General features: G+C 47.3%; 1 protein-coding gene, 1 long non-coding RNA gene and 1 other non-coding gene across 4 annotated transcripts; 1 reads left to right on the forward strand and 2 right to left on the reverse strand.

Annotated features, from left to right (window-relative positions):
• Nucleotides 1-10,275: 10,275 nt before the first annotated feature.
• Nucleotides 10,276-20,822, reverse strand: LOC115507626. The gene is made up of 5 exons (XR_003966752.1): nucleotides 16,906-20,822; nucleotides 15,807-15,998; nucleotides 11,156-11,189; nucleotides 10,741-10,786; nucleotides 10,276-10,662 (listed from the first exon to the last, which is right to left on the reverse strand). It is a non-coding gene; the product is annotated as an uncharacterized LOC115507626 (long non-coding RNA).
• Nucleotides 20,823-33,030: 12,208 nt separating this feature from the next.
• On the forward strand, nucleotides 33,031-45,322 carry ZNF75D (zinc finger protein 75D). Of its 2 annotated transcripts, none has more exons than XM_030305570.2 (6): nucleotides 33,031-33,288; nucleotides 35,051-35,571; nucleotides 37,050-37,227; nucleotides 37,961-38,052; nucleotides 38,388-38,514; nucleotides 44,379-45,322. In XM_030305570.2, exons 2-6 carry the CDS (start codon nucleotides 35,125-35,127, stop codon nucleotides 45,086-45,088), a joined length of 1,554 nt encoding a protein of 517 aa, XP_030161430.1. In that variant the 5' UTR covers nucleotides 33,031-33,288; nucleotides 35,051-35,124; the 3' UTR covers nucleotides 45,089-45,322. The 2 variants fall into 2 exon arrangements, with proteins under 2 accessions (XP_030161430.1, XP_030161431.1); XM_030305571.1 differs by having other exon boundaries at nucleotides 33,060-33,288; nucleotides 44,436-45,322.
• Nucleotides 45,323-56,403: 11,081 nt separating this feature from the next.
• Nucleotides 56,404-56,510, reverse strand: LOC115507942. The gene has a single exon (XR_003966859.1). It is a non-coding gene; the product is annotated as a U6 spliceosomal RNA (small nuclear RNA).
• Nucleotides 56,511-70,861: the final 14,351 nt, after the last annotated feature.

The following is a 70,861-nucleotide window of genomic DNA, read 5'->3' on the forward strand; positions in this document are numbered from 1 at the left end:
GCCTTGTGTAGGCCTGAGTGCATGTATAAACTGGTGGAATATTTATGTGAAAAGAGAGTTGATCCTTTTACGAAAACTAGATTGAAAGTCTTTGAGGAACCTCCACACTGCTTTCCAGAGCGGCTGCACCAATTTGCATTCCCACCAACAGTGCAAGAGGGTTCCCGTTTCTCCACATCCTCTCCAGCATCTATAGTCTCCTGATTGGTGTTGTATGGAAACCAATTTGACAATAAATTTCATATATTGAAAAAAATAAAAAAAAAGAAAGTCTTTGGAGAGTCTGTTTACTATGCTGGAATTAAAAAATTTTTAAATAAATAATAAAAAAAGAAAGCCTTTGGAAAGTCGTCATCTAAAATTGTTGAATTGTGTGTGACAAAGAAAATGGTAAAAGATTGAAAGAATCCTAAAAAAAACATCAAGGAGGCCTTTGTGTTTGAGTTGTTTCCCAGGGGCTATAAGGTCTGCCTCCCTTTAAAGAGACCCACGCTGGAAACGGTGAGGTTGTATTATGAACGCTGGTTATGCAGGCAAACAATGAGGAAACACAACTGCAGGCCCGCAAGCAAAGCAGTGGCCTTGGCTGCCTAGCAAAAAGTTCGTGAGTAAATGAATATTTATATGTTTCAGGTTAAAATAAAATGCTTAATGGGGCACCTGGGTGGCTCAGTTGGTTAAGCCTCTGACTCTTGTTTTCGGCTCAGGTCATGATCTTGAGGCTCCTGTGTCCCAGCCCCCGCGTGGGGCTCTGTGCTGACATCTCAGAGCCTGGAGCCTGCTTCGGATTCTGTGTCTCCCTCTCTCTCTGCCCCTCCCCTGCTTGTGCTCTCGCTCGCCCGCTCTCTCTCTCTCTCTCTCTCTCAAAAATAAATAAACATTAAAAAGTTAAAATAAAATGCTTAATGTAGGCAGGTATCATTATTTATATGATTTTGCATTTGAATCTGCATTTTCAATTATCGATCATCTACCCATCAATTCTGTCTTTGTAAGTACAAAGTGCTTTCACTTTGCATAGAATACCCTTGCCTCAGGCTGTAGAATCAGGAAAAAGTTCTGTGCAGCAGCAAGAAAAAGACACAGCCTTCTCTTCAATTTCGGCTTCTCCCTTAAGCCATCCTCTTGTATCTGCTTTTCTTTTCATGCTCCGAATTTTGAAGTACAGTTGACCCTTGCACAACATGGGTTTGAACTATGCGGGTCAACCTATATGCAGATTTTTTTTTCTCCAATAAATACAGTACAGTACTGTAAATGTATTTTCTCTTCCTTGTGGTTTCCTTTTTTTTTTTTCTTAAAAAGATGTTTCTTTATTTTGAGACAGAGAGAGAAAGAGAGAGCACATGAGCAGGGGAGAGGGGCAGAGAGAGGGAGAGCGAGAATCCCAAGCAGGCTCCACTCTCAGCGTGGAGCCTGATGCAAGGCTTGACGTGGGGCTAGATCTCATGAAGCGTGAGATCATGACCTGGGCGGAAATCTAGAGCCAGATGCTTAACCAACGGACCCACCCCGGGCGCCCTTTTGTGATTTCCTTAATAACATTTTCTTTCCTCTAGGTCACTTTATTGTAAGAATACAGTCTATAATACAGATAATATACAAAATACGTGTTGACTGTTTATGTTATCAGTAAGGCTTCCAGTCAACAGTAGGCTGTTTGTAGTTAAGTCTTGGGGGAGTCAAGACTGACACACAGGATTTCCACTTCACAGAGGGGTGGGCACCGCTAACCTCCATGTTGTTCAAGGGTCAACTGTATATTGGTTTACGTATGTCTTCACATTTGCCCTTCACATTCTCTTAAAAAGTCAAGAGAGGCTAGTTGCTAGGAAGATAATTAAATTACACCAAAAATTATAAAACTTAGCAGCTCTTCTCAATATTCTTTCATTTAATTATTTTCTGGACCACTTGACAGAGTTGGCCACTCGTTCCTCAGTTCGTTTGCCCCCTGGATCGAGTTTTCTTCCAATTTCTCTGACTACTTATTTTTCCTCTTCTTGAGTGTTGTCTACTCATGTGCCCAACCCAGGATTCTTAGCTTTCGCCTCCTCCCTTCCTGTTGCTCACACTTATTGATTCAAGTCCATTGTTTTAATTTTCACTTCTAGGGTCATGCCACTGGCTTTTGTGTACTTGAAACTCAGAGCGCTGTACTTGGACTTTGGCAGGAGTTCAATAAAGGCTTATGGAATAAACTTCCAAATTTACTTTGTTAGCCCTGATTTTCTTCCAAGCTCCAAATCTACATATGAGGGAGCTACTACAGGGTGGTGGCCAATTGGGTGGGCCATATGGTAAGATTGTTTAGGTTTAAACCTTGTTTCAGTTAGTCACAAGGATGTGGCTTAGAGAAAGTTACTTAGGTTTTCTAAGGCTCATTTTCTTGATCTAGAAGAGAGATACGGTAACAAAACCTGCCTCACAAAGATGACGTGAGTTTGGGGCAATGTAATGCATGTCAAGTGCTTAGCAAAGTGCCTGACACATAGCAAACCCTCTATAAATAGTAGCTTTGTTTAAGTGCTTGGTAAATACTGCCTCACTGATGTCTGTCCAAAACTTAATCTACTACCTTAAACTCAAAAGTTGTTTCTCTTTTTCTGCGCCCTACTTCAGTTAACAAAATTTCTACTGTTGCAGCCAGTGAGGCCAAGAATTGATTTGAGTCATTATCTACTTCCTTCTTGATCATCACATCTAATGAATTGCTAAGCCTTGTCAAAAAAAAAAAAAAAAAATCCAAAAATTAAATCTTCCAACTGAGCTTTGCTTTTCTTTCTTTTCACACAGTCATCAACCTAATTTGGGTCCTCATCATCCTTCACCTGGACCACTCCCATAGGCTCCAGACTGGGGTATTTGGGAAACTTGGATTGATTCATAGAGTGCTAGCCCATAATAGTTTCCCTTTGCCTCTAATATGTCCTTTGTTAACCTTGAGAACAGTCATTTTACCAGCAAGGAAATGGGCTTATTTGGGAATAGGAGAGAATCGCAATTTGGAACAAGTAAGCTACAGCACAACCGTAGGCAAGTCTAGGGAACTAAGGCCAGGAGGGCTCTTTTATTAGAGGGAAGGTGCAGCTGGAAGGCTGTTGTAAACAAGAAGTCCATTGGAGGAAACTGGGAGTTCCAAGTATAGTGGCTCCTCATTGGCTGAGCTGTGACTATCTCTAATTGCCTGGGCTGTTGCCAGGGTGGGAGGAAGCCTTCCTTGCTCCTGCTGGGATAGTAAAGCCCATCCATATGCAAGGTCCTTCTCTTCCTGTTGGGTCTGTAAACGCTGATGAGTGGTTGGGAGTCAGAGGCTGCCCCTGCCAACCTCCCGACTCCATTTTAGTGAGGTTTCCCTTTATTAATTTTCACACCGTCCAATCGTTGCCAATAATGTTCCTATATAATATTTCTAAATGGCTCAAACTTTCAATGAATCCTTACTGCCTAGAGAATCAAGTCCAGGTTTCCAAACACTGAATGATCTGACCTCAACCCACCTTTTTAGTCTCTTGTCTCACTGTGTGGGCTTCTTAGGTGCAAGCAACTAACTGTGAGACAGTCACAGCTCAGCCAATGAGAAGTCACTATACTTCCAACTCCCAGTTTACTCCAATGGACTTCTTGTTTACAACCGCCCTCCCAACTGCCCCCTTTCCTCTGCAAAGGAGTCTTCCTCTAACTTGTTCTCTGGACTTGCCTATGGTTTTGCTGTAGCCTGTTTGTCCCAGATTGCAATTTTCTGCTAATCCCGAATGAACCCATTTTGCTGGTAAAATAACTGGCACTTTTATTTTGTAAGGTTACCAGGACAAAACCAAGAATCTGTCTGGATATGTTTAAAGGTTCTCTTTCACACATGTATTTGAGTAGAAGGGTGTAGGCCGCTGGGTGACCTGACTTACTTGCACGTCTGTTGATGTTCTGCTAAGCAATTACCATGTCTGTGAGACTTCCTGTTGAAACAATAGATGTATGGCAGAGAGGAAAGGTGCTTTTCCTGCTTCTTTTTTTTTTCTTTTTCTTTTAACTTGTTTTATTTTTTAAAATTTACATCCAAATTAGTTAGCATCTAGTGCAACAATGATTTCAGGAGTAGATTCCTTAGTGCCCCTTATGCATTTAGCCCATCCCCCCTCCCACAACCCCTCCAGCAACCCTCAGTTTGTTCTCCATATTTATGAGTCTCTTCTGTTGTGTCCCCCTCCCCTTTTTTATATTATTTTTGTTTCCCTTCCCTTATGTTCATCTGTTTTGTCTCTTAAAGTCCTCCTATGAGTGAAGTCATACGATTTTTATCTTTCTCTGACTAATTTCACTTAGCACAATAAACTCCAGTTCCATCCACGTAGTTGCAAATGGTAAGGTTTCATTCTTTTTGATTGCCGAGTAATACTCCATTGTATATACATACCACATCTTCTTTATCCATTCATCCACCGATGGACATTTGGGCTCTTTCCAGACTTTGGCTACTGTTGACCGTGCTGCTATAAACATGGGGGTGCATGTGTCCCTTCGAAACAGCACACCTGTATCCCGTGGATGAATGCCTAGTCGTGCAATTGCCGGGTCGTAGGGTAGTTCTATTTTTAGTGTTTTGAGGAACCTCCATACTGTTTTCCAGAGTGGCTGCACCAGCTTGGATTCCCATCCTACTCTCCTGTTAATATAATTGTTCATCCAGTCCTAAATCATTTTCCTTGATTTAGGTCATGATGGACTATACTTTGCCTTTAAGACAAATTTGCGAGACGGCTTTGTGGGTATCTGCATTTCCCCTGCCAGTGCACATTCGAGAAGATTTTCTATTGCTACAACGTAGGCAAACAACCCTGTTATGTAAGCCCAGGAGGCATTATTCACATAGAATGGTGATGCCTCCAGAGGCACAAGGTAATACACATTTCCACCATCCTAATCCTGAAAAACTCACTGATATATTTTCTGTTAGGGGTTGAAATGTGCCTCCAACAATTCATGTTGAAATCCTAACCCCCAGACCCTCAGAATGTGAGTTTATTGGAAATAGGGTTGTTGCAGATGTAATTAGTTAAGATGAGGTCATTCTGGACTCGGGTGGGCCTCTAATTCCATATGACCTGGTGTCCTTGTCAAAATGGGATGTGTGCACACAGGTAGGTATACAGGAAAACCGACATGTGAAGGTGAAGGCAGAGATCACGGCGATGAAGAAGTAAGTGTGATGCTTAATGTTATGTATCAACTTGACTGGGTCACAGGGTACCCAGATGTGTGGCCAAACATTATTCTTGGTGTGTCTGTGAGAGTGCTATGAATGAGATTAACATTTGAATTGATAGACTGAGTAAAACAAATTGTCCCCTAATGTGAGTGGGCCTCTTCCAATCCGTAGAAGATCTGAAGATAAAAAAACAGCTGGCCCTCCTATGAATATGAGGCATTTCCTCCTGCCTGCCTGAGCTATGAATTGGATCTTTTCTGGCCTTCCAAATTGGACTGAAACATTGGCTTGTCTGGGGTGTCAAGCCCGCTGCGTTTCAGACTACAACCTATACCTATGCCGTGAGCTTTCTGCTGACTGGACTTCTCAGCCTCCATAAGAACACAAGCCAATTCTGTTTCTGTTGCTTTTTGGTTTACTGTTTTAATTTATGCTTTTTTCTAATTAGGCTCCATGCCCAATGTGGGGCTCAAACTCACGACCCTGAGATCAAGAGTTGCACGCTCTACCGACTGAGCCAGCCAAGCATCCCATAAATACTGTTTATTAAGGCTCCCCACGACCTGATTCTTTCTCATAAATCTGACTCTATCAACCTACCTACCTACCCGTCTTGTCTGTCCATCCTATTCGGTCTGTCTCTTCAGAGAACCCTGACTAATACTGTAAGAAATGCCAAATCTTGCCAGCAAGCTAGGCAAGGGCCTGGAACACATTCTCCCTCCCGGCCCTCAGAAGCAACAACACTGCCCACTCATGACCTCTGACTTCTCGTCTCCGGAACTGTGACTCCATACGTTTCTGTTATTTCCTCCACCGAGTTTGTGGCAAACTAATGAACCTTCTGACGCTACAAGTCGCAGAAGAGAATTTAAAAAGCAGCCTGCTCTTTCCCCCTCGTAAAACCGAGTTCCCCAGTTCCCAATTGTTGCCAGGATGACAAACACCCAGAGGTTAACGCATTGTTCTTTTCTTCCACGTTTATGGCCGTTTTGAAAGCGGCTGTTATTTCTTAGGTGTTTTTTCTTTTCTATTCTATTTGCTTGTACCCGTTCATTCTGATTCCTGATGTTTCTAATGTGGCTTCATTTCAGCAATGGCTTTATTTCTTACTGTTTTTTTAAGAAGTATTTTTTATTTTATTTATTTATTTATTTTTTATTTTAGAGAGAGAGCAGTGCAAGAGGGGGAAAGGGGCAGAGAAAGAGAGAGAGGGGGAGAGAGAGAGAGAGAGAGACAGAGAGAGAGACAGAGAGACAGAATCCCAAGCAGGCTCCATGCTCAGCACAGGGTCCAGAGGCACGGTTTGACCCATGACCCTGGGACCATGCCCTGAGCCAAAATCAAGAGTCAGACACTCAAACGGACTGAGCCCCTATTTCTTCCTATTTTTACATGAACTTTGCCAGCTCATTGTTATCTGTTTATTTCCTTCTTTATCTTATCATTTCTCCTTTATTTTCATTTTTTCCATTATTTAAAATTTCTTAGTGCTATTAAAAAAAGAGTATGCATAACTTTCTCTGACACTACCTGGTAGTGATTCTTTTCCCTAGAATGATACTTTCTCTGCCTTTTGTATTTTTTTGTTGTGTTACTTTGTTCCCTTTCTTCTTTCTTTCTTTCTTACTTTTTTCTGATAGCATCAACCCCCCATCTCATTTATTTAAACTTCTGCTTACTACTTGATTTCAATTACAGCAACCTTAACTCAGCCCGACACTGCTTAATAACAGATTGCGGGGCGGGGAGTGTGAACACAGGGAAGGTCACTGGTAGTTAAACAGGTAGTTCTTATGTGATTCCCACTTCTGATTTTACTCCCCTTTATGTTTTTGTTTTTATTTTTAAGAGACAGAGAGAGTACTCGCATGCACGAGTGGGGGAGGGGCAGGGAGAGGGAGACAGGATCCAAAGGGGGCTCAAACTCACAAACCCTGAGATCCTGACCTGAGCCAAAGTCGGACACTTAACGGACTGAGCCACCCAGGGGCCCCCGATTTTGCTCGCTTTTGTTGGCACTAGAATCTAGAGGGCTCCCTGCCCGCCTGCCTGCCTGCCTTAATGTCTTCTTCTCTTGTTTTTTTTTCAAACTTTATTTATTTAAGTAATCTCTACACCCGACGTGGGGCTTGAACTCCCAGCCCCGAGATCAAGGCTTGCATGCTTCTCCAACTGCGCCAGCCGGGCGCCCCCTTCTCGCATTTAATGACATCTGCACGTTGTATAATGTCTGCAGATCTTGTCAGAGCTCTGCATCCTTCCTCTATATGTGGTTTGTGTCTGATTCTATTCCTACTATTATTGCAAATGGAATTTCATTCCGAATATTTTAACTTTTGGCTCACAGCTATCACAATGAGTCTCTACTCGCTATTCTACAAAAAGCCACGGGGAGGCAAGTTGGGGAAACTAAAAATATCTGCTGAAACCTCATGGAGGAACACAGTATAGAGCTCTAGGCAGCATGACTGAGTGCTTCCGTCAGGACGTTTGAGCCACAGACCAGGGACAGCCCCAAGTCACTACGCCCTGCTCAGGTCTCAGCTTCCTTGCGTGTAACATGAAGGGGTTAGAGGAAGCCCGTTCTAAGCCTTCCACAGTTCTAAAATGTTACAACAGTAAATGTGATTTCATGAACCACAAATGAATTATTTCAGGGAAGAGGGACACTTTTTGAAAGGTTTCTCTTAACTGTGCTATGTGTAGGAGATTGAACAGGCAAAAGTATGTTGCCAACGTTTGTTTGTTTGTTTGTTTGACCGATGGCCTCACGTTGACCTGTGTCAATGAGAACTGCGTGTCCCAAGGAACAAGGTACTTTTTACGGCAATTTTGCTTCCAGAGAGAAGTCATAGTGTCAGAGTCTGTATTTGATGCTAATAGAACTTTTGTTCCTGGACAGATGTATGTTTTCTTTCGCAAGATTCCTTCCAATTATAAGTGTATTCGTAATGCACGAGCATCGTGTCCGTGCACCATTCTGTTGAAGGGTCTCTGGTGTCCTTGAGAGCACAGGCCCCTTTACACACATCACGGAGCCCTGCCTCCTCTCTCCTTCCGGCCGCTCTAATGGGGGGAGAGGGGAGGGGAGGAGGGCAGCCAATTGAGTAGAGGGAAAGAGAGGTGGCCCACCCCTTGCTGGTTACATTTTCACTTCCTGTTCCTGTCCCCACCCCAGGAAGACAGAGGAGGGGTGGGCATTGTGTCCCCTCTTCCAGAGCCTTTGGGAGCGATGGAGGGTCTTCCCTGGCCATTTGGCGCTGCTTCTGCAGGCACTGGACAGGGGATGCTGTCAAGCTCCCCAGGAAGGACTCTTCTAGAAGAGGGTCTGAGCCCCTGGACAAACCAGAAGGCGGGAGGCTCCTAAGGAGGATGGGTGTGGACTTGGCTGGTCCTGTGCAGGGGGCCCAGGATCGACTTCTGGGGCCTCTCTCTGCCCGCCGCCACCCCTTTGGATGTCTTACTTGTGCTTCTGACTTCTGGAGACACAAATGACGCTGAAATGCATCCCTCCAGTAACATTGTGGTGGAGGGATGTCCCTCCAGTCCGATCTGCACACCATGGGGGCTCCTGGGGAGGCCTCTGTGACCTCCAAGCCCCCCCTTCTTCCTCCCTCCCCCCTCACAGCAGGGCCCTCAGTGGCGGACCTGTCACATTTGCCACCGAAGTGTCACTGCCCAGGGCTGGGCCTCTGTGGAGCCTCAGCTGGGCTGCTGCTTGGCTCAGGCACCCCTGGGAGATGCAGGGTAGGCGGTGCCAGCCGCTGCACGGGGTCCCGAGTCCCAGGAGCGACAGTGCCACCTGCTGCACCAGGTCGAGACCTGCGTGCACACACGTGCACCCATGGTGCCCGGCACCAGAGGGTTCATTGCGCCGTCCCTCTGCGCCGCTCGTGCTGTCGCTCAAGGTGCTATCCGTGAGTGTCCTCCCTGTTGGACCGTGGCCCCCTGCGTCCCAAGGTTCACGGCCCATAGCACCTCCATTTGCTGTGAGTCGTGAGAGGTAGGATGCCAGGAGCCGCCCTCCAGGAACACTAGAGGCCGAGTCAGATTGCACTCGGGGAGGGCACAGGCTCGGGGCGGAGGTGGTGGGATCAGAGGGCTTGAGTTGTCTTGCGTAACCCAAGGTCGGAGGGGAGGGGAGGGGAGGAGCAGGCGCCCCGACCTGCGGGCAGGTGGGGGGAGGTGGGGGGCCTTCCCCTACCAGCAGTGGGGCTGGGGTCAGGCAGCTGTCCTCACTGCCCGGGACAGTCTTGCCCGTGCCTCACTGCTCCCGCACCTGCGCTGCTCCTGCACCTTCTCTCGCTGGTCCCTGGCTGGTCCCCTGAGCTGGCCATGTACCCAGGGCGCTCTCCCCTGGGCCTCAGCTTGTTTCTCAATGCCCAATGTTCTCACTCCCATCCGACTTCCCTGAGGGACTGTCGAGCCCTGTAGGCTCTCGCAGGGGATCCAGGGCCCCGTACTGCCAAGATGGGCCGGGGCCTTCAGTCCAGTACATTCTCGGCTTCCAGCCGCCACTGCCTACCAGGTTTTCCCCACCCGGCCAGATAAGGGTCTGGCCGGTCCAGACTTTGGGGACAGTGAGAAGAGCCATTCCCTTCAGGGGGCCCAGAGGGTGTGACATTCCCATATTAAAATGCCCTGTGCTCTGACTTTTAAAATATGAAATAGAACCAACAATGACACAAGGCTTTCGTGTCTAAATGATAATCTGAGCATCAGAATGAGAAACCCCAAAGGAGTGTCCTCAACTTCCCGCCCTGCTGGTGGCCTGTTCTGAAACAATGTGTGTCCCTAGGCTAGTACCTGGGTTTTCCAGGGGAACCCAGAGGGTGTCTCAAAACCGCCTCGGGAGAGGAGTCTCCCTTCCTGGGGGGACCTGCTTCCACACCGCGGTTCCCTTTTGTCCCGGGTTAAAGGTGGAAGAGACCTGCCCTGCAGTGTGACCTCGCCGTGCCCCGGTGTAGGAGAGCTCCTGCACTCCGTGTGACCATGAGTACGATCCCCTGTCCAGCGTAACTGACCTAAGAATGCTGTTCGGGCAATAAGAACACATGGAACCAAAAGGAGGAAAACGCAGCTTTTATTTCAAGAGCTGACACGAGAGAGGTGTTTGTTATTTTAAATCAATTTTTCTTTCGCATTTTCAAGAGGTGGGGGCGGGGGCGGGGGCGAGCAGGCAAGACCCATGGTTGTTTGGAAGGGGCCACCTGCACCGGGACGTGGCTCAGTCCAGCATCCACACCCACATGGACAGGTCCACGTCACTTCTGTGCCTCCCCAGCTGCCTATTCAGTAAAAAGCACACGATATTTTGGGAAGGCCTGGGGCGTCTTGAGGGTCTAGTTGTCTTCTCCTCGTTGCTGGGTGCGGGTGTGCTGGGTTTCACTTCAGGTTTTTCTTTCTCCATGACTCGCTGACGCCACAGACGGCTTCACGAAGGAGCACCACTCCTGGAAAAGATGATGAGAGTCAATCGACCCAGGGGACCCGGGGGGCTCTTCCCCCCCCCACCCCCCCACCACATGCACCTGTTTCCAGGGTAGTCCACAGAGATCGCTTTATCTGCCTTGTTCCCTGCAACAGGCAAGAACAGTTAAAGAGAATCCACTCCAGGCATTTCAAGAAGGAAAGGATCTAAGGAAAGGATCCTTAGGAATCTAAGGAAAGGATCTGTGTAAGGCCCGGAGGAGCAAAGGACAAGGGCTGTGAGTGTGATGACAAACTGCCTTTGGAGACCGCACTCACCCCTAATACCTGACCTTGACCCCCACACCCCTGATCCCTACCACGACCCCCAGACTGCCCCCCCCAAAACTTTGTGCTGTATTTCTGAACCCGACGCAGTGCCCGTTTTATCCAGTAGGGTTGGGGGTCATCAGGTGGGTGGGCGAGGTAATGTCACAAAGAAATATTACATGTTATTGGTGGATATGGATGTCTTACCTCTCAGACCACCGAGCTCTCGCTTCAGGAACGTCTGGAAGAGAGGTCAAGGAGTGAGAGAGAGGATTCTTCTCCTCCTTGTCTTATCCTTCCTGCCCTGAGCCCCAGGGCCTGACTGGCTAAGCCCAGAGGTGTCACGGTGACTCACAATGGCTCTCAGAACCTTTTGACCACACGCAAGTTCCGAGCGCTGGACACGATCACCTTGGTTACTACTGGTTCATGGCTGAAAACTGCAAGTGGGCCAGTGGTGCCGGGGCCGGGGGGGGTCAGTTGTTACCCACATTCAGTGACACCTGGATCTCATAGTTGAGGACTATGAGAACCAGGTCAGACCTCCTTTGCCTGAGAGGCAGGGAGGGCCCAGCCTCCAAGCTATCGTCCCAAACCGAGTAGAACCACATCAAGACACTAAGATACGGAGTTCAGTCTCTAAAAGACCTCAGAAAGGGATAAGAACTATTATTAGTGTCCGACTAACACAAGACAGTGGCAAACCTGCCTTTCTCTTAATGGATTTCCTTCTTAGGAGAACCAAAGTAAACACCCAGGAAGTAGATCAGGAAAGGTTGGCTGACATCACTTGAACACATAAGAAAATAAGTTTTGTAGACACTTCTATTAGGAAATACAATACAAAGAAAATGTCTTATTCAAACGCATCATGAGCATTGTAAAATACCTCCAAATATAATTAACTTAAAAAAAAAAAAACCTAGGGAAAACGTCCATGAACCTTTTCATGAGCTTCCTGTTTGGACACTGAAATAACATTTTTATTTATTTTGGGGGGGGGGAAAGGAAGGCTAATCTTTGAAATGTTGTCGATTCTGCTCTAAATTCCCCTCTAAATGTGTGATTTCAGTGTGATCGCAATCATAAGCCACAACAGGAATTTGAGTGTATACTTGGAACCAGTACCTGGGGTATAAAATGACCTTGAAGAGAAAATGCGAGGGATTATCCAAACGGGGGAGTTTTCCCTACTGGATATTAAAACTTACTCTATAGGATTAGCAATGAAACAGGAATTGACAAACACTTCAGTGGAACAAACTAGAGAGTCTAGAAATATTTTCATATATATGTGGGGATCAAGTAAGTGATAAAGCTGGCGTTTCACATCAGGTGTCACCTTTAAGCAGTGTCTTATGACTAAGTTGGTGTGTGTGTGTGTGTGTGTGTGCGCGCGCGCGCGCGCGCGCACGCCCTTGCGTACACATGTTGCGTGTATTCTTAAAGTGCGGAGGAGCTTCTGGGGCCACTTGTTATCTCTCCTAGAGGTAATTCTAGATCCCGTCAACTTTTACAGGCTTTTTCAGTCGTGCTTCTTCCCGAAGCCGGCTCTGGTATCAACCAGTCATGGAGAAAGGACACGGAGAAGTCGGTCCCAGCGCGCCCTCGCAGAGCATCAAGAAGGCAGGTGAATACCTGAAACCCACCTGGGCCTGTTAAAACGTGCTGAGCTTTTTACTGGGGCGGCAGCTGGGGAGGCACAAAAAGGATGAGGCTCTGACCCGGTGGCTGTGGACACTCACACAACGGTCACCAGGGTGGACGTGGCCTTTGCCAAAAAGCCATGGGACTGACCCACCCAAGATCCTTGGGGATCATGAAAAATCCCAGGAAATGCTGTGGGTCCACAAATCCTTCCCCTGAGGAAACCATTCAAGTTGAAACATTGATTTCACTTCTCCTGGGTTCGTGTGTTTCTTGTTCTCGTGCCCTCCGTGCTTCCGACTCTATGCCAGCCAAAGGCCACCAACGTGTCAAGTCCTGCTATTCACCCTTAGACGGTGTTTCCTAACTAACACGGCAGCGTCTGGGGGATTTGGAATTGAGAGGGGTCCCCTTTGGAGAAGCTGGAAAGGCTGCTGAGTTTACGAGCGAAAAGGCCTCACACCTCCAACTTACTAAGGAGACGGGTCTTGCAGGAGGCCGCTCGGAGGTCTCAGAGTTTGCGGGGGACAGTGGGAAGAAGTCAGAATCCAAATAAGTTTCGAAAGGGGGTGACTGGGGGGAAGGAGGACAGTTCTCCATGTGGGGGTCTAATGGTTGGAAACGGGGAGGGAGGCATATTCTGGCTGAGTCGCAGTGGGATGAACGTGCCACACCTGGTCCCCCTTTCCTACTTAGGCCTTTAGCCCGGGCCAGGCCTGAGCTGGGAGGGAGCGGAGGCATAGACTTGGAAAATCCATCAGAGCTGTGGTTATTACCTTGGACAGGACCCTGACCCCCTGACCGTGTGGAATACTAAGCTCACCAAACACATTCTATCACCGCATAGTGATCACAAAAATCATGAGGCCTGATCCTGCAGTTGATGATGGGAAATAGAGAAGGAGGCTGGCAGAGGTTTGCTGGGACATCCAGAGGGGTCAGGAAACACCATGTTCGTGGTTTGGCCCCTGTTTGCTCTACATAACAGTCACACAGACATGGGAAATCCCAGATTCAGGCTGGTGCTCACCCCAGGGCAGATAGATTCCCTGTGTTGCAAGTTCTATTTCCCTAGCTGGGAGGTGTTCACACAGTCATTCATTATGCTATTCCCTATATGTTCTACACATTTCTGTGTTCCTGATACACTTCATCAGTTGGGAAAAAGAAAAGGGGAGATAATGAAGCAAGCAACAATGACCGAGAGAAAAAGAATGGTGTAGAGCCTATCTTTCTAATATTGGTAAAAAATAACTGAGTGTAGAGCTCTATTTCCAACCGAATATATGAGTTTCAGAGTAAAATAAACACATCTAAAAATAAATTTACGTATAGTTGGGGCGCCTGGGTGGCTCAGTCGGTTGAGCATCTGACTTCGGCTCAGGTCATGATCTCCCGGTTCGTGAGTTCGAGCCCCACGTCGGGCTCTGTGCGGACAGCTCAGAGCCTGGAGCCTGCTTCGGAATCTGTGTCTCCCTCTCTCTCTGCCCCTCCCCTACTCATGCTCTGTTTCTCTCTGTCTCAAAAATAAATAAAAACATTAAAAAAATTTTTTTTAAATTAAGTATAGTTGACATATAATATTAGGTTAGTTCAGGTATACAGCGTAAGTGATCAAACAATTCCATGCATTACTCAATGCTCAGCAGAAGTATAGCTATCATCTGTCACCATGGAGTTATTACAATATTACTGATGATATTCCATATGGGGCACTTTTCATCCCCATGACTTATTTATTTTATAACTGGCAGGTTGTACCTCTTAATTCCCTCCACCTATTTTGCCCATCCCTCCCCCACGTCCTCCCTGGCAACCACCAGTCTGTTCTTTGTATCTATGAATGTGTTTCTGTTTGTTTGTTCAGTGTTTTTTTAGGTTCCACATATAAGTACACTCATATGGCTTCTATCTTTCCCTGACTTTTTTCATTTAGCATGATATCATCTAAGTCCATCCATGTTGTTGTAAATGCAAGATTTCCTTCTTTTTTATGGCTGAGTAATATTCCACTCTGTGTGTGTGTGTGTGTGTGTGTGTGTGTGTGAGTTGTGTGAGCATGTGTAATGTCATATCTTTATCCATTCATCTATTGATGGACACTTGGGTTTCTTCCATATCTTGGCTATTGTAGATAATGCTGCAATAACCATAGGGGAACATATATGTTTTTGAATCAGTGTTATTGAATTGCATGCATTTTTAATATACAAGGTGTCCAAGTCCTGGTTTCCAGGAAGCAGACCCTGAGGCCAACCATCAGTACAAATAGCTTACTTGAAAGGAAGTACCAGGTAACACCGGTAAGGGTGTGTGATGAAGTGAGACTTGCAAGGAAGGCAGCCAATTAAGGGGGGGGATGATCTAGAAAGTTACCAGTTTGGCAAGTGGAGCTTACTCAGTGGGGGGACTATGGGAGACTGGGTAGAATACATTTCACATCCATCCCAAGTATGGGACATGGAACCTGGAGTATGTAGCTGCCAAATACCCAAACATTATTTTTTTAAGTTTATTTTATTTATTTTTGAGAGAGAGAGAGAGAGAGAGAGAGAACAGGAGGGGCAGAGAGAGGGAGAGAGAGAGAGAGAGAGAGAGAGAGAATCTCAAGCAGGCTCCATACTGTCTGATGGGGGGCTTGATCTCACAAACTGAGATTGTGGCCTGAGCCGAAATCAAGAGTTGGACGCTTAACTGACTGAGCCACCCAGGTGCCACCCCCCCCCCCACCATTATTAATAAAGGGCTCGCTACTTGCAGAGGCAATAAATATCTGACACTTCCAGTGGCCTTGGGTCATGTCCAGCATGCTCCAAGGGTAAGAAAAAACACTCAGGCAGAGAATCATGGGTGATTGTAGTAAGCGGCCTTGTGGGTATAGACGTGAGACCTGGTTTTGAAAGGTGAGAATCAAAATACATGTCAGTGTCCTAATCTTTTTGACATAGTCTTCTCCTTAGATATGTCAACATTCTATCCACTGTTTGTGTAAAGTTCTCAATGAACTGCAATTACATTTCTTCTCTAAAGCTGATCATGCATTAAACCGATTAGCATTTATAATTGGAATCGGGTTTCAGGAGCCCCAGCCCCGGAAAATGTTGTAAGGTTTCAGCTGTCTAAAGAACGTTTGCATTGCAGACATTAAAATCTTCTCTCAGGGGAAAAGAGAGCAAGACTTTTGTATTCTGTTCTACCTACAGATACGCACCGCTGGGCACGTGGGCACCTATCTCTCCCTGGGATCTCAGAAGGATCTTGGGCTGTGGATGTCAGCAGCTCTGTTCTTGCCGTCCAGTCAAGAGGGGCCCAAGCTGCAACGTCTGACGTCCTGTGTGAGGGGCTCCTGAGAGTGCAGAGCGTGCCAGGAACCTCCTCTCCTGGTCTCCCATGGCAGCTGGAACTGTATTTATATCCTTGTTATTAACCTCTCTTAGGCTGCTCCTTCCCCCACCCCGGCGCATCCATGACCACCCCTGGCCTAGCATCCTCCTAGTGCTTCCTGGCCCAGGGGTCTCAGAAAGGCTGTTCTCCGTGGTGACTCCATTAGGTCCCCAGCACAGTCCCACGTGGCCACAGTGGCCCTCTTCAGCTTTGATGGGAGCCCAGCTATGAATCTTTGTCATGGTTCAGATTAGGCTTTCAGCGTCCAGCTCCCTTGTTTGTTGTTTTTCTGTCTCCAGTACCACCAGTCATCGACTGTCGGCAAAATGCCTAAGAGCTATCACAACTTCAGGCTGCAGTTGTAAATGACTGGGGAGTCCTAGTGGCTCAGAGGGCCCCAGATGCTTGCCCTCTGAATGAACTCTAAAAGAGCTGCTCCCTTTAAAAGAGATCCAGTGCAATCCCTGTTTACAGTAAGACAGGCTAAGGGACCATGACCAGCCCAGGGGCACTCAAAGCAAATTTGAGAGGGGCAAGTGTCTTCGACGTGTCACTGCCTCTCCGTTAGGGACCCCCATCCGCCCCCATCTGTGCCCTAGGCCCAGATATTCTGTTCGCCTCTTTATAGAGCCACATTTCCCAAACTCTTTCAGGGAGTACTGGATCTAGGAGATATGAGTAACTGTGCTGTAAACAAAGTACTCCCTTGACCAGTATGTCTGGGAAAGTCTACACCATGTTATATCCTTATATAGGTGATGCACAGTATCCACCAGCACTGAAATCTTCAAGAAGACTTCTTTACTCCTCTGCCTCTCCTACTCCTCCCCTTCCTCTTCTTTTTCCCCTCCTCTTTCCTCCCATCTTCTCCCTCTTACCCACCCTCTTCTCTCTCCCCAAGAAGATATCTGGATACAGATGCTTACACAAGATGATTGTGGCCAAAGGACAGACTCATTCCCTTTGCTTTCTTGTCTTCCTTGGTGTTTGAATGTTGGCCATTGGATTACTGGTCCTGGCTGACTGTGAGCACATACCAGCATCTGATTCTGGTGTCTGTGGTTGCTGTTGTGGCTCCCGATAAGGAGAGCTGTCCATCTTGGGCCATCCGCTTCTCTACCCCACGCCTCTTCTTGTTGACCCAGGCTCCCCTGGGCGTCTCTATGGAGTCTGAGGCCTGCAGCGGGAATCGTTGATGCTACAAATGAGCCATGCGGAACCCAAGGAAATAATCTCAGGCCTCTCCTAAGTGCCAGGCTGGCATTTCTGGCCTCCTCTTGCCTCCTTCTGTTGGTGTGGGGCACTGAGAGGGTGTCTCCCTCCCAGAGCTCCGGGTAGAATTCGGGGCCAGGTGCCATTCTGCTCTAGGGTTTCCAACCTGTCTTGAATGTCTGTCCTGTTCATGTTTCCTATCCTGATACTCTCCCCTTCCTTTCCAAGTCTCTCAACACGTAGCCTTTTCTCTCCAGTACCATTGCATACAGTTATATAGGTGTGTGTTCCTGGGGACAACCTCCTGGGAGAGCCTGGAGGTTGAGGAGGGATGTGACGGGAGCCACAAAGCCACCAGGAGAGGAGTCAGGCAGAACTGGGAAAGCCGCGGGCTTGGGTGGCGGAGCGAGGCAATGGGGTAGGGATGTGGGTCAAGCAGGTCTACACCCCTGCAGTGCCCCTGCTGGGGAGCTCCTCAGGGGAAGGGGACTGAAATCCAGAGGGAACGAGTGGAGCAGAGAGAGAGGCGGCATTCACAGCACTAAGGTTGCCAAGCAGAAAGCAAATTCTCCCTATGTTTGAAATGTTTCAAAATGTAAAAGGTGGGGGACGAATAAAAAATAAAAGTCGGCAGACTGGCTAAAGACAAAGCACTGTCCTCAGCGTGGTACATTCTCATGGGGGTATAGATGAACATTTCAGAAATGGCCGTACAGGTATAGTTTACGGAGGCTGGATGGTGGGAGCCACTGCTGGTGAGGAAATTTACAGTTAAGCAAGAAGGAAAGGCTAGATGACCCATGTGGCAATGGACTAAAGTCATATTTATTCTAATAGACACAAATGGATAGATATAGGAATATTTATAGATTTGTGCATATACAAGTTACGTTAGTTTCCTATTGCTGCTGTAACAAATTAGCACAAACCCAGTGGCTTGAAACAAAAGAATTTTTTTTTCTCCTAGCCTTCTGGAGTTCAGAAACCTAAACTCAAGTTGTTAATGGGCTGCATTCCTTCCAGAGGCTTCAGGCAAGAATCCATTTCCTTGCCTTTTTCAGTTTTCAGAGGCCACCTGCATTCTTTGGTTCATGACCCCTTCCTGGCATCACTCCAGCTACTGCTTCCATGGTAATATCTCCTATTACTAACTCCACCCCTCCTGCCTCTTCCTTATATAAGGATGCTTGGTGAGCAGAGGGATTTTGGCGGGGGGGGGGGGGCGGTTGGTGATCAAGGAAGACACAGGACAATGAGAGGGAGTAGCACACAAACCTTATTTGGGCAGCACAAGGACAGGGTTCTATGAGAGGGGAAATCCCTCCCAGCAAGAGACCTTCCAGAGACAGAGGTATGGGGGCCACCACCCACATGGGGAATGGGGCAAGGACATTTCCAGAGAAGAAGGGACAATGAGAGAGGAAACGGTTTCATGTCTCTTAGCGGCTTAGTGGGGAATCTCTGGGTCAGGCAGTTCCAAAGGGTGGCAGCAGTCTGGGGTCTTTTGTAGCTCCAGTGTTTGACTTATCTGCGGTTGGCAGATGATGGGTGAAGTTTTGTGGAGTATGTAAAGTAGGTAGGCTCCAAATGGCTTTGGAAATATGTTTTTTGGACTATTTAAAACAACTGGCTGTATGAGAATTTGGGTTTGACACCAGTGGGCTTTGGGCCCCTTTGGTCCTAGCCTGCTATGACGAAGTAAACAACATAGGGGTTCATCATGAGGAGTCACCCACAGCTAAGGACACGACAAAATGAGAAAGAAGGGACAGCAGTGGTTACCAGAGGCCATAGTTACCTCCCTTAACTTGCTTACATTCTGCGGAAACCATAAAGCAGCACATCCTAATCTTTTGGTAGTTTTGAGAAGCTGATGGACTCACTTCCTAGAAAAACACACACATACACATCCAATTTAAAAATTTTACAAAATGTTCTAGAACATCCGCGGACCCTCTAGAATTGTGTTGCCCAATATGGTGGTCATAAGTCCCATGTGGCAGATTCAGTTTAAATTAATTATTATTAAAAAAATTCAGTTTCTCATTCATACTGGCCACATTTCAAGCGTTCCATAGACATAACTGCAGTTCTATTATAGTTCAAAGCCACAACTGGGCTTTGAAATTCCATGGGCACAAGGCTAAGAACCCCATCCCTTAAATGAACCCCTATACATCTGGTGGCCTGTCACCCCACTCCCAGTCTAACATGGGCTGTCCTGTGTTTCTGAATATATACAGGCCACAAAAGAAATAGGGATCAATACTTAAAACACTGGGGAACACCCTGAAAGTCCATTCGGCTCTGAGTAACCCTTGGTCATCGTCAATCACAGGCATCTTGGCTACAGCCACGCCTCCAAAGACTGCAAATCCAAAATCCTTCCTTCTCCACTCAAGGCGTGTGTACTTCAGCCAATATCAGCATGACCCTCATCCTGCTATGGGATGCCAAGTGGCTTTCTCGTGAGAAAAATGCACTGCATCAGGACAGGCCATCGGCCATCTGTTCTGCATTAATAACAAAGGACACCGATCACGTTCATGGCTCTCTGTCGAGGTGCTGTTCTAAGCCTCCTGCATATATTAGGTCATGTGGCCCTCACCCAGAGCTAGGGGGTGGGGACTAGTATTATGCCCTAAATACAGATGAGGGGACTGAGGACAGAGGTTTAGGAGGACTGAATAATCTGTCCCATGTCACCCAGGAAATGCCAGAGGAAAATGGTGACAAAGCTAGAAGGGATAGACCCTTGCAATGCTCATGTCTAAAAACATCCAAATGTTCTTAGGGCAATCCCTGAGGCCACCCACGTGGTCACACACGAGTCTCAATACCAGCACCCACCCTAAGCTATGGGTACTCTCTCTGCATTTGCCAAGATGTCTTCTGTACCTGTCCTCTTCCCTGGAGTGGGACAAAGAAAAAAATACTCATGATCTTCCTAATCATCCCAAATCATCCCTTCTAGTCATCCCAAATGTACACTGTGACCCTATCACCCCTTATCTCGATGGTAACCTGGACTCCCGCGGCAGACCATCCAGGCGGGATAACCTGCTCGCTTTGTGAGCCTGACACCCAGCGCTTCTGTCTGTAACATGAAAATGATGATAGCATCGATTTCACAAAATTTCCTGTGTCGGATGCAACTGCACGGAAGCGAACGACAGCATGCGGGGCACAGAGGAAGCACTCAGGAAACGTTATTGTCCCGAGCACTGATTCCTAGAAAGCTTCCCCATCTCCCGCCTAGGCACCTAACCGTCGCTGGAGGGCATCCAGGAACTCGGCCGGCTGGGGCTGTGGACCCGCCCTCACCGTGCTCAGCCTCGCAGCCCGCAGCCCTCCCCAGACGCGCCGACCCCTCCACCACGTCCACCAGGGCCCTGACCGTCCCGCTGTCCCCCCGTCCGCCCTTCCGCAAAGAAACGTCACTGCACCCCGGGACTCACGGCTTCTCCCCAAAAGCCGCCAGAGCGAGCCTGCTCTCGCCCGGCCCACGGATAGAGAGGTGTTTGCAGAGCGGGCACTCGGAGAAAGGCGAGGGGGGACACGTCGTGGGAACGTCTAAAAGCCAGTCACAAATCGGCTGCCTGGGGCGCGAGCATGGCCCCAGCGCGCTCCCGCCCACGATGTCCCGCCGCCCCGAGGGATAATCCCCAGGGACGGATCCCGGTCCCGGACAATCAAGGGAAGGCCCGGCCGGGTCGTAGGGAGCTGCAGCGGCGACTGACCGGGTCAGGTCTGGCGGCGGCCAGTAGGTGAAGCCCCAGCGGGACCGGCCAGCCCCTTCACACCGCCCGCGGGACGACCACGCCCTGTGGCCACTTAGGGACTCCCCATCTTTGCACAAGGCCCTCTCAGGCTCCCCGCGGCAGCTGCGCAGGGCGCAGGCGCGCGCCCGCACTCCCTGCGGACTACATTTCCCGGCAGGCCCCGAGACGTCCGCCCCGCCATCTGGTTCCCTTAGCAAGCCGACGTGGGAGAGGACGCCACTTCCTTGGCTTCCTTCGGGCCCCCAGCCACTTTGGAAGCGTTCCGGTTTCCGGTCTTAAGTGCTTCTGGAGCCCGGGAACTTGGGTGGGACGTTCCCGGTTTCTGATCCTAGCAGCCCTAGAGAAATCGGAACTGTGGGGACCCCTTTTAACTCTTAGGACTGGGTCACGGATTCCCAAACCTCTCTGTGAGGCAAGAATTTCTTGGGAGATCTTGGTAAAAATTCAGATTTCTGGGCCCCTTCCCGACACCCTGATGCACTACATCTCGCATGAGCTCAAGAATTCTCATTTTAATAAACTTTCCTGGGCTTATGACTCTGGTCTTGGTCTCGCGGGTGACAGTGGCCTTGGGCTACCTTTCTAGTTTCTTCTTTTGAACACCCCGAGCTTCGACCTCGCTACCCCTAGTGCTCGTCTCTACTTTCCGCCGCCACTAGAGGGCTCGTGGGACTTTGGGTTCGTCCAGTGGCCCTGCCTCTTGTTTTCTGATTGGTCCCTCGCGGGCCCCGTGCTGGGGTCACATTTTCCGTCCTGGGTGAGTTGGCGCGAGGCCAGAGGCGATGCTGTTTCTGGGAGACCTAGTCCTCACATCGGTCCCCAGCTAGTGCTGATGGTGTTCGAACGCCAGACTTTAGAGCTGGTACTTCCCTCGTGGGACCAGGACGGAGAGCCACCTGTGATTGTGCCTCCCAGACCTGGGCGGAAGTGAGATGAGGGGCCAGGCGCCCCACCGCCCCGAACACGCAGAGGCCCGGGCACTGGAGACAGCTCCCCCCGGGTCGGAGTTGGGCTGGTGGGCTGGGACTGGGGGCCAGGGGCATGCGGATCCTGCACGTGCTGTTTATTGTCGCACGGGGCTCCGGACACCTTTGCCGGAGGTGGCGGCCGGTTTCGGGGTCAGGATGTCTAGGAACCTGACCATGGCATCTGGCCCAGGCTCCCAGGAGCAAAAAGGGCCCCTGTTGTGACACCCCGGGAGTTACTGTGCCTACAGTGAGGACCTGCCCTGCCCACCCACCCCCTTGCCCCCCGCACCTGATGGCCCAGACTGGTGGCCTCCCACTTGCGCTTCTGTGGCTCCTGGCGCTAGGTCCCTGGAAACCGTCAGGCGGCTGGCTCCTGGAGCTGTGTCACTCGAGGGTGGCTTTGGCCTGAGACGCGCACCCTGGAGCAGGCCCTAGATCTGTTGGTGTCCGAGCGGTCCCTGGCCCTCCTGTCCCAGGACATCCACAGCCAGGTGCAGAAGCGCTTTCTGCCTCTTGCAGCGTCTATGCGGAGAGCTTGAGAGATGAGGGAATAGGTGAGAGAGAGGGACAGAGAGAGTGCTTTTATCTGGTTTGGTTGGCCCCGAAGACTGGGACACCACGGAGACTTACTTCCCCATTCGGATTTTCTTGATTCCCCGGAGTAGAGCTTACTTGGGCAAGTGACTTTTTCTCATTTCGTCTGGAACTGTGATCCTCCAGATTTTCCCCAGGCGCAGAGTGAACGGGGAAGAGGGAGGCAGTGTTGCTGCTACAATGGTCAGTGTCCACCCGAGGTAGATCCTAGGGGTTCAGGTCCTGGCTCTGCTCACTGCCCACTGACGATGTGACTTTGGGCAGGTGACCGTTGCCCCTTGGGCCTCGCTTCCCGCGTGGCTCAAAGGCTTATGCGGTGGTTTTGAGGACGAAAGGGGGAGCACCGTGTACATTTGACGGCACTGCTGGCATGTTGGTGCTGAAAACTGTTGCTGGCCTGGCCTGGTGGCCAAACCTGTAGGTCCAGCTGCCCCGGAGGCTGAGCCAAGGAGGATCGCTGGAGCGCAGGAGTTCTGGGCTGGAGAGCGCTATGCTGGCGGGGTGCGTGGGCCAAGGTCGCCATCTCTTTGGTTAATCTCTCAGAAGCGAGAGACCACCAGGTTACCCGAGGAGAGGCGAACCCACCCAGGCCGGAAACTGAGCAGGTGAAAATTCACAGGTGGACCAGCAGTGGGCTTGCGCCTGTGAATGACCTCCGCCCTCCGTCCTGGGCAACATAGGGAGACCCGCCTCTAGACAAACACAACGGTTGGTTAGCCGTTGTTACGTTAGGGTCAGCAGTCCGGTCCCGTCCGCAGAGCTGGGTCTCAGTTGACGGTGAGCCCAGAAAAGCAGTTTGGCTGGAGGCGCTGAAGTCATTACCCCCACACCCCCCCCCCCAAGTCAGGTTATCCAGCAGTGAGGAATGGGAGAACTGGTGGGGGAAGGAAAGAGGGAGTGGAGTACATCGGAAGATGTATGGGGGGAAGGTGTGCACTGGGAACGTCTCCCCACACGCTCCACATACAATCACATGCACACATTTGCACTCTTGAAGCCATTTGAAGCTCTCGTGGGGTCCAAAGTGACAAACCGGTCGTCTGTTATGCAAGTTTGTCCTCGGATCCCTGTAAGAATTTCCCTTGCTGTTTGGCCCTTTTATGATAAGTGATGGCAGGTTGGCTTTTAGGTCACAAACAATGGGCTGGGAACAGACATGCTTTCCAGGGAAACTCTGCCTCAGGGAACAGCGTTAACATCACTGAGCTTCAAGCTGTGGCCAGTGGACACTCAGGGAAGCCCTGAAGCCTAGAGTAGTTGCTACTTCTGGTTCGTTAGGTCTAATCCGCTTATCATCACCAATATAGTAGTAGTTCTTGGTGATGTCTTGTGGAAGGGAAAGTTGATCAAGATTCCCGGAACTAGAGGTGCCTCGGTGACTTAGTCGATTGAACGTCCAGCTCTTGGTTTTGGCTCAGGTCACGGTCTCGCGGTTCATGGGTTCGAGTCCCGTGTCGGGCTCTGCATTGAGAGTTTGGAGCCTGCTTGAGATTCTCTCTCCCTGTGTCTCTGCCCCTCCCCTGCTCACTCATGCACTCTCTCTCTCTCTCTAATATATAAACTTTTTTTAAAAGCTTAAAAAAAATAAATTAAAAAAAAAGTTCCAGGGACTAAATGAGGACACAGATTTAGAAGTTGACAAATGCCCGAGGTGGGACAATGAAAATGTATTGCTGGCCTTGCTGGCTGAAATCAAATGGCTTCTGGTGGTATTTACTGACAGTTATCGAGGAAACACATTTGCCAGGAGCTGCATACCGGGTACCAGCAATGAAACCACATCTGAAATAGTATCTGTAACTGTGGCCCCCACCTGGGCGAGTTTACGGTAAGGCACTGTCATCCCCCAGGATGCATGTGGTGTCTACACAGGCTAAATCAGCAAAGTGAATTGGGGCACGGTGGGAATCGCCATTCCTACGTGTTTCAGGTCCTTGGTGGTGGCGCTCACCCCTGAAATCCCTCTAAGAATGTGGCATTGCTTCCGGATTACTACTTTTCGTAAATAAGGGAAGTTCTAGTGGTTTCCACTTGGCCTTTCTCACCATAATAGCTGTCACTCCATAGGTCAGGGAAGAAATGTGGGTATACCTGTTCCAGTTATAGTCTGAAACGGGGGAAGTAATCATAGGGTGCATTTGGGGACTTAATGGGCCCTCTGTGAGACAGTACTAAGCCAAAACTGCATTAATCACCTGACCTCCACGAGCCCCCACTCTGACTGGTGGGCCACAGCAATGCTTCGGGTCTGCTGGAATTAGTGTCAGCTCAGAAGCAGTGTTCATTACTCCCCCAAAGGTCTGCTCATCTCCTTTTCCCTAATGCACAGTCACCCTGGTAATAGGCCATAGGTCCCTTCGGGGAGAGGCTGGCTGAAAGATTAACATTCTATATTTTGGGCAGTGCAGTGAGGTCTTTCCTTAGGGGCCTGCGTCCCCTTCATTCAAAGGGAGCTGGGTATACAAACTGGCTCAGGGCACCTGGGTGGCTCAGTCGGTTGAGTGTCCGACTTCGGCTCAGGTCTCGATCCCACGGTCCGTGAGTTCGAGCCCCGCGTCGGGCTCTGTGCTGACAGCTCAGAGACTGGAGCCTGCCTCGGATTCTGTGTCTCCCTCTCTCTCTGACCCTCCCCCGTTCATGCTCTGTCTCTCTCTCTCTCTGTGTCAAAAATAAATAAACATTTAAAAGAATTAAAAAAAAAAAACTGGCTCAAATCTGGCAGTGGGTTGAGGGGCTGTGACCGTTTTGGTCAATCAATTTCCACTTCTGCACACTCAACCGGGAACACTTCCACTTAAATAGCTCAAGTAAGAAGTTAGTAGACTGTCCATTTGCTTCTCTTCAAGGGACACCATGATCAGCTATGACACAAAGCTCATCCCTGGATTTTGGTGGAGGGCATACACTGTGCACTGTCCAAGTTTTCCAACTTTTCTGTGTGTAGACAATCCTCATGAGAAAGAGTTGGGGAAAGTCTTTTAAAAATACCATGGTTCGTTGGGGCGCCTGGGTGGCGCAGTTGGTTAAGCGTCCGACTTCAGCCAGGTCACGATCTCGCGGTCCGTAAGTTCGAGCCCCACGTCGGGCTCTGGGCTGATGGCTCAGAGCCTGGAGCCTGTTTCTGATTCTGTGTCTCCCTCTCTCTCTGCCCCTCCCCCCGTTCATGCTCTGTCTCTCTCTGTCTCAAAAATAAATAAACGTTAAAAAAAAATTTTAAAAATACCATGGTTCGTGCCCACCCAGGGACACACACAAAAAAGGGGAAACCTCATAAAACAATACCCGTGTACCTTATGATCACAAGCACATTGAAGTACAGGGGAAGGAAGAATCACCCTTCAGCCTGCTTTCATGCATCAAGTACACGAAGTGGTCACAACTGTGAAAACATCGACACTAATTCTGCAAAGGGGTCACAGTTTCTGTTTCCTTTTACTGGGACCATCTCCACTGTCACCATGTCACTCTTCAACCGCTGCGGTGCCCAAGGTGGAGCCCAGCCCCTTCAGGGAGCACCAGATACGGAGGGGAGTCCAGATCCCCGCTTCTTGCCATCGGGCTTGCCCGAAGTCTCTGTCCGCAGGCGGTGGAGGGAGGTTTGCTGTTTCTCTTTGTAGCCTAGCACGCACCAGTTGGAGTTTTGATTCTTGACCTCATTTTCCTCTGAACCCCAGGTCCCTTTCTGGTTACCCATCTTTTTTTCTCCTTCTGGAGTTTCCCAGTCACATACAGTTTTGGTTGATATTGACACATGAGAGTTAAGGCTCTTTTATCATATTAAACCCACGCTTCAAGGAACGTACCGTCTCTCCCCACTGTCGCCTCCCCCAGGCAGACCCTCCCCTGTCGTCAAACTGATGTGGCTCTTCCTTGAGGCCTTGTGTCTTGAACCTAGAACAGTGAGGAGCCCCAGATACTTGAGAGGCACTAGAAAGTCACCCCGATGAGAGGCCTCACCCAGCCCCAATCTTGTGCCGTTACTGGCAAACGTCACCGGCATAGCTATTCTCTGCTGTTTTCATGAGATGATGTCACTACGAAACATCACACGTAAAACATGGGCCAGGTGCACACGTGTGTCTGTGCTGACCGGGGACAAGTAAGCTGGCCGATTTGCTTTCTTATTAGTCCCTGGCCCTGGGGTCAATGTCAGATAACACTGGCCGGACTTTGTGGTGATAACCAGCTACGGGAAGGCAGCATCGATGGGCCCCATGCTCTCGTAGTGGTATTTCATACAGCAGGCCCAAGCCCCTTCCTGGAGGATCCCATGAGGTCCCTGCGAGGGTGTTTTGTTTTGGGAAGCAAATTGTGCTCAGAGACTGAGCAATGTATTTCACACAGGTTCGCTTGGGAATTTCATAAGCCACTCGCACACAGGGTAATGGCTTTTAAAAATTTTTTAAATGTATTTTTGAGAGAGAGAGAGAACACAAGTGAGGGAGAGGCAGAGAGAGAGGAGCCACAGACTCTGAAGCAGGCCCCAGGCTCTGGGCTGTCAGCACAGAGCCGGACGCAGGGCTCGAACTCACTGACCACGAAATCACGACCCGAGCCAAAGCCAGACGCTGAACCAACGGAGGCCCCCAGGTGCCCCCAGGGTAATGTCTCTTAATAAATGAAGACAGAAGCATCATGATCCAAATCGATCACACTGTTGTTCCAGGTAAGGGAGATGAGAGGAACCAAGCGCAGATTTAGTTGAGCTGTACCTTTCTATGAGTTGGTACTAGGCAGGGATGACTTAGCCAGCTGACAGCTGGCATGCTCTAGCCCCCGTGGCTAGAGCAGGTTGCTAGAGAACCAGTGCGGCTACCGGTGTTGCTGGGCAAGAGGATGGCCTTCCCAGGGCCAGTGGGTGGCTTTCATCACTGGTGGAAAAAGAGGCGCCTTTACTGTGGCAGTAGCTAATTGCCCCCAAGGTCTCTGGAGAGCTGCTTAGATCAGCAAAGTGTGGCCTGGCCCAGGCCAAACACTTTTGGATTGCCCTCCCAAACTCTGCGTATTGATAGCCAAAATGTCCCCTTATCTGGACATGTTGCTTCTTCGTATGTTTCTTATAGATAAGCCCCCAGCGAGGGCTTTCAGCAGCTGAGCTGCTGCGTGCTTATCAGTGAGAACAGACAGATGATGACGTCCCGACACAATCTGCCCATTCTTCTCTCAAAACAACTCTTTTGTCTTGTCAGAAGCAAGTGGATTTGAGATAATACCAAACCACTGCACAGCAAAGAGGCAGCTGAGTTCATACCTTTTATGCTCCTACTTTTACATCACGTACCACACGCTGTTACGCTCTGACACGTCTGTAAAGGAAACCAGAACAGATTTCAACTGGTTTTATACAAAAGTGAGGTTGATGCTGGGGACAGTAAGGACCACAGGGGCCACAAAAGAGTGTCTGTGAGATGTGAGCCGACCCTGAGCAGGAGCCATGCCTCTTTGCGGCAGAGGTAGTGTGAGAGAGGGGCGGAAGGCTGCTGGGTAGAGAATCAGTGCCACGTTTCTACACTGATGGAAACAAAGTCCTAGTACCAGACCTGGGGCAGGGAGGTTATATTGTTGTATAACAACAATAACCGAATTGTTTTTTTTTTTTCTTCCAGGAAATAACTTTAAAATGTTTACTGCTGTAATGAAGGACCATATGGTTCTAAACATCATAAGAAGAAATTTCAGGATTTAAAGTCAGGATCCTCAGGGGAGGGGCACGGAGAGAGGGAGGCAGAGAATCCTAAGCAGGCTCTACGCTCAGTGCAGAGCCCAACGTGAGGCTCAATCTCATGACTGTGAGATCATGATCTGAGCTGAAATCAAGAGTCACTCAACCCGCTGAGCCGCGCCAGTGCCCAGAGTTAGCGTCCTTTTGAGAAAGATTTCAGAGCTGACAGTGGAATCGCTATATCAATTTATATGCTTTTGGAATGTGCGAAATCACCACCACTGCTTAGGAGCCACGGTTTATCTATATGTTTCGCAAGTGCCTGAAACGGTTAAGTCTTAAATATGTGTTATAAGAAAACCAACTAGCAAATCTGTTAGCACTAACAGAATTTCTAACTTTTCTGTCTCCCCAGGAGCTCAAGCATAGCAAGATCAAGATCAGTGAAAGGAAAAACGTTTGTTTTGAAGCATTATTCCTTTATCCTTCAATCTAGCTTAGAAGCACTTTTGAATAAAAATTGACTTCCATTCTGGAAAAGAAGACTCATTTCCTTGTGATCATGTAAGTCTTTACAAAGAAGGGATTATATGCATTTCTTCTACAAGAAGAAAGGTTTAAGATCGCGTCTTGCCTGACACAGGTACACAGAAAGGAGGCAGGTAGGAATGACCTAGGGAAGTTAATGTTAGGTAATGGCTGTTGAAAATTTGCTCATATCACACCCATAAAATAGTTGATAAATCTTGTAGTTAACATTAATATCCTTATACAAATGGCCAGTAAGCACATGCAGATATGCTCGATGTCATTACCTATCAGCAAAACGCACATCAAAACCACAGGGAGGTACTATGTCACAGTACTGTGATGAGTATAATAGAAGAGACAGATTATAACAAGTGTTAGTGAGGATGTGGAGAATTTAGAACCCTCATACACTACTGGTGGGAATGTAAAATGGTGTATCCCCTTTGCTAAACAGTCTGGCAATTCCTCAAAGGGTTAAACAGAGAGTTACCATATGATCCAGCGATCATACCTTTACATATATATGCAAAAGATATGAAAACATATGTCCAAACAAAAATTTGTACATGAATGTTCCTAACAACATTAGGTATAGTAGCTAAAAGGTAGGGAAAGACCCCAATAACCTTTAACTGGTCCATTTTGTTTATCCATACCATTGTATGGATATACCACATTTTGAAACACGAAGTAAAAGGAGAAAGTATGAAAAATTTAAAGGCATCTTCTTTTTCCTGGACACTTCAGTGTATATATTCATGCCCTGTGCTATATCCATACAATGGTATAGCATAGCTATACAAAATCATTCAACAGTAAAATACAATGGAGTACTGATATATGCTACAAAATGGATAAAGCCTGAAAATGTCAGGCGTAATGAAAGAAGCTAGACAGAAAAGGCCACATGTTGCAGGATTCCATTTATATGAAACATCCAGAATAGGTAAATGTATATGGACAGAAAATAGATCATTGGTTGCTCTGGTTGGTGGAGGAGAATTACAGGACATGAGGAGTTACAGGTTGAGGGTTTGGTGTTTCTCTTTGGGGTGATGTAAATATTCTGTAATCACTTTGTGATTACACTTTGTGAATTCACTTTGTGAATATACTAAAGACTACTGACTTTTAGCATATTTTAAATGGGTGCATTGTATGATTTGTGAGATATAGCACAATAAAGCTGTTACAAAATCTAATTACTAGAACCAGAAGTCTAAGTCATGTTTAATAGTTCATGAATATTGTCAGGCCTCAGTTTCAAAAGTTACCAATTTTAGAACGGAATCTACTCTGCAACCATTAAAAAAATTTTTTTAATGTTTATTTTTGACAGAGAGAGAGCGCGCGCGCGCGCGCGCGCGCGCGCGCGCATGAGTGGGGGAGGGGCAGAGAGAGGGAGACACAGAATCCGAAGCAGGCTCCAGGCTCTGAGCCCTCAGCACAGAGCCGGACGCGGGGCTGGAACTCACAAACCGCGAGATCATGACCTGAGTTGAAGTTGGATGCTTAACCGACTGAACCACCCAAGCACCCCTCTGCAACCATTTTTTAAAAGATGTATTTTATTTTGAGAGAGGGAGAAAGAGAGAATCTCAAGCAGGCTCCACACTCAGCACAGAGCCTGACTCAGGGCTCGATCCCACAACCCTGGGTTCATGACCTGAGCCCAAATCAAGAATTGGACGCTCAACGGACTGAGCCACCCAGATGCCCCACAACTGTTTTGTTTTTATTACTACTTGTTGCATCTCCTTCAGCTCAAAATGAAATCTTTGGAATTCATTTGTAGTATCAACAAAATCAAGGAGATAGTCCACTGTCTTACAGTAGATACTCGAAATACTGGAGTCTGTTTTTCATTAGTCTCTCTTTACTGGACAACTGCCTTTGTAGTCTTCATTCCCATTTAGCCACATCCTATCTTTTTCCAAGTTGGCTTCTAATTCTCCACATTTCTCAAGAATTTATCTACAACTGTCCTCTTCAAAGCCTTTCAGACCCTACTCAGTTTCCTTTCTATAAAGATTTCCTAGGAAGCTGCTATAGTTATTTGTTTTACTTCATCTCAACTCTTGGCCCAGTTAAAAATCACATTTTTGTGTTGTGGATTTTAATTCTGGAAACTCCTTTTCCTTGTCTTGCTCATCGCAATCTTATTCAAAATTATGACTTTCTTCAAGTTGTTTCCAGTTAAGGATCATACCTTGATTCCTTGGGTGAATCAAGGTTAAAGTGTTTAAGGGAAGGAAAATGACTTACAGATTTTACGCAGTTTCTCTTTTAGTGTTTCAAACATATCGGCCAAAAGTTAACTATAAATGGCATCTAGGTGTCATGGGTTTAATTAGAAACCTTTAATTTTGCAGTTTTATAAAAGAGAACATGGCTCAATGTATGGTTTTCCTATTAATATTAACAATATATAATGAAATGTATTTTAAGTAAATTACAACTTGTCTTCCTGGAGTCTATAGTCCTTTTATTTATTTTTATTTTTATTTTTTTAACGTTTATTTATTTTGAGAGACAGAGACAGAGTGCGAGCAGGGGAGGAGCAGAGAGAGAGAAGGAGACACAGAATCTGAAGCAGGCTCCCGGCTCCAGGCTCCAGCCTCCAGGCTCCAGCCTCCAGGCTCCGAGCTGTCAGCACAGAGCCCGACACGGGGCTCAAACCCACGACTGAACCGTGAGATCATGACCTGAGCTGAGGTCGGACACTTACCTTACTGAGCCACCCAGGCGCCCCATAGTCCTTTTAAATAAGATTCTTCTCTTTGAAGCATACAAACCATGGAAGGTTGAAGAGAGCGTTATACTTATTTCTATAGTCATTCTAAATGGCTGTTAATCTACAGATAATTTCTATTGAAGACAATTACAAGGAATAATTTTGTGCAGATCAATATATAAACCCCATATGGTTTAAAAACTTACGATTAAAAAAAACAAAGAAAGAAAAAGAAAATGTCTTTCATCTAACTGCCCCCATAGGTTAGCGAGTGATTCAATTTGAAGGGTAAGCCCAGGAATTGTTCACAAGTAACCACGCCTTGACTTCTTCATTGTCAAAAAACATTAGGTGAAAATGCCTGACTTCAGGAACATAGCTTTGAAAGAACCATTCTAAAATGGTTTCTCTGCTGAGGCAAACATATTTACTAGGGTTATATATCACAGATAATGCACTGTCTCCTCTAGCACGCTTTTGGGGCAGCTTTGTTTTTCAAATGGGGATTGACCTTGGCTTGAGTCTCATCTGCTTTTGCATAGGTGTTATTTTTCTCCTAGGCACTCTCTTTTTTGCCTGCCGGAGTAGTTACTGGCAGTGACTTTCAAAAGATGTCAGTTTCATCCTCACTGCCCTACTGAGCTACAGTTTCCCCTCTATTGATTCACAGTGACAGTTTTCGTCCAAACGGCTCAACGCTAGGTAAACACTGATAATGTGGATACTGACAACCCAAGATACACAGATTCTTAGAAAGATGACTTATCCAGAGGACTATGCTGAACATTAGAGGAGATATACAAATGAAACGAGGGTCCTGTCCTACAGAGAAGCATAATGCCGTAGAAAAAGCATGCGGTGGGGCGCCTGGGTGGCTCAGTGGGTTAAGCGTCAGACTTCGGCTCAGGTCATAATCTCACGGCTTATGAGCTTATGAGTTAAAGCCCCGCGTCGGGCTCTGTGCTGACAGCTCAGAGCCTGGAGCCTCTTCAGATTCTGTGTCTTTCTCTCTCTCTCTGTCTCTCTGCCCCTCCCTTGCTCACATTCTGTCTCTGTCTCTCAAAAATAAATAAAAACATTAAAAAATTAAAAAAAAGAAAAAGAAAAAGCATGCGATGAAGCAGTAAGACCTAAATTCTTGTCTAAAATCTGCCGCTGGCAATCTATGTGACCCTGAGGGCGTCACGTCCTACATCTCAGGAGGCTCAGGACAGATCTAGGGACGACTTTCGGGGCGGTGGCCCTCACTGGGGAGTTTCTAGTAGAAAGGGCTGCCGGCCGCCAGAACGAGACCAGGCACGATCTGCACTTGGCGATCAGGGCCACAAGATCGCGGCACCTGGAGTCAGTAGGCTACACGGCTCCCAGGCGACGAACAGCTTACGGGGCTCCCCTAGGCCTCCAGCCGGCTGGGAGAAGGCGTGTTCGCGCCCGGGGATGAGCCGGAGCAGAAGGCCGGCTCCCCCCTCGGGTGGGAAGGACCAGCGGCTCGGTTCCCGCCCGGCGGCGCCAGGTAGAGAGAGGGGGATGGCTGGGCGTGGCTGTCACAAAGCCACCGGAAGCGCATCCTTTCTTTTCCGGTTGGGCCCGGTCCACAGAGCCCAAAATGGCGAGTCGGGGTACGGGCTCAGGGAGCTAGAGGGATCAAGTGGGGGACCGGTCCTCCCAAGGCCCCGCGCTCCGGAGCTCGGAGCTCCACTCTCCAGGCCCGGAGAGGAGCGGGAAGCGGGCGCCTCCTCCCCTAGGGCGGCGGGGAGGCCTGTCGACCTTGCAGCCGAGCCGAGGAAGAGGGAAGTGGCGTCCGCGGAAGCCAGAGCTGGGCGGAGGTAATGGAGAAGCCGCGTCGCCCCGGGGATTCGGTCCGGCGCGCTCCCGGCGCTGCGGGGCGGCACGTGCCAGTGGCAGCCCCCTCCCCCCCGCCCCCCGGCGACGAGCAGGGGCGGGGCCGGCGCCGGCAGCCTCCCGCGGCGCGCGCCGCTTGGTCCCAGCCCCGCGGCGGCTCGGCCCGGCCGGTCCTCGGGCGCCGGCCGCCGCGTCCCGCCTCCGCAAGCAACCTCTTTGTCCCCCAGGTGCGCGTGCAACCCAGGGATGCTCCCCGGGCACCTTTGGGGGCCGGCCACCCGCGGAGCGCTCCGGGGCGCGTTTGCGGTCGGGCCCGAGGGCGTCTCGGACTCGTGGTGGGGGTGGTGCAGCGGTGGTGGGGGTGGTGCAGCGGTGTCGCCGCTGCGCTCCGCGAGACTTCCGCGTTTCCGCCGGCTGGTGGTTGGGTCGCCGGAGGAAGGGGCATCTCAGCCTCCAAGACGTTAGCTTCTAGTAACCTAGAAATAGAGGAGGCGCCCCCCGTACCCTCTGAGCCTGGATAGGCAGCAGGAAACCAAGCTTTTGCTTGAATGCCCGTGGCATCTTCAAAAGAACTTTGTTGTTGTTTCTGCTGGCATACCTCGGGGAAAATCGGTCTCTCAAGGCCACCCTTAGCCCTACTTAAAGATCTATACGACCCTGACCCTGAGGAAATGTAAAGTCAAGAGAAGGGCTACCTTTACTAGGACCCTTCCTGTCTCAGAAGAGCCTTAATCATCACCCTTTCTTTTTCTATGTTTACAAGCCGACATTGTATTTAGTAAACAGGGCCGACTTGGCTTTCCAGTAAAGTAAGCAAAAAACGAATACACAGGTCCAGAATTGCACCGTGCCCTTAAGTCTTCCCAAAAAGTACCCCCCAAAATGTTGACATCTGGTTGCTCAGTTGGGGGTATTTGCTGAGGGGAGTAAGGTTATTTTTTTCCCCTAAATGCTTTACTTCTTTCTGATCGGGTTGTCTCAGTTCTCCTGCCAGTATTAATGCAACGGGAAGGAGAATATCAAATGTTCCACGAAGTAAAGGTTTCAGTCTTCCAAGAGGATGAAGGGGCAAAGAAGTTGTTTCCACCTAACTAAAGACAAAAGACTGGGATGATTTGTTAACGTTTAGAGACACTCGGACATGCCCTGTTTGTGAAGATAGGACAGGAAGCACACAGATTAACCGTTGGCTACTCTCAAAGCTCCTTTTAGCGAGTGGGTGCCAATATTTTCACCCACCAGCCTTTCCTCGACCTTTAACAAAAAAAGGAAAGTTATTGGGGCGCTTGGGTGGCTCAGTCGGTTGAGCGTCTGACTTCAGCTCAGGCCGTGATCTCGCGGTTTGTGGGTTCGAGCCCCGTGTCCAGCTCTGCGCTGACAGCTGAGCCTGGAGCCTGCTTCCCATTCTGTGTCTCCCTGTCTCTGCCCCTCCCCTCTCGCGCTCTGTCTCTCTCTCTCAAAAATAAACATTAAAAATTTTTTTTTAAAAAAAGGAAAGTTATCAATTGACATTTGCTTTTTCTGAGCCTTGCTTTGTGTCAAAGCTGAGTAAGAGAAAAAAAGAGAGAAATGTGCATCCTGAAGTAATCTGTGATCACGAGTGTCCTAATACGTGGCGGTTGATTTTAAAAGGGAGATTGGACAGGTTCTTTTCTGTTCATTCTTCTCTTATAACCGTAAATGGCAAGTAAATGTGTGCCATGTGGCTTTCTTCTTGACATGTACTTCTTTTCTCCCCTCCTTCAGTGCCCTTGAGAAGATCCGCTCGTTGGTTTTATACCAAACCTGACAAGGCCTCAGTTGTCCAAGGCCCCAGGAGGATGTCACACATAGGAGTAAAACTGTTCCTAGAGCAGATGATGATGAGACATCTGGAGGTGAAGGCATGCTTGTACCCCCACATGGAGGCTTTATGGGAGACTAAGGAGTCCGTGAAAGAGCGCTCCGGTGAGAGGAAGAAATCCAGCCCACGAATGGACAGTCTTGGTCCTGAGAGCGCTCACCAGCACTTCCGGAGCTTCTATTACCATGAAGCACCTGGGCCGCACGAAGCTGTCAGCCAGCTTCAGGAATTATGCCACCAGTGGCTGAGGCCAGAGATCCACTCGAAGGAGCAGATCTTGGAACTGCTGGTGTTGGAGCAGTTCCTGACCATTCTACCCAGGAGCACCCAGAGCTGGGTGCAGAAGTATCATCCACAGAGCATCAAGGAGGCTGTGGCCCTGGTAGAGCGCTTTCAGAGGGAACCTGGTGGAACAAGTGATGAGGTGAGAGGATTCCTTACATGTACAATAAAATAGAGTAAAGGTGGATATATCTGGGGCGGGGGGATGGGGTGGATTAAGCCACTCTTCTGTTCCTTTAGGACAGCTAGGCAGGGTCTGGAGTCACAGGCGGGCAGCAGTTGCGGACGGCAGGTTTCAGAGTTCTGGTCATCTTTCTGGGCCTTAGAAAAAAGAAATGCCTTTTGCCCTTTTTCGGGCCGGGGTGAACTAGAGTTGGTGGGCCTAGTCTGGCATGGCCAAGGAGAGAGGACTTGAGTTCGTGGAGGCAGAGAAATAAAAGGCAAGACCGAGTAGGCAAAGGAGGAAAAATCCGGGGGAAAAATGCACAGCACTTAGAGAGCAAAGGAGAGAGAGGGTGGTTAATAGAAGTATTAATCAGCTCTGGGAGGACTGAAGGAAGAGGAGAAATGGAAAGGAAAAAGTGAAACAAGGATCCAGAAAGAAGAAAAATGACTAAAAAAAAAAAAAAGGGAAAATGCCAACAGGGGAGTGGACAGAATCAGGATGCTGAAGGGTAGTGCCCTGTCTGGTGGGCGCACGTATCTCTGGGCCAGAAGAAAACCTTCCGTCACTCTCCCTTAGTGGTCTGCCCTTGGCCTTGCTGGGGAGTGGGGAACCAGGATATGCCCTCGGGAGAAGGCAGCACCCTTCCTTTCCATGGGGATCCCGCCTTGAGGAACACAGGGCAGGGTCTATTTTTGGTGTCTCTCTACAACTGGATCCTACGGAGGGAGGTTAGAGTCCAAATTTTCCCCCGGTTTTTCCTCTCCCGCATCCCCTTTCTCCATGACATCCTTCCCTGGCCATGAGAGGATTGGAAAAAATCTGAGAATCTTTTTTTTTTTTTTTAATCCAACTCATTATTATTATTATTTTTTTTTTTTTTTAATTTTTTTTCAACGTTTATTTATTTATTTTTGGGACAGAGAGAGACAGAGCATGAATGGGGGAGGGTCAGAGAGAGGGAGACACAGAATCTGAAACGGGCTCCAGGCTCTGAGCCATCAGCCCAGAGCCCGACGCGGGGCTCGAACTCACGGACCGCGAGATCGTGACCTGGCTGAAGTCGGACGCTTAACCGACTGCGCCACCCAGGCGCCCCAACTCATTATTATTTAGAGAAAAACTCAGAAGATAGAAATGCCCTTGGATGAGGATCCACGTCCAGAAAGCAAGCTCGTGAAGGCAGCCTGCCCCCACCCTGCTCGTGGCCTGAGCTGTGGCCTGTGTGGCTGGAGGCTGGCAGCAGTCACAGCTCATTTCATCTTACACTAATTTCCCCCAACGATGTATATGGTTCTCTGTGAGGAAATGGTGACGCAATATCGCTTTAGGTTTTTTTTGTTACTTCCTTGAGTGCCACGCCCTTTCCTGAATCTGGGCTCTCTTGTTCATCCCTCCGCCACCACCCCGAAACCAAAAGTAAGTTCTGTGCTAATGAGGATGGGGATTATTTCTAGGTCACAGCCCATGATGGGGAAAAGGGAGGAACAGCAGTGGCCCCAGGCTTTAAGTGGAAGCCCGCAGAGCCCCAACCAATGGGTGTGTTCCAGAAAGAATGTTGGAATACATACCGGGTACTACAGGAACAGCTGGGCTGGAATACTCACAAAGAAACCCAGCCTGTATATGAAAGAGGTGAGGAGCTTCATAATAATTCTCTTCTCCTGGGAGCTGTGACGGTAACCGGTTCAGCTGGAAAGTCATGGGAATTTGCCAGGCGCCCAGCCGGGCCGGCTGTTCGGACGTCTCTCAAGTTGGGAGTACAGTAGGCTAACGGTGGGCGGCGGTGAGGGTCAGCCTGGCGTACAGAAATGTCCAAACCATAGAACCCCGGTATTGATGGCGTGGACCTTGCTCCTTAGAAATTTGAGAGGAGAGAAGACGGAACAGGGACGGAGGGATCATCTCACACTTCTTATGTCAGGGAAGAAACTGGGGTCAGAAATGGATTGTCATGACAGACCGGGGGGGGGGGGGGGGGTGGAGAATGGCGCACCGGGAAGAAACACAGTATGAGACACACCACCTGCACTGAGGACCCAAGCCTTTCGTTTTCAACCACCTCGAATTCTTGCCCACCCCAGTAAACGATGTATTTGGTGAGAGGGAAAAAAAACATAATGGCTTTCCTTTTGTCAAGTTCTCTCATGAAATCTGGGGGAACAGTCAACCGGGGAACCGGTTCTTTGGAGAGGTGGATATTTGGTTCTTATTCACAAGGAGAAGGCCACTCTGGCACCACACACACACTTGTGAAGGTGAGCCATCTTTACTGAAGGTCTCCTGATGTTCTGTGGTGTAGAAATCAACTCAGGGTATTTGTGAACCTAAAAGAGAGAAATTTTCTCTGGCTCTTTTCCATCCACAGCGCTGCCTGCTCAACAGATTCTAGCCTTTTCTGAGCAGAAAAGCCCCCCAAACTGGAAGATGGCGTCTGAGCTCATCTTGCCTGAGTTCCAGGTGAGCTGTACTTTCCAGCTTTCTCAGGCAGCCTGAACATGGCCTTGTCTGTGCTTTTCTCTGCTGCCCATGACCCACAGTGCTCGGCGGGTGCTCTGAGGCGTGTTAGCCCCGGATGTTCACCTCTAGGTAACTAGGCTGGGCACGGTGGCGACCGGGCCCTTCCCACGCTGCTTCCCGATCTCTGGCTTTTTCCTTTCCTGCCATCTCGCCTGTTTCCCCTCTAAATCTTAATACTCTTCTTTGGTGACTGGCCTGCTGTGTAATTCAGAAATGAGTGAAAGGGCGGCTTCTATAGTGGCAAGTACTGAACCCAAACCCATTCTTTTCTTTAGAGCTTGTTGACATTTGAAGATGTGGCCGTGTCTTTTTCTGAGGAAGAGTGGAAATTACTGGACCCTGCTCAGAAGATCCTTTACAATGATGTCATGCAGGAAAACTACGAGACTGTCATCTCTCTAGGTAAAGATTCTTCCTTTCCTTTGTGTGGAAGTTGAGTGATCTGGCCGCAGCTTGTGGAAAATCATCTCCTGTGGGAGAGTCCCAGTGTTCCAGTAGCTGCTTGGGTCTCAACTGGATGGTGTGGGGGAAAGGAAAGACATATCCGGATCATTCCAAATAGATCCTGACTCCAGTCATGTCTCCCCGTCTTCTGCTCTCACCGTCCTGGTCTAAGCTGCCGTCATCCCTGACCGTGTCTGCTTCAGCAGCATGGGACTTCCCTTCCCCATACTGCTTCACGTGCGCGCCTGGCGCTTCCTTCTCAGCTTCCTCCTTGTGTGTCTACTCACAACCATAGGAGACTAGAAAGAAGGTACTGAGTCTAAGATTCTGCCCATTTAAACACGTGGAGTAAATGAAAGTATGAAAGAGTCATTCGCTCTCCCTGAAAGTAATCTGGCATTATGATAGCAGTCCATGACCTCAAGGTTTTCTTCTCAGAACATTATTGTTAACCCCCTAAACTTGAAGTAATCTGTTTAGAACAGTGGGGAAAATCGCAGACCCAGGGTCCCCAAGAGTTCAAGGACAATCTTGGAGGGTCTCCTGCAGGTAAGTATATACATGGGAAGGGGAGAAATGTTCTTTGATAAGAACCTTTACAGGAGATTAATATCCCAAGATTCTACTCCTGTGTATTTTTAACGGAACTTCTTACTAAGATAATTGTAGATTCACATGCAGATTTAAAGTGTAATACAAAGAGAACCTGTGTACAGACACTTTAGCCAGTTTCCCTCAATGATGACTCTTGCAACAGTATCATATGATATTACAACTAGGATATTGATATTGATACAGTCTTCTGACCTTCATATTTTCAGTTTGTGTTGATTTGTGTGTGTATTTAGTTCTGAAAGTTTTATTACAAGTGTAAGTTTGCATATTCACCGCTGCAGTCAAGATACTGGACAGTTACATTACCACAAAGGCCTTTCTTTTTTTTTAAAAAAAGTTTATTTTGAGAGAGAGGGAGCACGCAAGCACGTATGCACAAGCCAGGGGGAGGGGCAGAGAGAGAGGGAGAGAGAGAATCCCAAGCAGGCTCTGCACTGACAGAGGCTGGGGCTCATACCCCAAGAACCTTGAGCCCATGACCTGAGCCTAGATCAAGAGTTGGATGCTTAACTGACTGAGCCAGCCAGGCGCCCCACCACAAGGACCTTCTTGTTGCCCTTTTAGAACCGCACACACTTGCCTCCTACATCTCACCCCATCACTGACCCATGCCAACTGCTGATCCGTTCCACATTTCCAAAATTTTGCCATTTCAAAATGTCGTATGAATAGAATCATAAAGTGTGTGACTCTTCGGCATTAGCTTTTTTCATTCAGAATAATTCCCCGGAAATTGATCTAAATTGTTGTGTGTATCATAGTTGTTTTTTTTTTTTTTTTTTAACACTACTGAGTAGCACACCATGATACTGAGAGAGCGCGGTTTGTTTAACTATTCATCATTGAAAAGATATCTTTGCAGTCTTCGGTTTTTGCCCATTGTGAATGAAGCTGTCATGAGCATTTATGTACAGGATGTTTTACAGAGATAAGTTTGCATGTCTCTGGAGTAAATGTCTTAACAGTGCAATTGCTGGTTCATATGGCAATTACATATTTAATTTCACAAGAATGTGCCTGTTTCCCTGTGGTGGCTGTAGCATTTCACATGCCCCACCAGCAATGAATGAGTGATCTAGTTTCTCCTTATCCTTGCCAGTGTTTGGTTTGTCTCCATTTTATTTTTGCCATTCTGATAGGTATGTAGTGTTCTCTCATTGTGGTTTGGGGTTTGCATTTCCCTAGTGGCCAGCGATGTTTTATAGCTTTTCATGTGCTTTTTTGCCATCTGTGTATTCTCTTCAGTGAAATGTCTTTTACCTGTATTTTAATTGGATTCTTTTTTAATTGTTGAGTTTTGAGAGTTTTATATATATATACATATATATTTTTATGAACAAAGTCTTTTTTTAATGTTTGTTTATTTTTGAGAGAGAAAGAGAGAGAGCATATGCATGTGAGCAGGGGAGGGGCAGAGAGAGAAGTGGGCTCTGTGCTGATAGCAGAGAGCCCGATGTGGGGCTCAAACTCGTGAACTGTGAGATCATGACCTGAACCCAAGTTGGACACTTAACCAACTGAGCCCCCCATGCGCCCCTGTAAACAAAGTGTTTTTTTTAAATGTTTATTTATTTTGAGAGAGAGTGTGTGCAGGTCTGCGTGAGTGGGGAGGGGCAGAGAGAGAATCCCAAGCAGGCTCTGCGCTGTCAGTACGGAGCCCAACACCACTGACTAGGGACTTGACCCCACAAACCCTGGGACCAAGACCTGAGCCGAAATGAAGAGTCATGCCCAACTGACTGAGCTACCTAGGCGCCCCGAGAGTGTTTTATATATTATAGATTCTAGCGCTTTGTTGAATATGCAGATTGTAAATAGTTTCTCCCAGTCTGTATAATGTCTTTTCAATCTTCTTCCTAGGGGCTTCTATAGAGTAAAAGTTTTTCATTTTGATGAGGACCAATTTTTTATTTAAAAAAAAAATGTTACTTAATGTTTATTTATTTTTGAGAGAGAGAGAGAGAGAGACAGACAGACATGGTGCGAGTGGGGGAGGGGCAGAGAGAGAGGGAGACACAGAATCCGAAGCAGGCTCCAGGCTCAGAGCTGTCCGCACAGAGCCGGACCTGGGGCTCAAACCCACGGACCATGAGATCATGACCTGAACCGAAGTCGGACGCTTAACCGACTGAGCCACCCAGGTGCCCCAATGAGGACCAACTTTTTAAAGACTTTTTATTTATTTAAGTAATCTCTACACTCAACATGGGGCTCATCCTCATGGCCTTGAGATCAACAGTCACATGCTCCACCAACTGAGCCAGCCAGCTGCCCCATGAGGACCAATTTCTCATTTTTTTCCTTTTATACGTTGTATTTTTGGTGTCAAAGCTAGAACTCTGACTAACCCTAGATCCTCCACTGAATTGTCTTTGCACTTTTCTCAAAGATCAGTTGGGTATATTTGTATGTATCTATTCTGTTCCGTTGAGCTCTTTGTCTGTTCCTCTGCCAATAGTGTACTGTCTTGGTAACTGTAGCTATATAATACAAAAGACTTAATATCTGTCAAGTAGACGGATTCTTCCCCCTTTATTCTTGTTTGTAAAATAAAATTTTATTTTAGCCCTTTTAGGGCCTATGCCTTTCCACGTAAATTTCAGAGTAAGCTTATCAATGTCTACAAGAAACTGTTGGGATTTTGCTAGAAATTACATTAAACGTACGTATTAGTTTGAGGAGAATTGGTATCTTTACTATGTTGATATTTTTTTTGATTAGTGAACATAGTCTCTATTTATTTAGGTCTTTGATTTCTTTCATCAACTTTCTGTCATTTTCAGTGCACAGATCCTCTGAATGTTGTGTGAAGTGCGTGCCAAAGCATTTCATTTTCATTGGAGTATTTGGAAATGGTATTGTTTTTAATTTTGGTTTCTTGCACTCTCTTCATACAGGGATGCCACTGATTGTGTATTTTGATCTTGTCTTCTGTGACCCTACTCACTCAGTTATTATTTCTAGGAGTTATTTTGTAGATCCCTTGAGATTCTTATATCTAGGTCATCACATTATCCGCAGTGCCTTTTGATTTCTTTTTCTTGCCTTAACTTTTTCTTGCCTTAGTTGGAATAGCTCCAACTTCCTGCTGTGTTGAATAAAAGTGGGAAGAGTAGACACCCTTGCCTTGTTCCCAGTCTTTTGGAAACATTAAATCTTTCACCATCACCTGTTAATGTTAGTATGGTTTTTTTTTGTTGTTCATACTCTTTTATCAAGTCAATACAATTCCTAACTTAGTGTTTTTATCATGAATGGATGGGGGGATTTGTCAAATACTTTTCTGTGTCCGTTGATAGGAGTATGATCTTTAAAAGCTTGTTGATATGGTATGTTATGTTGATTGATTTCACATGTGGAGCCAGTTTTGCCTACTTGCAATAAATCCTTCTTGATCATGGTATATAATGCTTACATATTTTTGTATTCAGTTTGCCAATATTTTGTTCAGGATTTTTGCATTTAAGTTCCCGGGGGATGTTAGTCTGTAGTTTCTTTTTTAGTACTGACTTGATATGATTTTGCTGTCAGGGTAATACTGGCCTTGTAAAAAGAGTTGGGTAGTATTTCCTCCTCTTTTCTGGAAGAAATTGTATTGACATTGGTGTTAATTCTATAAATATTTGGTAGAACCCTCCAGTAACACCATATGGGCCTGGATTTGGAGGAGACCTAGTTCAACTATGAATTCACTTTGTGTAATGGTGATGGTGCTGTTCAGATGATCTATTTCGTGTTGGTTGGTCTAGTTTGTGGTTTTGAGGAACTGCTTCATTTTTTCCCCAACTTTTAAAAGACACGAACATAAGGCTGTTTATGGTATTCTCTTACCATCGTTTTAGTTGCTGCAGAATGTGTAGTGATGGACCCGATTTCCTTCCTGACATTGGTGATTTGGGTTTTCTCTCCTTTTATTTTTGTCAGTTGTGATAGAGGTTTCTCAATTTTACCAATTGCTTTGAAGAACAAGCCCTTTGGTGGTGACTTTTGCTCCGATCTTTATTACTTCCTTTTCAACTTGCTTTGGGTTTACTTTAGTTTTTTTCTCTAGTCTGTTGAGGTGGAAACCCAGAGTATTGATTGGAGACCTTTCTCCTTTAGTGTTGGAAGTGCTTGGGGCTGTGCCTTTTCCTCTGAGTGCCACGTATTTTAATATATTATAATTTCATTTTCATTCGACTGTGTCTTTTTACATTTTCTTGGAGACTTTCTCTTTGAACCACAGAACTTTCAGACGTGTATTATTTCATTTCCACATATTTTTAGATTTTCCTCTTTCTGTTTTTGATTTCTGGTCTGATTCCATTTTTGTCAGGTTGCCTCTTGTCACTGTTGTGAGAAGTTGTGATTTTTTTTTTGTTTTTTTTTTTTGTTCTTGCTCCAACGGGTGATTTTTGATTGTATCCTGATCATTTTATCTATTACGTTAGGAGAGTCTGGGTCACATTTCAATATTTTAATTTAATGAGCAGTCCCCCTATTTTAGTTTAGCACATAGGTTCTTTGCTGCTTTTGTGGGTTATGCTTCCAGTGACAGTTTAATTTTCAGAGGCTTCACGGTGTTATTGTGGTTTCCTTGGTTTTCGTGTTCCTGCCAGGGCTCCCATGTGTGCCTGCTGGTGTTGCTTGACGGGGAGGAAGGTATTTCGGAGGATAGAGTGCCTCTCTGTGGGAAAAGGGGAATCTCAGACCCTCAGGGATGAAGAGGCTTTCTGGGCCAGGCCACTGTGGCTAGGTGCCTCTTGCTAGTTCTGCCTGCCCGCTTTGGAGTCTCCTAGCTGGGGTTCTGATGTTGGCAGGCTTCCCATTCAGACCGGTGCAGGGATAAGCCTATCCAGGCAGCCTTCTGTTGCTAGGTTGATGGTGGGAAAACACTAGATCAGGGTTGCCATCTTCTGGTGGGTGTGGGGACGTAAGACGCTCTACTGTGTTACTCTGCTAGTCCTGGGAGCCCAAACCATTTTGCTTTCTTTTTAGCATCTTTTAGAACTCTCTGTTGGCTGTGGCTTGCGTTCTTTAACTGGTTCGTTATTGTGCCTCGCCAGGAGGATCCGGAGGAAATGCGTCTATGCCATTTGTCCGTATCGGACCAGGAATCACTTGTTCCCGTGTTTTTGAAAAAGCAGTCATCATAGATTTTTCTCTCCATTCCTATAGTTTTCTTGTTCTGGGACCCAGACGGCTGACTCTTCTGTTTATTCCAACAGGGTTAAAGCTCAAAAATGACACTGGAAATGACCAACCTATATCTGTTTCTGCATTAGAAATACAAGCGTCAGGACGCAAAGTGTTACGAAAGGCCAGAATGAAAGTTGCCCAGAAAACAACAGGCAAAGAAAATCACGGTGCTACACGTAGGCTGCGGAAACGGCATCGAGCTTTCCTAGGGAGGAAAAGAAAGAAACTTTCAACTTGTAAACAAGAGCTTCCGAAACAAACGGATCTTCACGGGAAAGGCCATGCAGGAGAGAAACCTTTTAAGTGCCAGGAATGTGAGAAAAGCTTCAGGGTTAGCTCTGACCTTATTAAGCACCAGAGAATTCACACTGAAGAGAAACCCTACAAATGTCAACAGTGTGATAAGAGGTTTAGATGGAGTTCAGATCTTAATAAGCACTTAATGGCACACCAAGGAATAAAACCCTACAGATGCTCATGGTGTGGCAAAAGCTTCAGTCACAATACAAATCTACACACACACCTAAGAATTCACACAGGGGAGAAGCCCTTTAAATGTTATGAGTGTGGGAAGAGATTCATTCAGAACTCTCACCTTATTAAACACCAGAGAACCCACACGGGTGAGCAGCCGTATACCTGCAGCGTATGCAGGAGAAGCTTCAGCAGGCGGTCAAGCCTCCTCAGACACCAGAAGCTCCACAGGAGAAGGGAATCCTGTCCAGGGTCTCCAGTCTGAAGAAAATCACCGTACGGCTCTTGACCCCAGAGGCGATGAAAGAGTGTAAAACTGTGAGGCACCCACGATAAAGAATTTGTCACCAACGGGACATTTTGGAGGGGTACACGCCATACGTCACAGAAAGGAGTCTAAGCTGTCTCTCTCGTTCAGCATCGTATCTTCAGCGCCTGGCACGAGACTGATACACAATGAGTACTTGCTAAATAAACGAGTGGAAATATAGCTATCAAATACCTATAGTTACCTGCTCCTCTCTCTCTCTGTGTATCTGTCTGGTTACCCAGCTTCCCCACCGTCTGTGATCTAAATTCGGCAAGTATCGGGTGCTCAGCAAATACGTGAGAGTCTTGGGTCCTACTCTCATCCTCTCTCGGTAGAGGTGGAAAAGGAGTATTCAGGTCCTCCGAAGGGAGCTCAGAGAAAATTACTAAGCCGGACAGGGTTTCTGTGGCTAGCATTCTGTCGACAGGAACAACCAAGCCCAGGGCTGAGGGAACTTTATTCTGCAACAGGAAAGTGCCCCCATTCCAGCGGCCTCCGCACTGAGCCCTCGCTGCCACAGTGTTTTCTGTCAAGGAATCCCAAGCCGCAGGGGAAGGCCTTAATGCCAGCACAGACCTAGGGACCTTGCGAGCACTTGATATCTCTCCCGCCGCTCCTCTCAGCATTGAGGTACATAGAATGAGACGATGATGGAGGCAGTCTGGGCCCTCATCCCTGAATTTGTCTCTTTGTGGAAAGCCCAGGGCCGTGGTAAATGGCCTTTTTTTTTTTTTGACTTTTCACTGTGTGAACCAGAAGCTTTCAGATTGGTGCCACACTGCTCCAGGGCCTAGAGGGAAGCCCATTTTTATGGAAGCTCAGCCACAACCCCATACACTTTGGATGCTCTGCAGGAAAGTCTGGACATTTTATAAAGCGATTTACTGAGAATGGCAAGGTGAGCCCTGTGGCCTTCATAGCCTTAGTGCACCTTGGATACCTGGAGGGAGACGTGTCAGAGCAAAAGAAGGCCTGTGGCTTAGAGTGATGGCCCCAGTGAGAGCCAGGTCAGATGGAACCTGGTTTTTGAGGTTGGTGGTTTCTCTTCCTTCCCCATCAGCCTCAGGGCTTACCTCCTGAGAAGACCATGTGATGTCAAGGGAAGGGCAGGGAAGTTGGAAGACAGGGCATTATGGCTATGTCAGATCCTAGTTTAAGATGTTGGCCGAGGCTCCTACATATTTATTATTTCATAACATTTTACCTTTTAATAAAATGGAGTGTTGTTTCGTATTAAACATTCAACAAAACTCCATTGTTACCGAATCACCCAGAGATGGCAAACAGTCACTTTTTTGAAATAGATATCTCCAGAGATTTTTTCCATCAAGAGACCCCTCTGAGCCTGCTATCGGGTTTGCGAAGTGGAGATAATAATTATGTACTCTCAGGGCTGCTGCGAGGGTTAAATGAGATGTGAACATGCCTCACACTGATGGGCCACAGTGGGTGTTCCACAAACATTTGGAACATTCTTCCTTTGTCTTTCAGCTGGTAATTTTGAACATTTTTTAAAATGTTTTTAAACATTTTTTAATGTTTATTTGAGAGAGAGAGAGAGAGAGAGAGAGAGAGCGAGCGGGAGTGGGGGAGGGGCGGAGAGAGAGGGAGACACAGAATCCAAATCAGGCCCCAGGTTCCAGGCTCCTGGCTCTGAGCTGTCAGCACAGAGCCCGACGCGGGGCTCAAACCCACGAACTATGAGATCGTGACCTGAGCCAAAGTCGGACGCTTAACCGATTGAGCCACCCGGGCGCCCTTTCCAAGTAGTTATTTTAAAAAGAAAATCAATTTTGTCTACTTATCCAGCTTTTAAGCATTCTTAATTAATGGTGTTTCCTTCATTTCCAGCTGTTTTATAAGCCTGCTAGTGGTGGTCAGAAGGGTAGCCTGGTATGACATTCCTTTCTAGAGATACTTCTCTCTAGTCATTGGGAAACAATAAACTAATGTCCCCATTCAGCTAGATATATTGCTAATGAGTAACAGAACCAAAATAGACTAGATGCCCCCAATTTGAGATACCTGCAGAGCGGGGAGGGGAGGTGATGGCTAGGGGTGGACTATTTGTGGACAGTATTTACACTATTAGGTGTATCCTCAAACTGATGGGAAAGGAAGGAAGTGACTGGAATGGCCACTGAAAAGAATGCAAGCACTAAGGCCAGAGGAGAAGGTGACTTGGAAGGAAAGGATGCCATTATATTCCTGAAGGCTTGGAGATTGACTGCCCCACCATCCCTTCCAGAACCATCTGAGATTGTGCCCTTGGAATTAAGGGGAAATTCAACTTTTTGCAGAGGGCAGTCACTGTGTGAATGTGTTTGGTACCATCCTGGACACCTACTGTTGTATCACTGTTCAAAGGACCTTTATTAATGTAGCATTTAGAAAGAGGAGATTGACTCAAAAATTGAAGGAAGTGCTGTATCAATGGGGCAAGCAGTTACTGCCCATTTAAGAGATTCCTCAAAATTCCTGAAAATGAGTCAGCATAAGGCCTCCGTGTTCATCAAGTTGCCAAAATCTGTTATAAAACCTGTTAGCTTGAAAGCTCATCTTGGAGGTCCTCGTCTATGCTGGCATCCCCAGGAGAGGTCAAAACCAGGAAACATGGGTTCTGTTTTAGAGATCAGTTATTGAAGGCAAGTGGCAGGCAGGCCTTTAGGTGCAAATGGGCAGAAACAGGAAGAGAGAATTGATTCCTGGTTCTGAATTCGGACTCTGCTGCCCTTTGAATACAAGGGCTCCAGGAAGAAAGGACGTTCTTGTCCCTGCGGTTGTGGGACAGGGTTTAGAAGTGGGGCTTCCTGGCTGACTCGTCGGTACCTATTTTTCCCTTTCAACCTTCTGACATAGCTTCCTAGGGTTCCATTCCCCATGCATCCTGACTACTCATTTTAGCCCTGACTGTCTCAGCAAAAGGAGGAGAGAGACATGGGCACTAGGGAGAGAAATGGCAGAATGGAATAAAGGGGGGAGATGTCCTCTGCTTTATACTTGCCCACCACATCCCCAGCATGTAGCTGAGAGATGGAAACACTGCACTGCCTTTCTGAGGACACCACAAGAAGACGGCACACAGAAGCTTGGAGACTGGAGAAACGGGCTGATAATTCATCCAAGGGACAGAACAAAGAGGCAGAAGGCTCCAAGTTCAGATCCCACGGGCAGAGATGGAACTGAGGAGACAAAGGCTGACCCGAGCTGGGTGTGAGGGTTGTGGGTTCATACCCCAATGTCTGTGCTCCCGTCCTCAGGAAGTGAGGTGACCTCAGAGAGAAGATGGGTTGGACAGAGAGGATGAGCAAGGAGCTGGGAGCGTAGAGGACAGCAGGCCTTTTCCACTCAGGTCTGCATCGGTAAGGTGTGAGGGTGGAAGTCAAGGGCTCAGAGGGCACAGCACTGCCACTTGCTGTGACTGAGGCTGGGTTCAGGTCAGTTCATGTAGGACTCAGGCCTTTACCTTCTCCCCCCTCAGCCAACAGTGACGTGGCCTCTACCCAAGAGCCTGTTGGGGTCCCTCCGCAATTACTGCTGTAATCGCTTAAAGCCGTATCCCCTACTTTCTCCAGTTACCAGGGCTGAAGAGGCCCTTGGAAGCCGAGGAGACCATGCTTCTTATTTTGCAGAAGATTCAGTTGGAGCTTAGGGGGTTTTCCTTCCCAGGGTCCTTGTGGCAGAGGGAGGAATTGAAATAGTCTCCCAACACCCAGGCCTTGGAACTCTTGGTCTCTCTCCAGACATGATATATTCAACTCCTGGCAATGGCTTCTCTGGAAGTGTCACTCTTTAATTTTTTTTTAAAGTTTATTTATTATTGAGAGACAGACACAGAGCGTGAGCAGGGGAGGGGTAGAGAAAGAGGGAGACACAGAGTCTGAAGCAGGCTCCAGGCTCCGAGCTGTCAGCACAGAGCCTGACGTGGGGCTCGAACTCACGTGGGGCTCGAGATCATGACCTGAGGCGAAGTTGGACGCTCAACCAACTGAGCCACCGAGGCGCCCCTCGGGAAGTGTCATTCTTAAACCTCTTAGCTGTTTCCTGTGGAGCGAGGAATCCCTTCTCAGCCATGATCTGTTTTGTTCTTGGACGGCTCCAAACCCTTTTCTCTCAAGATAACCCCTCAGCCGGGAAGTTCCACTTCTGAGCTCTTTAAGAAAGAGCTGCCCTGTTAGCAGAGGGTGCCAGGCCTCCAAAAGTATGTCTTGTCCCTGTACACAGACTAGGACCGGGGAACCGTCCCCCTTCTACCCAGTCTCAAGCCCACAGGGGTCTGGGACTCGTAGGAGAGTCACAGGAAAAGCTGGACATGGGGGGCATGTTCCTGGAGAGGCCGCCTCTCCTCAAAACAACCCACCTCCTTATTTCTGTGCTACACATTCATTAATTTTCCTCCACGACCGTGGTCACCAAGTCACTCTTCCGTCAAGGTTTCGGTAGCCCCCAGTTCCCACATCCTTTATGTCCTGTTCCCTCCTTGGTTTTCTAGGCCGTTCATCTGGCTCTGTGACAGCCAACTTTCTTTCCTGTCCCCCAGCTCACAGATCCGGTGCTGGGTCAAGCTGCCAATGCGCCTTCAATTATTCCTTGCTTTTAGCTCCCAGTATTGCCTCCCGGCCTGTCCTAATCCTTCCTTCGATGGCATATCACGTCTTCCTTCTTTGGCTCCCCAAACTCACTCCATACTGACTTTCCTCTTAGAACAGCCTTTAAAACCCAGATTTCGTTAGAACAGCAATTGCTGGGCTCCACCCCCAGACTTTCTACCTCAGTTGGCCTGGAGTGGGCCAGAAAACGGGCATTTCTAACAAGTTACCGCATGATGCTGATTTTCCAGCATTCCCCCTTTGAGAACTGCTGTCTTAGAATACCTCTCGAGTACTTTGTCCTGTGGCCAGAGATGGTCTTAGAACCTCAGTAACTAGCAAAGGCTCGCCCAGGACTGGATATCCATATCAACTCCCTGAACATATGGGGCTGACCAGTTTAGGGTTAAATGTGAACTTAATATGCACTTTACTCTCGTGTGATTGGCAAATCACTACCAAAAATTAAGTGTGGCCGAAAAGACTCTCCGTGTTCCCTGGGTTTTGAGGATTCCATCCTGTCTCCCTGATTTCCCTGTGTATTTCAGTCTCTGGGACTGCCAGCGTGCCTGGCCTCCTTGCCGGCTCTCTGGACATGGGCCCACATCGGTCACCATGAAGCTGCCTGCGCTGCAAGGACCTCGGATCTGGTGACCTCTGGGAGTGGATTTGACGGAAACACCTCAGAGGCATCTCTGCTGACTGGTTTTCCTCCTCCCTGGTGCTGTCTCCTCCACTGTCCTGCCTGCCGGCCAGCCCTTCGCCAGTCAGCCCATCTGGCATGCGGGTCCACGCATGACTTCCTTGGCAGAAGTCATGGAGCAACCCGAAAGGATTAACAGGGAAGCACAGCGGCCTGGTTCTCCCTAGGGAGATTCGCCTTTCTCCGAGTGCTCTAACTCCTTCCTCATGCAGGACATGGGTGGGAGCAAAAACCACCCAGCACGTCAGAGGTGAACTGGACAGTTAGTGTAGTGAGGGAGACCCTGCACCCTCACCGAGGCCTGCAGACCAGTGGCAGGCTGAGTGGCCGAGACCCAGAGAGGCGTCCTAGAGATGCAGTCTTGAGGAGCCGCTTCCGAGGGGTCCTTTGGGACCAAGGTCCGCTCATGCCTGGCAGGACTGCGTAAAGACTGTCCAAGGGAGATTGGACGTGAATAGCTTTAAAGGCAACTATTTCCAAGTCCTTGGTTCCATACGTTCTTCTTCCTAAAACTGATCCCGAGGAAAACTCTGAGGGAGGTTCTCCCTCCCCACCTCGCCTTCATCACCACCCGGCCTCCACTCCTACCTGCTCTGATCTTGCCATGGTGTGTTGCCCCAGGGTTTAAGGCATCCGAGGAGCCAAAGAGGCTTTAAACCATCCTGCCTGGGGAACTGAATGACGAATGACTAGGTAGGGAATCCTGCATATCAAATAGTTTCCTGGGTTTTTTTCTTTTAGAATTGAAGGATTTATTTTTTTTAATTAAAATTTTTTGTAATGTTTATTTATTTTTGAGCAAGGGAGAGGGAATGCAAGTAGGGGAGGGGCAGAGCAAGAGAGACAGACACACAGTCCAAAGCAGGTCCAAGCTCTGAGCTGTCAGCACAGAGCCCGACACGGGGCTCAAACTCACAAACCGCAAGATATGACCTGAGCTGAAGTTGGATGCTTAACTGACCGATCCACCCAGGCGTCCCAGAAGAAGGATTTATTAATTAATTGATCAGCTGATAGATCATTGGGAAAAAATTGGTGATAGTTCAGTATTTGATTTAAGCCATATAACTCTAAAGGAAATTTAAAAGTTTTGAGCGACCCTGCTATAACAAAATTCTGCCTGTGCTCATTGACATATCATCTCTGGAAAATGGGAAATAGAGATATAATTGGTGATGAGCCAGACCTCATTCGGGAGATAACTAATATTCATTCATGATATGAACTAATTTCAAGAAATTCATTTGTACCATTAGGAGTGGGATATTCAATAAGCATGTTTTGTTTATAAGCGCCCAAATTTATAATATATTCATGTTTAATCAATAGTGTTTAATAATAATAATCAAAAGAAACACATTAACACTTAGAGCCTCATGGTTATAGGACATTTCCCACCTCTTTGTATGTATTCTAAAAGAAATTTATTGAAGCATGATGCACAAACAGAAAAATGCTCAACTATTAAGTGTATAGCTCAGTGAATTCTCACTAAGTGCATGGCTTTGTAACCACCACCCAGATCAAGAAAAAGATCATTACCAGCACTTTAGGAGTGGGATGGTTGGGTCATAGGGTTTATGTACGTTCACCTTCTTTAGATACTGCCAAAATGTTTTTCAGAATGTACAATCTGCATTCCCACTGGCAGTGTATGAGGGGTTCACTTGCCCCTTATTCTTCTCAACTTTTTTTGAAATTGGCTGGCTCTTTCATTTCAGCCATCCTGGTGAGTAGTAGGATTATGGTTTTAATATGCATTTCCTTGATGATCAATTAAGGTGAACACCTCTTCCTATGTAGAATACATGGTCAGTGAATATTTGAATATACTTTTTTTTTTTTTTTTTTTTTTTGCAAAGTGCCTGTTAAGTCTCTTGCCCGTATTTCTATTGGGTTCTTTTTTTGCTACTGATGTGTTTGATTCTGAATTTGAATCCTTTGTTGGATACATGTGCTGCAGATGTCTTCTCCCACTCTGTGGCTTGCTGTTTCACTCAATGATGTCCATTGAAGAAGAGTTGCCAGTTGTAATGTCTTCCAGTTCATCAGTATTTTCCTTTATCATTAGCGCTGTTGGAGTCTTGGTTAGGAAAAAATCACCTACGCCAAGGTCATGCAGATATTTTCCTATGTTTTCATTTACAAGTCATATTATTTTACCTTATATATTTAGATATAAAATTCATCTGGAATTGACTTCGTACCCAAGAGGTGGTATATCCATTCAGTGGATAATTCTTTGGCCAGAAAAGGGAATGAAATATTGATACATGCTATGACGTGGACAAACCTCAAGAAACAATATGCTGACCAGGCACTGAAGCTCATGTACTATGTGGTTCCATTTATGTGAAATATTCAGTATAGGTAAATCCATAGAGACAGAAAACAGATTAGTGGTTGCCAGAGGCTGGGGAGGATGGGCGTCTCCTTTGGGGTAATGAGAATGTTTTCAAAGCAGATGCGATGAATGCACAACATAGTGAAGGTACTAAATGCTACTTAATTGTACACTTGTTTGTGAGGTCCACCCACGTTGTAGCATGTATCAGTTGATTCCTTTTTAGGCTGAATTATGTTCCATTGAATAGATACACCATGTTTTGTTTATTCATTCTTCCATTGAAGGACATTTAGGTTATTTTCATCTTTTGGCTTTGTGAATAGTGCTCTATGAAAATTCATGAACGAGTATTTGTTTGGATGGCTGTTTTCAAAATAATTGAAAATACCAATTCTTTCAGGTATACACCTTGGGGTAGAGTATGCACCTGGGTCATTTGGTAATTGTATTTTTTGACTTTTTGAGGAACCTCCAAATGGTTTTCCACAATTGCCCCATTTTACGTTCCTACCAGAACGTACAAGCGTTCCAATTTCTCCACAGCCTCACCAAGACTTGTTAATTTCCATTTGTTTTTAATTATAGCTATCCTAGTGGGTGTGAGGTTTTGTGGCTTTTACTTGCATTTCCCCAATGACTAATAATGTTGAGTATCTTTTCATGTGCTTGTTGGCCATATGTATGTATTCTTTGAAGAAATGTCTGTTTGAGCCCTTTGCCCATTTGTTAATTGGGTGGTTTGTCTTTTTATAGTTGAATAGTAATAGTTCTTTGTATATTCTGGATAATTGGCCCTTATCATTTATATGGTTTGCAAATATTTTCTCCCATTCTGGAGAAATGCATCTCTTTCTGGATGCACAAAAGTTTTTACTTTTACTGAAGTCCAAGTTATTTATTTTTCCTTTTGTTGCTTATACTTTTGGTGTCATCTTTTAAAAACTACTGCCATACTCAAGGTCATGAAGATTTGACATGTGTTTTCCTCAGAATTTTAAAGTTTTAACTCCTCGATCATTTAGCTCTTTGAGCACTTAGGTCTTTAGTCCATTTTGAATTAATTTTTGTGTATAATGTAAGGTAGGGGTTCAACTTCATACTTTTTCATGTGGATATCCAATTGTCTCAGCATTATTTTTTTGAAGAGCCAATTTTTCCTCACTGAATGCTCTTGCACCTTTGTCAAAAATCTGTTGACTGTAGACGTATGGGCTTATTTCTAGACTCACAATTCTATTCCATTTGTCTGTATATAGCCTTATGCCAGTACCACACTGTTTTGATTCTAATAAATTTTGAAATCAGAAAGTAGAAATCTACCAACATTTTCCCTCTCTTTCAAGGTTGTTCTGGCTATTCGGGATGTCTTGCAATTTTATATCAATTTTAGGGTTGGTTTTTCTGTTTCTGTATAAAAGGCTGTTGGACATTTGATAGAGATTGTACTGAATTTTATAGATTGTTTTGTGTAGTATTGCCACTTTAGCAATAAGTCTTTCAGTCCATAAACGTAGGATGTCTTCACAGAACCCAACATAGGGCTTGATCGTGACCTGAGCTGAAATCAAGAGTTAGACAATGGGGCACCTGGGTGGCTCAGTCAGTAGAGCGTCTGACTTCAGCTCAGGTCATGATCTCGCGGTTCATGAGTTTGAGCCCCACATCGAGCTTGCTGCTGTCAGTGTGGAACCCACTTTGGATCCTCTGTCCCCCTCTCTCTCTCTGCCCCTCCCCTGCTCATGCTCTCTCTCTCTCTCAAAAATAAATAAAACTTAAAAAAAAAAAAAAAGAGTTGGACGCTTAACCAACGGAGCCACCCAGGTTCTCCCGCTAGGTGTTTTAACATTTCTTTCAGTAATGTTTTGTAGTATTTGTTTCAACTTTTGTGCCTCCTTGGCTTAATTTGGTCCAATGTATTTCATTCCTTTTGCTATTACTGTAAATATATTTTATTAACTTCCTTTTCACATTGTTCATTACTCCTATATAAGAATACAACTGATTGTTGCATGTTGGTATTTTATCCTGCAACTTTGATGAATTTGTTTATTAGCTCTAGTAGTTTGTGTGTGAATTCTTTAGGGTTTTCTACATTAAGATCATGGAACCTGTGAATATAGTTTTACTTTTCCCATTCCAATATGAGGACTTTTTGGTTTGTTCATTTGTCTCATCGCTCTGGCCAGAACTTCCGGTACAGTGTTGTCCATTTCATCTCGGTTGCCTAATTTGTTGGTGTGCAGTTATTCATAGTATTTTCTTATAATCCTTTATATTTATGTAAGGTTGCCACTTTCATTTCTGATTGGAATCTTTCCTCCTTTTTTTTTCTTTGTTACTCTAGGTAAATGTTTGTCAACTTTGTTGGTCTTTTCAAAGAGTTACCTTTTTGTTTTGTTGATTCACTGTAATATTTTTCTATTCTCTTTTTATCTTCACTCCAACATGTATTATTTAAAAAAAAATTTTTTAATGTTTATTTTTGGGAGACAGACAGACTAGGGGAGGGGCAGAGAGAGGGGGAGACACAGAATCTGAAGCAGGCTCCAGGTGGTCAGCACAGAGCCCAATGTGGGGCTTGAACCTACAAAGTGCAGGATCATGACCTGGGCCGAAGTTGGACGCCCAACCAACTGAGCCACCCACGCGCCCTTCCAATATTTATTATTTATTTCATTCTACTAGCTTTGTATTTAGTTAGATCTTCTTTTTTTTGTTGTTGTTTCTTAAAGTGTAAAGTTACTGATTTGAGATATTTCTTCTTATTTAATGTATTTACAGCTCTGAATTTCTTTGCTACATCTCATAAGTTTTGTCATGTTGTGATTTTAATTTCATACATCTCATTTCCTTTCTGCTTTCTTCTCTGAATCAGTGTTTTTAAGAGGGTGTTATTTAATTTCCATGTATTTGTTAATTTTCCAGTTTTCCTTCTGTTACTGACTTACAGCTTCATTTTGTTGTGGTCAGAGAAAATACTTTGTCATATCAATCATTTAAAATTTACTGGGGCTTAATTTAAAAATTAAGTTAAATTTTATTGGGGCACCTGGGTGGCTCAGTCGGTTGGGCGTCCGACTTCGGCTCAGGTCATGACCTCGCGGTGTGTGAGTTCGAGCCCCGCGTCGGGCTCTGTGCTGACAGCTCGGAGCCTGGAGCCTGCTTCAGATTCTGTGTCTTCCTCTCTCTCTGCCCCTCCCCTGCTCATGCTCTGTCTTTCTCTGTCTCAAAAATAAATAAAAACATTTAAAAAAATTAAATTAAATTTTATTTTAGCAAAATGCTGAATATGAGACCTACCCTCTTAAAAATTGTGAAGTGGATGTTACATTATTGTTGACTATAAGTACAGCATTGCACAGTGGATCTCTGGAACTTACTCATCTTGCTTAACTGAAACTTGATGCCCATCGCTTAGCAACTCCCTGTTTCCCCCTCCCCCCAGCCCCAGGCAACCACCCTTCCTTCCACTCTGATTCTATGAATTTGACTATTTTAGGTACCTCATGTAAGTGGAATAGTATGGCATTTGACTTTTTGTGACTACCTTACTTGATTTAGCATAATGTCCTCAAGGTTCATCCGTGTTGTCCCATTTTGCAGATTTTTTTTTTTCGTGGCATTTCTTGAGAAACTCTTGGGAAGAGTTCGCAAATTGTGTGTCATCCTTGTGCAGGGACCGTCCTCATCTTCTCTGTATAGGCCCCGTTTTAGTATATGTGCTGCCGAAGTGAGCGCCCTTCTTTTCTTAATGCTGGATAATATTCCATTGCGTGTGTATACCACATTTTCTTTATTCATCTGTCAAGGAACATTTAGGTTGTTTCCCTATCTTGGCTGTTGTGAATTGTACTTCAATGAACATGGGAGTGCAAATAGCTCCTTGAGACCCTGATTTCAGCAACTGTGGATAAATACTCAGAAGTGGGATTACTGGATCATCTGATAGTTCTATTTTTAATTTTTTGAGAGGCCTCCATACTATTTTCCATAACGACTGTACTATTTCGCATTCCCACCAACAGTATACAAGGGTCCCAATTTCTCCACATCTTTGCCAACCCTTGTTGTCTTTGTTTAAAAAATAATAGCCATTCTGACAGGTGTGAGGTGATACCTCACTGTGGTTTTGATTTACATTTCCTTGATGATTAATAATTTTGAGCATTTTTTCCCCATATATCTGTTGTTCTATTTGTATGTCTTCTTTGGAGAAATGTCTGTTCAAGTTCTTAGCCCATTTTCTACAAAACACTGATGAAAGAAATTAAAAACCCAAACAAATGGAAAGACACCCCATGTTCATGGATCAGAAGACTTAACATTGTTTAAATGTCCATATTTCCCAAAGCAATCCATAGGTTCAGCGCAATCCTGTCAAAGTCCCACTGGCTTTTTAAACATAGAGATAGAAAAAAACCAATTCTAAAATTCGTGTAGAACCACAAAAGACAACGAATAGCCAAGTCAGTCTTGAGGAAAAAAGGACAGAACTGGAGGCATAATTCTTCCTTATTTCAAAATATATTACAAAGCTGGTCAAAACAGTATGGTACTGGCATAAAAGTAGACATTTAGACCAGTGGAACAGAATAGAGAGCCTGGAAATAAGTCCATGTATATATGGTCAATTGATTTTTGACAAGGGTGCCGCGAATTTGCTATGGGGCAGTAATAATCTCTTCAACAAATGGAACTGGCAAAACTGGGTATCCACACGCAAAAGAATTAAATCCGACCCTACATCTCGTACAACAACAGTCAACTCAAAATGGACTCAAGACAAATGGAAGACTTAAAATAAAACTCCTAGAAGAAAACATAGGAGGGAAAGCTTCATGACATTGGTCTTGGCCATGCTTTCATACTATTACACTAAAAGCACAGACCACAAAAGCCAAAATAGGGAAGTGGGACTACATCAAACTAAAAAGCTTCCGCACAGCAAAGGAATCAACAGAGTTGAAAGGCAACCTATGGAATGAGAGAAAATGTTTGTGAAGCATATATCTGATAAGGGGTCGCCGTTCAAAATATATAAGGAACTCCTACAACTCAACAGCAAAAAGCTAATAACTCAAAAAGTGGGCTACAGACTTGCGACCTAACGTATAATCTATCCAGAGAATAGTCCATGTGCACATGAAAATGTATGTTCTACTGTTTGGGGGTGGAATATATGTCTGCTAGGTCAAGTTGATTTATAGTGTTGTTCAAGTTTTCTGTTTCCTTATTGATCTGTCTAGGTGTTCTATCCAGTACTGAAAGTGAGAAGTGAGGTTTTTGACAATTGTAAACCCATTTCTTCCTTTTAGTTTGTCAAACATTGCTTCGTATATTTTGGGACTCTCTTGTAAGGTGTGACTATGTCTATAATTGTTGTATTAATTCTTGATGATGTGACTCTTTTATCAATACGTAACATGTTTTGATTAAAATCTATTTTGCCTAATACTAGCATAGACACCTCAGGTCTCTTGATTACAATTTGCATGGAATATCTTTTCCGTCCTTTCACTTTAAACCTATTTTTGTCTTTGGGCCTAAAATGAGTGGGGGAGGGGCAAAAAGAGAAGGAGAGGGAGAAGCCCAGCACAGAGCCCAACACAGGTCTCGATGCCATGAACCGTGTGGTCATGACCTGAGCCAAGATCAAGAGTCGGATGCTTAGGGGTGCCTGGGTGGCTCAGTTGGTTGGGTGACCAACTTCAGCTCAGGACATGATCTCACGGCTCGTGGGTTCGAGCCCGCATAGGGCTCTGTGCTGACAGCTCAGAGTCTGGAGCCTGCTTCGGATTCTGTGTCTCCCTCTCTCCCTGCCCCTCCCCCGCTTGCACTCTGTCTCTCTGTATCTCAAACATAAATAAATGTAAAAAAAAATTAAAAAAAAAGAGTTGGATGCTTAACTGACTGAGCCACCCAGGCGCCCTCGCTTTCTTGCTGCTTTCAAGGTTCTTATTCTCTTTGTCCTTATCCAGCGACTCTGTCACCACCAGAGAGTTTGGAGTTAGGTTAAAAAAAAAAAAAAAAAAAAAAAAAAAAAAAAAAAAAAAAAAAAAAAAAAAAAAAAAAGCAAGCACCTTGCATCGGTCCTCAGGGAAACCCCAGACGGGTTAAAGTAGACAAATACAATTCCTTGGGAACAAGATCTCCTCTGCTCCCTCAGAACAGGGTACCCACACCAGGAATGCCAGCTTATTGTCTTCAGGACTATTGTCACAGAGGGGAGGGGAGTGGGCTGAGGCTCAGTCAAAATGCCACAGAGTTCTCCTATCCTCAGTTTTCTTTGTTGTTGTTGTTTTTTTTTTCCGCATTCACTTGGTTGCTAGAAAACTTTATTTCCTAGAGTCTGACAAAGTTAATTCGGATAGTATTTGCCCATTTTCTGGTGTTTCTGTGAAGGGACAGACCCTTCAAATTCCCTACTCTACTATTTTTGCTGATGTCACTCTTCCGTATTCTACCTGTCTGTTCTTGCCCATTGCCTATGTTTTTCACATTATAGCCCTTAACATATTTTTTTGGAGGAAGAGAGAGAGACAGAGAGGGGGAGGGGCAGAGAGAGAGGAAGACACAGAATCCGAAGCAGCCTCCGGGCTCTGAGCTGTCAGCACAGAGCCCGACGCGGGGCTCGAACCCACGAGCCATGAGATCATGACCTGAGCCGATGTCGGACGCTCAACCAACTGAGCCACCCAGGCGCCCCAGCCCTTAACATATTAATCACAGTTATTTTAAATTCCCTGTTTGATGATTCTAAAATCTATACCATGTCTGAATGTTGTTCTGATGTTTGCTTTGTCTCCTCGGACTGCATATTGTTGCCTTGTCTCATACATTGTCATTTTTATTGAAAGCTGGAATGATATACTGGATAATAGGAGCTAAGGAAGTAGGCCTTTGGTGTAAGGTGTTATCAATCTGTCTTGGAGTTGGGCTTTGTTTAGTGCTTGTTCTGGTTGTCTAGCTGTAAGTGCCAAGGTTTCAATTTCCTCCAGCATCCTTATTTGTAACTCTCCTGTGGTCTTTGGCCGTCCCTAAAAATTCCTTCTTTTTTTTTTTTTTTTTAAGTTTTTAATGTATATTCATTTTTGAGAGACAGAGCGTGAGTGGGGGAGGGCCAGAGAGAGAGGGAGACACAGAATCCGAAGCAGGATCCGGGCTCCGAGCTGTCGGCACAGAGCCCAACACAGGGCTCGAACCCACGAGCCGTGAGATCATGACCTGAGCTGAAGTTGGACGCTTAACCGACTGAGCCACCCAGGTGCCCCTAAAAATTCCTTCTTAAATAAGAATCTGGGCCTTACAGCTCTTCGCACTGCAGTATAACAGTATAATAGTCCACTGCTATCATTCTAGACCCTGTTACTGTGGTGGTATGATGCAGGGGGAATCCAATTGTTCTATAATATTATGTTAAATATCTATCTTTTAGTAGGCCCTGTCCCTGGACTGTGACCTTCACTGGTGTGTCTCAGAATTTTTTTCCCTCCTTCTAGTTAAGACTGAAAGTCTAGAGGGGGTAGAATTGAGTAATTTCCCTGGTCTCAGGTATGGCAAAACTCTGGTAATTTTCCCCTGCTGAATAGGGGAACTCTGTCATGGAGAAAGTACTGCCTGTCTTTCAAAATGTTCAATGCTACTGCCAGCCTAGTCTATCAGAAACCTGAGTTTTCCTTATGTCTTCCTGTGAAAACTTGTGGGGAGGGGGGCGGGTTCTGGAGGTAAAACTCCTGAAAGTGTGATGACCCTCCTAAGACTGCAGCCCCCAAGTGTCCCTCGCTGTCCTGCTAGTCCTACTCAGACTCAGTAATGTGTCAAAGTTACCTGCTGAGTGTTCGTACCAGTTTATGGCTCCAGTGGCTTGGGCTCCAGGCAAACTGTCCCTGGCTGTGATTGTCTGTCCTGGCCTGTCCCTGGATGTTAGGGTGGCAGTTTGCCCGGCAACCTTAATTTTCAGTGGAGTATAAGAAAAGGTTATGATTTACATACAGTTCATTCAAATTTTGCTAATTGTTAAGGACATCATTTATAAGCACTTTAGAAGTCAGAAGTGAAAATAAGTCACTTGTTTGTCTTTTTTAGTACAGAGTCTGTTGAACAGAATTTCACTCTTGAAACTCTTACTCCTTCAATCGCTGTCAAAGTTCTTGAGGCACGTGACCTGGTTGTCACACAACCTCTCCAGTGTCTTATCCTCAGTCTCCTTTGTGGTTCCTTTTCCTCTGCGTGCCATCATATAACAGTCATCCACTTAGGCTGTGTCCTTGACCTTCTCTTTTCACTGAAAAGTGATCTTTTTTGCTCTCTTTATTCTCTCTGGCTTAACATATTCACAATGATAGCTCTATCTACCACTATCTACCACTCCTAAATCTAGAGCCCAAGTCCGACCCTCATCTCCATAAACATATCCAAGAGTGAACTTACTATTTTTCCTCTGAAACCTGTTTTCCCACCTACGTTCACTTTCTCATTGGACATCACCACTAGCCACACAGTGTTCCAAGCCAGTAAGTATGACATTATCAAAGGCTCTTACCTCTCCACACCCACTATGCAGTCAACCACCAGATCGTATAGATGGTGCTTCCTTACTTTTTTTCTTATGTCTCTTTTCCCTCTTCATCCACTGTGGCATTATTTTAATTCTATTTTTGGTCTGGATTACTGTGATAGACCTGGTATTAATCAGGACTCTGGGTTTTCAGTCCAAGAAGTTGGACTCCAACTAACTTAAGCAAAAAATGAAAAGAATTATTATTATTATTATTATTATTATTATTATTATTTATTGGCTTATGTAACTGAGAAGTCAGAAGAGTAGAAATGTTTTCAGGCTTTCCTGGATGCAAAGGTTCCTATAGTGTTGCCAGGACTCTATTTCCCACCCTTTGTCTCCAGCAGCAGCTCTCCATAGTCAGAACATGGTTTGTTGAAAATTCTTCAAGAGATCTCCAATGCTTTCAGCATGAAGTTCAATGGCCTTAGTTTAGGGCACAAGATATTTCCTGACCTGGCCTCTGCCTTCTTCTCTGACTTCATCTTTTTCCACATACCCACAAGTATTTATACCTTCTGGACACATGAAACTCCCTAAGACAATTGTTGAAAATCTCTGCCTTGTCCAAGAACTATTCTTTCTTTCTAAATGTCTCCCCTCATTGTTCACTCCCTTTTATAAAACCTAATAAACTCCTTTTCAGCACCATCTGAAACTCACTTGAAGGGCCATCACGTCTTTTGGGAAACCCTTTCCTTCTTCCAAGTTTGCTTTAAGTATGTCCTTTGTGCTCCAGTAACATTCTGTGGTCAGATTTGGAACACATTTTATGATATGTTTGCTAGTTGACATGTCTGCTTCCATTCTCTTGTGTGCTCTTTCATTATGAGTAAATGTGTTCTATCCAGCGTTTTCATCCTCAATACTTAGCCCAGAACCTGGCTCAGGTAGAAAGCTGAAAATGCTTTAAAGAGCTGAACACCCAGCTCTTGTCAGCCCCTCCACATTAAACCCACACAAAAAATCTTACCTTCTTTGCTTCCAGAATTCGTTGTAGAGGCTGTTACTACTTTGATTTAATTTTATGAAACTTTCTACTTGTTTCTACGTAATTCAAGATGGATGGTTAATACTTGGTAGTACTACTGATGTACTTAAGAGACTGAATTCCATCAATTATTCAGTTGGTGGGACCTCTCAGACTATTGATGGCAAGGATCACGTTTTATTCATTGCTCGACAGCCAATGCCTGGCTCACAAAAGGTGCTCGTTAGATGTTTACTCGGTGAATAAACACCCACCTCCATGTTTTTCCAAGCGAGCTCTCAACAATTTGCAATGAAGCTGTGAATGTTTTTCTTTTTTTCTCACATAGCTTGGTCTCCCTCTTCTCATCACCTCAGAGCCCAGTTTCCACATTTTTCCTCTTGCTTTCCAACTATTTGTGTTCTCCAAGTAGCGAGTAGGAGGCTGGTTATATTCTTGCCCTACTCTCCTTCCCCGCATCCAAATTAGAGGCAGGGATAGCTACCTGGGAGTCAGACATCAAGAGTCCCTATGGGAGAAAGTCGCCATCTCTACATGCATGTCTGATGCAAGAAAGGAAAAAACAGACTGGCAGGCCTAGCATAGGAGCAATCCACGTGGAGGCAGGTGCCGCTACATTCCTGGGCACGGGAATGGGATGCCCATCGCATAGCGGCCCTGATTCATCTGTACACAGGAACGGAAGGAGAGCCTGCTTCCCTTCCATCGCCAGGCTGGGGAAGAAAAACGAAAAACAAAAAAAACAAAAAAAACCTTAGCAGCTTGTGTCCCCCTGTGCCTCTGAAACACGAATACAAGTGCAGGTAGATTCCTGCACGTCTCTGGGAGAGGGAATGGAGAGACCAGGCCAGAGCGGGTCCCTGCAAGACCCTGAACAAAGGCATTCAAAGGAAGGCTGTTCCCGGAGTGTTCGGGAAGGAACACACCTGTTCCTCACTGGAAACCGGAAGAGTAGGTGATGCAGGTCCCCAGACTCTGAGCGCGGGAAGAGAAAGGCGATGCTTGGCGGCTCCCGCTGCATCCAGGGAACCAGTAAGGGAAGTGGCAGCAGGGCCTTGTGCCTCCCTGGCCTCGTGGATGGAAGTTGAGGCAGGTTCCTGTGGATCCCGTGGTGCGGGAAGGGAGAGACTGTCGCGGGGCGGGTCCCTGTGCGTTCTTGGAACACAGGAATCCACGTGGAGACAGGTCCTTGTACGTCTCTGGGCACGGGAATGGGATGACCTTCGCCTGGCCTCCCTGGATTCATCCCTGGACACAGGAATGGAAAGAGAGCCTGATCCTGTTCCATCGCTGGGCTGGGGTAGACAACAACAACAATGAAAACTTTTGAGGCTTGGATCGCTTGTGCCTCGGAAACAGAAATGCAAGTGGCGGTAGATTCCTGCGCGTCCCTGGGCGCGGAAATGGAGAAACCGGGCCAGGGCGGGTCCGTTCCGGTGTCTGCACGAAGACATTCAAAGGGAGGCTGTTTCTGGTGGGCGCGGCCTTGTGCGTCCCCGCTTGGGAAGGAAAAGAGCGCCCCGGGGGCGTGTCCATCGGCCTCCTGGACGCGGGAGTGCAAGTCAGTGTGAGTCCAAAAGCAGAGGAATAGAAAGAGCATCGCGTGGCCGGTCTTTTGCATCCAGGGACATAGGAATGGGAGAGGCAGCACAGGGTCCCTGTGCGTCCTTGGGCGCAGGGATGGAAGGGCCAATGCGTGGCGAAGCCCCTTGTGTCCCTCGACCCAGGAATGCGACAGGAGGCAGGATCCTTGCGCCCCTGGGTGCGAAATGAAAAGACCGCCCTGTGGTGAGTTCCTGTGTGTCCCTGGACACAGGAATGGAAGGGGAGGCAGATCCCCAGTGGGGACCCGGGCGCGGGAATGGAATGATCATCAAGTGCCCGGCCCCTGTGTCCCCCTGGATACCAGAAAGGAAGCGGAGGAAAGTCTGTGGGTGTGCATCCCTGTGTGCCGCACTTGGATGGATTTTTGTGTACCCGATCCCTGTGCATCTCGGAAATACAAAGGGAAGGGTGGCAGGTCCCTGTGCTTCCCTGGGTGCAGGAATGGAATGGCCGTGTCGTGGCAGGTCCCTGTGCACCTCTAGACAAAGAAATGGAAGGGAAGGCTGGTCCCCAACCATGCTCGCGCTCACCAAGTGACAAAACTTGGGCTTCGTGTGTTCCTGTGTGCCGTGGAAACAGGGATGGATGGGGCAGCAGGTCCCACTGGTCCCTTGACAGGGAAATGAATACACCATCTTATGGCAGGTGTCGCCTGTGCATCGCTGGGCACAGGAAGAGTAGGAGATGCAGGTCCCTGGGAGTCCCTGAGGGCGGGCAGAGAAAGGCGTCTGTGGGCCCTCCAGGGACGTCCCATCCAGGGAAGCAGGACTGGAAATTTCAGCAGGTCCCTGGCTTCCAAGAAGTGAGGAAATGGAAAGGATGTGGCGAACGGGTACCTGCGTCCTCCGGGCCACGAGAATGGAAGTGGAGGCAGGTTGCTGTGGGGCCCAGTGCGTGTGACCGATCAGCCTTTGGTGACGCGTCCTTCTGCGTTGCTCGACACAGGAGTGGAACGGATTCGCGTCTCCGTGGTTCTCTTGGCGGGTGAAGGCAATACCCTTCCCTGGACACAGGCACAGATGGGGAGGCAGAGTCCTGTGTGTCCCTGGGTGAGACAATAAAAGAACTTGCACGGCGGGTCCCTGTGGGTCCCTAAACAAAGGAATGGAAGGGGAGGCTGGTCCTTGTGTGTCCTTGTGTGCAGGAATGGGATGACAGTCGCGTGGCTGGTCGCTGTGCATTTCTGGACACAGGAATGGAAGGCCCCTGTGGGTACCTGGTCGTGTGAATGGGAAGACCATTGCATGGCGGGTCCCAGTGCACCCATGGACCCAGGGATGGAATCGGAGGCTGATCTCTGCTCATCCCTGGACCCGGGAATGGAAACGTGGCATGGTCCTGTGTGTCCCTGGACACAGAAATGGAAGGGGTGGCAGGTCCCTGTGAGTCCCAGGGTGCGGGAACGCAAAGACCATCGAGTGGTGGGTCCTTGTGTGTCCCTGGACACAGGAACATAAGCGGAGGCAGATTCTCCTGAGTCTCTGGAGCTGGAAAGAAAGGTGGGACATAAAGCGGGTCCCTGTGCCTCCCAGAGACACTTTCCAGAAAGCTGAGATCCCTTGACCCTGAGGCCAGGGGACCTGAATCACCTCCAGCCCTGACCTGGGCTTCAGCACGAATAGGAGCAACTAGTGAGGTGCCTCATTCTTCCAGAGGCCCAGGGACTAGAGACGGGCTGCCAACCCCAATTCACGGGGGTCCCTGCCGCCCACCAATCGCTATGCCCTGGCCAGGCCTTCAGGGTTGTTCGGGGCTGGGATAGCTCCTCCGGGAGGCGGGACATCCTGGGCAGGAGCGCGCTGGGGCCATGCCCGCTACCCCAGCAGCCGATTGGTGACTGGCCTTTAGACGTTCCCACGACAACTGGAGAGTGTGATGCTAAGTGAAATAAGCCATACAGAGAAAGACAGATACCATATGTTTTCACTCTTATGTGGATCCTGAGAAACTTAACGGAAACCCGTGGGGGAGGGGAAGGAAAAGAAAAGAGGTTAGAGGGGGAGAGAGCCAAAGCATAAGAGACTCTTAAAAACTGAGAACAAACTGAGTGTTGATGGGAGATGGGAGGGAGGGGAGGGTAGGTGATGGGTATCGAAGAGGGCATCTTTTGGGATGAGCACTGGGTGTTGTATGGAAACCAATTTGACAATAAATTTCATATATTGAAAAAAAAGAAGATCACTTGAAATTGAATAAATAAAAAAAATTAAAGAAAAAATAAAAATAGACGTTCCCACGACGTGTCCCCCCTCGCCTTTCTCCGAGTGCCCGCTCTGCAAACACCTCTCTATCCGTGGGCCGGGCGAGAGCAGGCTCGCTCTGGCGGCTTTTGGGGAGAAGCCGTGAGTCCCGGGGTGCAGTGACGTTTCTTTGCGGAAGGGCGGACGGGGGGACAGCGGGACGGTCAGGGCCCTGGTGGACGTGGTGGAGGGGTCGGCGCGTCTGGGGAGGGCTGCGGGCTGCGAGGCTGAGCACGGTGAGGGCGGGTCCACAGCCCCAGCCGGCCGAGTTCCTGGATGCCCTCCAGCGACGGTTAGGTGCCTAGGCGGGAGATGGGGAAGCTTTCTAGGAATCAGTGCTCGGGACAGTAACGTTTCCTGAGTGCTTCCTCTGTGCCCCGCATGCTGTCGTTCGCTTCCGTGCAGTTGCATCCGACACAGGAAATTTTGTGAAGCTGCTGTTACAAGGAGAGACAATGGGTGTCCTTTAAGAGATTTGCCCAGGGATGGGAGGAGGAAGGATACATGAATTGTGTGGGTGAGTACAGAGAGAGCATGGGGGCAGGTACCCACAGGTCTAGAGACCTGTGCAGATGTGCATGTGACCACCCCTGTAACCTCAGACATCTCACTAAGAACATTTGGATGGTTTTAGACGTGAGCGTTGCAAGGGTCTATCCACTCTAGCCTCGTCACCATTTCCCTCTGGCATTCACTGGGTGACATGGGACAGGTTATTCAGTCCTCCTGAGCCTCCAACTTCAGTCCCCTCGTCTACATTTAGGGGATAATGCTAGTCCCCACCTCCTAGCTTTGGGTGAGGGCCACATGACCTCATATATGCAGGAGGCCGAGAACAGCACTCGGACAGAGAGCCACGAACGTGATCGGTGTCCCTGGTTATTAATGCAGAACAGATGGCTGATGGCCTGCCCTGTGGCAGTGTATTTTTCTCACGAGAAAGCCACGAGGCGTGCCACAGCAGGATGAGGGGCACGCCGATGTGGACTGAAGTACACACACGTTGAGTGGAGAAGGATGAGGGGTGCAGATTTGCCGCCTTTGGAGGCGTGGCTCTAGCTAAGATGCCTGCCGTTGAAGGTGACCGGGGGTTCCTCAGAGCTACATGAACTTGCAGGGTGTTCACCAGTGTGGTAAGTATCGTTCCCCATTTCTTTTGTGGCCTGTGTATATTCAGAGACACAAGACAGCCTGTATCAGACAGGGAGTGGGGTTACAGGCCAGCACACGTGTGGTGGGTTCTCCTTAAGGCAGGTGCTCTTAGCCTTGGCGGAATTCCAGAGCCAAGCTGTGCAAGAGATCTTTCTGCACTGGTGGCTGTGGAGCGTTTGAAATGTGGCTAGGACCAGAATTTTGTATTTTAATGACTTTAGGCTTAAATGTCCACCTGGCTCGAGTGGCTACCTTATTGCACAGCACAGTCCTAGAAGGGTCTTGGACGTTTTAGGAACCTTTGGGAAATTGGATGCAGAACTGGATTTGCATGGGTATTTTTCCAGGAAGTGAGTGCATGGCTTTTGTCAGCCTCTCAAAACCACCGGAAAGCTCCGTCTGCTACATTAGGGCTTTGGTGCAAAGTAAGTAAGTTAAGGCAGGTAAGTACAGCCTCTGGTAACCACTGCTGTTCCTCTTGTTTTGTCCTGTCCTCAGCTGTGGCTGGTGCCCGCTGATGCGTGTACACGAAGAAATGGGCACACAAATTCATAGGTAACACAACCCACCCACATTCATCCTCCAATAGCATCAATGTTGTGCTTTAGGGTGTGCCGGCCAGATCTGGCCACAGCTTGTGTTTGTATACCCAGTGAACTGATAGGAGTTTTAAGCTGTGAAAGGGTTATTGTTTTTTGAAGAAAGGACAGTAAGGGACAGACTGAATGTGGCCCACAGAGCCTAAAATGTTTCCTATGTGGCTCTTTACAAGAAAATGTTGCCAGCCCGGGTCAGGTGGAGTCTAGAAAGGATATCAAGGAAAGGGGACATAGTTTGCCATAACCGAATCAGCATTTGAACACACTCCCTTTTCGGGCTTGACTGCACAGAAGACTTGAAGTTGTCAGATGCCCGCATCTGTGCATAAAGTCACCGGGAAGGCGACAGCCACCAGTTCAGACTGGGACAGCTCAGACACTGGGTGGCACCGCTGGTCGTGTGATTTTCCACAGTGGCAACGAGTGTCAGTCAATGTGAACAACAAGGAATACAGTGGTTGTCTGATTTCCCAGGTAGGGCTTTCCTAGAAAATTCAGGTCACGCTACCATATGCAAAACTATTTGGTGCGTATATGAGCCACAGTGTGAAGTCCTTGACAGGTTCTTTTTACCTGGATGGAAGTTTGAGGGGGAACTACAGAGTTGGCGGGGACCCGGAGCAGTGCCGCACCGTGAACGGTATATACTCCCGTCTCTGCCCGCTGAGTTCCGCCGGCCACCTGCCTTCATGCCACGTCACCCTGTGGTGGTGGCGCTACTGTCCCCTGCTCAGAAGGGCACAGGGCAGAACCTGTGGCAGGAGGGAGAAAGGGCTTCGAGTTGGGCCTGAGGTGCCCGGTGTTGTGTGTTGACGGGGCTGTGCAGTGAGCCTCACTGAACCGGAGCCTTGCAAAATTTCCTGCGCCCGCCCCGGGGCGTAAGGAATTTATGGTTTCCCTTCCTCTCTCTGTCCTCTGGGTTTGGCTTACGATAGCAGATTTTACGTGCCTGTGGCCTAATCGTGCACTGCCCAGTACGGCCGCCACCGGCCAAGTGTGGGTGGCCCTTGAGCGCTAGCGATGTGGCCAGTGCAAACTGAGATGCGCTCTAAGTGGAAGATGCTGGCCACGTTCAGAAGACTGAGCATGAGAAATAAAGTAGGTGAGATATCTCCCTAGTCATGGTTGGCGTTGATCACATTCTGAACGTAGGGTATTTTAGCGGTACTGGGTTAACCGAGGCATGTTATTAAGATTGACTTCACCGCTTTCTTCTTTGTTTATGCGGGTACTGCAAAAGCAAAATGACGTACACGGGTCACACTGTCGCTACCGGGCATTGCTGGTCTAGACTTTAGAGTGATGGGTTCTGCCATTTGCCCCAGATCGATAGGCAGGAAATGCTCTTGGAAGAACTGGCACCGGTGGGAACGGCACACGTACCACCAAACATCCACCTGGAGTCACCCCCACTCCAAGTAATGGGACCTGCCCCGGAGGGCCCAGTGGCAGAGCCTTGGATCCCACAGGCAGGGCTGCAGGAGCTGAGCTATGGTGCCGCTGAGGAGTGCCAGCCCTTCCTGGACCCCGGTAAGGCAGGGGTTTTATTTCCTTTCTGAGGTTTGTACTTTGAGAGCTGAAGCGCTCTCCAGGTCTGGGGGTGGGTCAGAAACACCCACTGCTGGATGGAAGGGGACCACTGTGATGCAGCGTGGGAGGAGGGACGCCTCTCTGGGAGGAGCCGAGAACAAAGCACGGTACGTCAGATGGGATTAAAAACCCATCGTTGGGGCGCCTGGGTGGCTCAGTGGGTTGAGCGTCCGACTTCAGCTCAGGTCACGATCTCGCGGTCCGAGAGTTCGAGCCCCGCGTCGGGCTCTGGGCTGACGGCTCGGAGCCTGGAGCCTGCTTCCGATTCTGTGTCTCCCTCTCTCTCTGCCCCTCCCCCGTTCATGCTCTGTCTCTCTCTGTCTCAAAAATAAATAAACGTTAATAAATAAATACATACATACATAAATAAATAAATAAATAAAACTCATTGTTGTGGGTTCCTCAATGGCTTTTATGACACAACAGCCTCATTCAAACTTGGTGCACTATAAATATACTCACTTTAGGTCCTTGAAGATGACTTAATCACTTACCACAGTATAAAGCAAATATGTATCTCATGCGATTAGAACCCAGAACAGCATTTCTCCAAGAGTGGTAAGCAGCTTACGTGTCTCAGGGTCACCTGGGGCGCATTTTCTCAAGCTCTCCAGGCTAGGCCTGTCCATACTACAGGATCACTGCTCCAGAGTCTCCAAGAGTTTGTGCTAGAAGGAGAAGGTCCAGGCAGAGAAAGGCAGCTGGGCCGCATAGCTCGTGTCCCTACATTCCGCTTCCCCTTGGGGATTCTCGTAACATTGCTACCAGTGATTCCTGTGGCTACCCGACACCCCTCTGCTCTCCCCTCCCCCACTGACTTTGGCCCAAATGTGGCCTGAGATGTCCTTTCTAACTCTCTCAGCCACAGCTTCAACATGTGGACACTTAACAAAATTTTTTTTAATGTTTATTTATTTTTGAGAGAGAAAGACAGAGAATGAGCAGGGAAGGGGCAGAGAGGGAGACAGAGACACAGAATCCAAAGCAGGCTCCGGCTTCTGAGCTGTCAGCACAGAGCCCAACGCCGGGCTCAAACTCACAAACGTGAGATCATGACCTGAGCCGAAGTCAGGTGCTTAACCGACTGAGCCGCCCAGGTGCCCCAACATGTTGACACTTCTAAGACGTTGAAATGCTGAGACAACAAGGGGACGTAAAAAACGAACATATCGAGAATAGCCCAAGTCACGAAATGTTGATATCTGGCAGATCTATAACCAGCTCAGTGCCTGGGCTTCGAAACCAGGTCCCTTTTCCACATCTTTGGAACATTTATCCATTCAAGTACTATATATGAGCACCTACTAAGAGCTATGCACAGTTCACATATGTAAATGGGACTGTAGGTACTA

Source organism: Lynx canadensis, chromosome X, assembly GCF_007474595.2.
Source record: "Lynx canadensis isolate LIC74 chromosome X, mLynCan4.pri.v2, whole genome shotgun sequence".
Lineage (NCBI taxonomy): Eukaryota > Metazoa > Chordata > Mammalia > Carnivora > Felidae > Lynx > Lynx canadensis.

Bases quoted from the DNA above. Each gene is read 5' to 3' on its own strand.
- ZNF75D (XM_030305570.2), top strand. From the start codon at position 35,125: ATGTCACACATAGGAGTAAAACTGTTCCTAGAGCAGATGATGATGAGA. The intron at 35,572-37,049 runs GTGAGAGGATTC...GATTATTTCTAG, and splicing joins CTGGTGGAACAAGTGATGAG to GTCACAGCCCATGATGGGGA. The intron at 37,228-37,960 runs GTGAGGAGCTTC...TTCCATCCACAG, and splicing joins CCAGCCTGTATATGAAAGAG to CGCTGCCTGCTCAACAGATT.